The 60,956-nt window shown below is 53.9% G+C and overlaps 2 protein-coding genes and 1 long non-coding RNA gene across 6 annotated transcripts; 2 read left to right on the top strand and 1 right to left on the bottom strand.

Moving 5' to 3' along the window:
- The first annotated feature begins 2,078 nt into the window (after positions 1–2,078).
- Positions 2,079–10,718, top strand: SCN1B (sodium voltage-gated channel beta subunit 1). Of its 2 annotated transcripts, none has more exons than XM_036928928.2 (6): positions 2,079–2,494; positions 4,124–4,290; positions 5,045–5,285; positions 9,386–9,527; positions 9,940–10,016; positions 10,105–10,718. In XM_036928928.2, the coding sequence occupies exons 1-5, from the start codon at positions 2,455–2,457 to the stop codon at positions 10,004–10,006; spliced, it is 657 nt and encodes a 218-aa protein (XP_036784823.1). In that variant the 5' UTR covers positions 2,079–2,454; the 3' UTR covers positions 10,007–10,016; positions 10,105–10,718. The 2 variants fall into 2 exon arrangements, with proteins under 2 accessions (XP_036784823.1, XP_036784822.1); XM_036928927.2 differs by having other exon boundaries at positions 2,080–2,494; positions 9,940–10,011.
- A 1,044-nt stretch (positions 10,719–11,762) lies between these two features.
- On the top strand, positions 11,763–27,234 carry HPN (hepsin). 3 transcript variants are annotated; one of them, XM_036928924.2, is made up of 13 exons: positions 11,763–12,258; positions 12,767–12,836; positions 18,017–18,118; positions 18,203–18,244; positions 23,041–23,170; positions 23,239–23,361; positions 23,491–23,531; positions 23,872–24,037; positions 24,139–24,329; positions 25,873–26,007; positions 26,199–26,341; positions 26,510–26,674; positions 26,890–27,234. In XM_036928924.2, exons 2-13 carry the CDS (start codon positions 12,821–12,823, stop codon positions 26,926–26,928), a joined length of 1,293 nt encoding a protein of 430 aa, XP_036784819.1. In that variant the 5' UTR covers positions 11,763–12,258; positions 12,767–12,820; the 3' UTR covers positions 26,929–27,234. The 3 variants fall into 3 exon arrangements, with proteins under 3 accessions (XP_036784819.1, XP_036784820.1, XP_057348752.1); XM_036928925.2 differs by having other exon boundaries at positions 11,769–12,258; positions 25,912–26,007; XM_057492769.1 differs by lacking the exons at positions 11,763–12,258; positions 12,767–12,836 and having other exon boundaries at positions 18,101–18,118; positions 23,046–23,170.
- Positions 27,235–40,594: 13,360 nt separating this feature from the next.
- LOC118934012 (uncharacterized) lies at positions 40,595–53,960 on the bottom strand. The gene is made up of 3 exons (XR_005033305.2): positions 53,608–53,960; positions 53,132–53,229; positions 40,595–40,989 (listed from the first exon to the last, which is right to left on the bottom strand). It is a non-coding gene; the product is annotated as an uncharacterized LOC118934012 (long non-coding RNA).
- Positions 53,961–60,956: the final 6,996 nt, after the last annotated feature.

Consider the following 60,956-nt stretch of genomic DNA (forward strand, 5'->3'; position numbering starts at 1 on the left):
GAGATTCAAGGAGGTAATAAATGAGGCCACTTATAACAAGGTCTGGCCCAGAGTCAATATTCCATAAATGTTCCTCTTGCAGAAAAGTTGAGGGGAGGAGAAAGTAACTCATGTAGTGAGTACCAAGTAGGAAAAGGGTCTGTGCCATCCCAACCCCTGTCTTACTAACAAGAAAATGGGCTCTGAGGCAGTCTCTGGTCCTTAGAACCCAGATCTGTCTCAAACCCTGCCCTGGTTCCAGAGTGAGTGAGGGGTAAAGAAGACCTTTGATGTGTCACAGTCAGGCTGTAAGAATCTTAATTGATGGCTTGGGGCACAGGACTGTAGAAGGGGTTGGAGAGAGGCAGGATGGACCACAGTGGTGAAAGGCAGAGCCAGCCTTTCCTATCTAGCTATGTGATCATGGCAAGTTCTCACCTTGAGCCTCAGTTTCCCATACCTATAAAATGGGATAAGGGTCACACCCACCTTGTAGGAAGAGTTAAGTGAGTTAATACTAGTAAAGGGCTTAGAACAGCACTAAACCCATAGTAGGTTCTCAGCAAACATCAGCTTGTAGGGCTCCAAGTGGGCGCCCCTTCCTGGTGCCTCAGGCCTGTCCTCACTGTGCCCCTGCCTGCCACCCCTGCCGGTGGGAGGGCTCAGGACAACAAGGGGGTTATTTTCTGCAGGGAATTTCACAGCCCAGGAGGTGCTGGCACAGAGGCCCAGACCACAAAGGTGTCCGGTGTCCCTGGCTTCCTGCCCCTTTGCCCCAGGCCTGCCCCACACCCTGGTTCCTCTTGCCTGGCAAGGTTGGGCCAAGGGGAATCTGGAGCTTCATCCCGCCCAGAATGGGAGGCCAGGACCTGAGCAGCCACCTCTAGCCAAAAGTCTCACTCCCACCCTGGTCCTGACAGCCAGAGCCCCCAACCTCATCCTCTCCATTTGGCAGAACCTACCAGTAGGATGAGCCACCTGCCATTGCCAGGGAAGGATTCTAGATCCACCTGAGGCCAGCTGCATGGCCTAGGCAAGAGAGTGACCCTCTCCTAGCCTGTTTCATGTTCTGTAAAATGGTGATAATAGTAGAGTTGCTTCAAGTTTGGGAGGTGGAAGTGGATCCAGCATATTGGAAGTGTTCTGTCATTGGCATTTATTTATTTGTTGAATATCTATCGAGCACCTACAATGTGCCAGGCACAGTTCAAGTGTTGGAGGTGGTGCATGGGGCAATGTCCTGACCCTAGGAGAGCTTATATTCCAGGGCTGAAGGGACAGTGAGTGGAGAAGCTACATAAAAGTGTACCATCAGGTAGTGACGATTGCTGTGGAGAAGAAAAACAAACAAAAAACGGGTAAAGGAGGTCAAGTAAGGGAAGGGGAGGCAGTTTCCCTGCAATGGACAGAATACCGACAAGGTGACATTGAGCCAAGAGCTGGAGGAGGGGAGGGAAGGAGGCCTTTGGTCACTGAAGGGCACAGCGGTCTAGGCAGAGGCAAAGGCCCTGAGGCAGGAATGAGCTTTGTAGGTTAGTAAGTGCAGGGCGCCCAGGCAACCTCAGTGGAGCGCAGCAGAGAGGAGTGGAGGATGACGTCAGAGACAGGGGAGGGGATTCTTGAAGGCCCTCCTGAAACATGACACCTCCGAACCCCTCTCTGGTTTGGGTCCAGGGTGCCTCTCCTGCTTGGGTGGTCTGGAGTATTATTCGCAGCCACGGCCAGACATACACCCCCAGCCATGCCCACCTGGGTCCCTAACAGTGACCTCTGGTCCCGGATGCCGGGATCTGAGGGGGAGGTCACTTGAAGGTCCCAGCCAAGTCCCACTGTCCCATGAGGGTGACCTCCAGAACTTGGAGTCGGAAGCTTTGCGCCCAAACCGCCCTCTAAGCCCTCTTGTGACTCTGGGGGTGACCTTTCCCAGACTCAGAGGCTGGGGGTCCCTGTGCCCAGAAGCCGAGGTGCCCAGAGGCCGCGGTCCCCGCGCCGCCGGGAGAGGCCGGTGCAGCGGGCGCCTCCCGGGCCGCTGCGGCAAAGGCTGGGCGGCCGCGCCCTCCCCCCGCGGTGATTCATCCCGCCCCCTCCCTCTCCCTCCTCCCTCCCTGGGCCGCCGCCGCTGCAGTGCGCAGGAGACCGCGGCCCGCGGCCCAGCTCACCCCAGCCAGAGCGGGGCCGGGGTCGGTGCGCCTGACGGATGTGCCCGGCTGCGCGCGCCAGCGCAGCAGCCAGAACAGCGGCCGCCGCCTGCGTGGCGGGGATGCCCGGACGCCGGGCCCCGGGGCTGGGCCCCCGGCGGTAACCGGAGAGGGGGGGCCGTGCCCCCCGTCCCCCCCCCCTCGCCGGTCCCAGAGCCGCAGCTGCTGCGCCCGCGCGCTCCCGGGGACGTTCTAACCGCCGCCGGGTCCCGCCGCCTCTCGCCCAGCTATTAATACCGGCGGCCCGGGAGGGGGGCGCAGCGCGCGCAGCGCAGCCATGGGGACGCTGCTGGCCTTCGTGGTCGGCGCGGCGCTGGGTGAGTGCGCGGGGGCGCGGCGGCCGGGGGTACAGCTTGGCACCGGCCGGGAGGCGGAGTTCGCGATCTGGAGCCGGGACAGCGGGACGAGGGCATCCCCCCGCCCCTTTCTTGGCTGGCCAAGTCCGCTCCAGAAGTTGCGCGCGCTGGGAGCCGGGCAAGGAGGGCGGTGGAGGTGCGGGTGGGCAAGAGCGGGCGGGAGCTGGGCTGGCACGGCTTAGCGGCCGCGGGCGCCCAGCCGGGGGCGAGGAAACGCGGAGTCAGCTGCTCCCGGAGCCCCGCAGGCTGCAATGTGACACCCACAGCTGCGGGAGGGGGTGCGGGAAGGCGGCACCCGGAGACCGGGACAGTAGAGACAGAGACAGGGAGAGATGGAGACGGAAGGGAAGGGGCGCGAGACATCGGAGGCTCGGGAGTACAGAGTGCCCCCCTGGTAGCCTGGGGAGAGGGGAGGAAAGGGGGAAGGAGAGGCAGAGAGAGGGCTGTGGAGTGCTGAGAGAGGTTGAGAACAACCTGAGAGGTGAAGAGAGAAACTTAGGGGAGGCGGAAAGAGATGGAGACGCCGAGAAAGATGGAGTTTAAAAAAGGGACAGGGAAAGGTCTGGAGAGAAACCGGAAGGGGGTGCCTGAGCCTGGAAAGAGGACACAAAGTGTTGGGACCTTTAGAGAGACCCCTAAGAGAGACAGAGATGGAGAGACAGAGCAGATCAGCTCGGGGATACTGGGAGAGACAGCAGATGAGGACAAGAAACCCCCAAGATTAATTGGGGAAGAGAGTAAGAGACGAAGGAACAGACCCTAAGCTGGATCTGGAGAGACACAGCATAGCTAGTGAGCCCTGGGGGGCAGGAAGAAGGTAGCCGGTAAGAATGTGGAGGGGGACCCAAAAGGACTGGAATGCAGGGAGGGTGCCAAGACCCTGAAGGAGGAAAGAGCTCAGCAAGTTTTGAGAAGTTGGTAGGAGGTGGAATAAGGAGGCGCTTGGGAGCACAGGGGACTGAGGCAGGAGAAGCAGGGGAGGGGGCATATGCACAGGAACTTGTGGGACCGAGGAGCAGGGTTGGAGTGTGAGTCTGCCCTGGTCCTGGCACCCACAGTCCCTTCTGAGGCCTTGCCTTCTCCCAGCCCGTTTCTCTGGGGCTGCCTGGTTTTGCAGTAACGATGGAAATAACTCTTCCACTTTGAACTTCTAACACAGCTGGAATTCTAGACTTACCATCTAGATTCTGCAGTACCTTGGACAAGCCGCCTTCTGAAGGAGTACTGGGGTAGCAAAGACTCTGAGTTAGTGACCCCAGTAACAGTCCACTTGACTGGGAGGTCTCTTGTGTGCCAGGCCCAATGCTAGGGTCTTACCTGATTTCTGGAATCTGCCCAGCAACCTCCAGAAGCAAAGATGATCTCTTCCCTCACTGTTCACTCAGGTAAACTGAGGCTCAGATGAGATGAGGGACTTGCCAAGGTCCTGCAGCAAGTGGCAGGGCCAGACTTAGTGTCCCATCCTATTTGTAACCACGATGGAGGGGAAACAGATGGTTTCCCAGGGGCTTGAGAGCCAGCCACCAGTGGGCCTGGCATTGCCTAGGGTGATGGGTGCCCCTGCTCGACCTGAGCCTGCTGTCCCCGCAGTTTCCTCAGCCTGGGGGGGCTGTGTGGAGGTGGACTCAGAGACCGAGGCCGTGTATGGGATGACCTTCAAAATTCTGTGCATCTCCTGCAAGCGCCGCAGTGAGACCACCGCTGAGACGTTCACGGAGTGGACCTTCCGCCAGAAGGGCACAGAGGAGTTTGTCAAGGTGTGTGGCCGCCTGGCATGGGGGTGGAAGCAGGGCGTCAATGTGGGAGTTGGCGGGGGCAGCGTTCTGTTTTCCATAGGAGGGATTTTCTGTTTTCCATAGTGTGCTAGTATTGATGGCCTGGATTCAAATTCCAGCTCCACCCCAGCCAGCTTGCGATCTTGGGCAGGTCACAGAGCCTGTCTGGGTCTCAGTTTCCTCCTCTGAAGAGATGGAGCTGTGGTGGTTTCCAGCTCATAGGTTTATGTGAAGGCTGATTGAATCGCTGTATCTGGCATGTGGTCGGGGCACAGAGTAAATGTCACCGGCGTTACTTAGAGCCAGCAAACTGTGGTGGAGAATCATCACAGAAGAGAAGCAGAGCTCCTTTACCCCATGTGTGATTTTAATTACACGTGAGGGAGCACTGTAAAGTTTTAGAGCCCATTTCTCCAGCAGCTGGGACCAAGTAGGCTGCCTCTGTCCCTGCCTGCAGTGTCTGTGGCCAGGGAAGAACTGTAGAGAATGAAGGCTAGGAAGGCCGAACAGGGGCTCGGGGGGGTGCCTGGACAAGCTGTGTGTGCCAGCAGGCGGTCTGCAGGCTAAGGGCACAGCCGGGCACGACCCTCTCCCCCTGTGCCCTCTCTGTCTAGGGTCACGGAGGCCGAGCCAGTGTGCATGCGCCTGCTGTGTGTCTGTGTGTCGGGGCAAGGGACAGAATAGAGTCTAGGCAGGAGTCAGGCCCAGGCAGTGACCGGGCTCCTGCCGCCCCCAGATCCTGCGCTATGAGAACGAGGCACTGCAGCTGGAGGAGGACGCACGCTTCGAGGGCCGCGTGGTGTGGAATGGCAGCCGGGACACCAAGGACCTGCAGGACCTGTCCATCTTCATCACCAATGTCACCTACAACCACTCAGGCGACTACGAATGCCATGTCTACCGCCTGCTCTTCTTTGAAAACTATGAGCACAACACCAGCGTCGTCAAAAAGATCCACCTTGAGGTGGTGGACAAAGGTGAGCCAGGCCCCGCCGGCCCCCTCGCCCCTCTTATCCACTGGCAACCAGATGGAGGGACAGATGGCAGGTAGGGGACAGGCTGGCTCCGTGCCTGGGCCTTGACTGCCCATGGCAGCAGGAAAACAGCACCTCCTCTCCCACCTCCAGTGCTTTTCCTTCTGCACATGGAGAGGTCATGCAGGCCTCTTCCATGAAGGCCTGGGTGCAATCTGCCGCCCATGCTGTGTGACCTCCAGCAGGTGCCTTCCTGTCTCTGAGCTGAAGAAATCAGGATGATAGTAGTATTTACCTCTCTTACCGCTGTTGTAGAGCTCTTCTCCCACCACGGGGAGGTTTGTAAGGATTGAGCAATGTGCTAGGTGTCGGCTGCTGGCGTGCCTGGCTCAAGGCAGGGCCTCCACACAGGGGCCGACGGTGGGGTTCTGACTGCCCAGTAGCCTCAGTCCTGGTGGGGGGACAGATAGGAGTGTGTCACCTCGGGCAGTGCTCCTCAAATTCTGCTGTGCACACAAGCCACCCGGGAGACTTGCTAATGTGCAGATCCTGACCAGCAGACCTGGGGTGGGCCTGGGCTTCACTTCTAACAAGCGCTCCCCTGGGGCCCACGCTGCAGGTCTGGGGCCTGCCCTGAACAGCAAGGATCTGCAGTGTTTTTGAACCATTTCATCATCTTGGCTTCAGTTGTCTTGGACTTCTTCTCTGAACCATCTTCTGATGGGTGTAAATTGAAACTTTTCAGGGCCCTACGGTCCTTTGGCTTAGAGATCAGGGATATCCCAGACCTTGAGCCACCAAAGAGCCGTGGCAAGCATATCCCGTGTGGCCCGCAGCGCGCGCACATCAGCCCACGCAATGTGCAGTGTATTTCCTTTACCCAGGCTGGGAGCTGGCCTCCGCGCCTTACGTGGAATCCCTCACTGAGTCCTGCCACCCACCCTCTGGAGTAAGGGCACTTTCTATCCCCAGTTTACAGATGGGGAAACCCAAGCTCAGGGAGGTAAGATCACATGGCCAAGGTCACAGAGCTGGAATTTGGATATGAACCCAGCTAAGCCTGTGTGACTGCCGTTTCTGTTCTTGGCGTGATTCACTATACTCTGCTGTCAGCCAGAGCCTGTGGGTTTCTTTTGACAGCTTTTACGCTTATTATCCAAGTGATCCAGCAGAATTCAATGCAGGAGACAGGTCTCAGTGACTTTGGTGTAGATCCTGATGCTGGATGGGCTGCTGCCCATGGGTGTGGAAAATGGAGCCCTGCCCCCCGTGAGTGGCGGGAAGGTGGAGTGGCTGTAACAAAGATGTTGCCAAATACTTTGGCTTCACAAAATCTGTGTCAGTCCTGTCTCCTGAGTCAGGGCTGAGAAGAGGGCTGGGGAGGGCGGGGAGGGTCTGTGACACCCTTAGGCCCCCAGGCTCTCTGTCTCGCCGCTGGGCCCTGGCTCAGGCTGCCTCCCTCACGCGTGGTGGAGGCTGGGGCCCAGGCACGCTGGGATCCGGTGGGGCCTCTCTTTTTAACGTCGTCTCCTGGGTTATGCTACCTCCCAGAGCCTGTGTTCTCAACAAAATTTACCATAAGGTAGAGCTCTTCCTGTTGTCTTCCCAGAGTTCGGGGTGTCAGCATTATCCGTCACGCTCTACTATTTTTTATCCACTATATTTTAGTTTTGCCTTTTTAACATTGCCCACTATAGTATAGTAGTTTATCATTATACTATATACTATATATACTATTTTAACATTGCCAAACATACAGCAGTCTTTTTATCATAATCTGTCCTACTAGAATATGTTTCATGTTATCCACCATACTATCATATCTTTATTATTACCCATCATGCTATACGGTGTTTTTAAGAATTACCATATTGTGGAATTTTAAAATTTCACTTGTGATTCTATAATATTTTCAACACTACTCATCATCCTGTGGTACTTTTACTCGTCCCACTACCCCATTTCTTTTGTTACCCATGATATTATTGGGTTAGCATTCCCAGCCATACTATATTCTTTGTGATTATAATCCACTCTCTTACTGCAGTTTCCACATTACCATCAGCCTCTATTGCCTCCTGGTAATAACCCCTAAGGAATGAACTGAGTCATTTCCAAAGGAGGGGCCGTGGGTGTTGGTGATGCGACTTTTGCTGACCTGGCACAGGTGCAGTAAATAGTCGGAAGCACCCGGGGTGGGGCTGGCAGATGGGGACAAGTGGGCTCATTCTATTTTGGATAAACCCAGTGTGAGTGGGCAGTGTCTGAGGCTGGTGAGAATCGGCCTGCAGAGGTGCAGCCCCGGGCTTCCTATCTGGGAGCTGCCTGTGTGGGCAGACGGGTGAAGCTCTCAGGAGATTTGGGGTTTTTGAAGAAATTAAAGGTCTCCCCAGAGAAGGTGCCTTCTGACCTTGTGCGTGTCTTCTGTGCATCAGTTCCTCATCTGTAAAGTAGGGGAACGAGTGCCCCACCTCCTGAGGTGTCTATGTACATTGAGGGGGATGGCCCTCGCCTTACAGCAGCTGTTGCCAAATCTTCCTGAGGCCCTGAAAGCTTTACAGAGCAGATGAGAGCTCAGATCGTGGACTCAGTTACACCTGGAGCTGAGTCCTGGCTCTGAGTCCAGCCCCGGCTGTGCATCCTTGCCTAGCACCTTACCCACTCGGGGCCTCAGTGCTCATGTCTGGCAAATGGGCTACTGCAGGGTACCTGTCACTCCTAATCTGATTGGGAAGGCAAGAGATACCAGATTCCATCAATCCATTTGGGCATTGAATTCCAGGAATGAGGTGAGAATTCTGATGGTGTGAGCTTTATCCAACACATATCCAGCTCAGTGTGCTTCCTGAGGTCAGCTGACATGGGAAGCCAGAACTGTCTGTATCTTTGGGTTGTTTTGAAGAGTCAGGGAGATCCTCAGATAAAGAATTCAGCACAGAGCATGACCGAGGCATGAGATGCAGTCGTGATGTCTTCTGAATGAATGAATGAATTAGGTGTAGAACCCTGTCCCCAGCAGGGAAGGAGCAGCCTGTCCCATGCCCTCCCTCCCTCTGGCCCAGAAAGCACTGGTGCCATCTGTACTGGGAGGAGCAGCAGGACGTGCCCGGCCCCCGGGGGAGGAAGACCACGTGAGGACCACGGGGAAAATGAGATTGGACACCTGCGAAATCCGGCTGAGGACATCACAGTGGCCTTCGACTCTGGTCCCCTGGCTGCAAGCACTCCCTTTACAGTTTAAATTTAGGCTCAATGAAAGGAAGCTGGCAGTGGCAAGAGCCAGTGCTGTGGAAATGACAGAGGGTTTCCGGAAAACGTCAGCTAATAGCCAACACGGAGGCAGTGCTGACTGTGAGTGTGGCCAAGCATGTTATAGATGTAAATTCATTTCCTCTTCCCAGCAACCCTGTGAGAAGGCATGAGTATTATCCTCCCCATTTTACGGAGGGAATGTCGAGACCTAGAGAGGTGGAGTCATTTGCCTAAGGTCACACAGCTAGTGAGAGGCAGAGCCAGGATTTGAACCTTGGCAGTCTGGTTCAATTAAGAGCCCCTGCTATTAATTATAATGCCATCGTGTCCCAGTAATAACTTGTTATAATAATTAACAGCAGCAAACATTTATTGAGTGCTATCTATATGTCCAGCACTCTTCTAAGGAATTTTAAAGCTTATTTAATTCTCACAACACTCTCATGAAGGAGATACTGTGATGATCAACGTTTTACAGATGGGGAAACAAAGCCAGAGAGGTTGAGTCACTTGTCCAAGGTCGCACAACTGGCAAGTGGCAGAGCCAGGATAGGAACCTGTGCCTTCTGGTTGTAGAGCTCTTGGGCACCTTCAGTCACCTGAATGACACTGATGCAACCTCAGTTTCCACAGGGAGGCAGGTGGAGGGTGATCCCGAGGCCCACCTGCAGCTCTTTACTAAGCATCACAGCAACAATGATGAATCTAAAGAAGCCGCATGGTCCCATTTGCAGACCAGGCCCAGGGAGGTTGTGCTCTTTGCCTAAGCTTGCACAGCACAGGGACACTCAGGCTGGCATGCCTCCTGAGCCAGGCCTCGGCTGCTGCCTAACCCCAACTGGCCCCTGCAGCCAACAGAGACATGGCGTCCATCGTGTCTGAGATCATGATGTATGTGCTTATCGTGGTGTTGACCATATGGCTTGTGGCAGAGATGATTTACTGCTACAAGAAGATCGCTGCTGCCACGGAGGCTGCTGCTCAAGAGAATGCGTGAGTGGGGTTGGGCGAGGAGAGGGGAGGTGGCCCAGGACATCCGGGACTTCCCAGAGGGGAGCATTTGTTGTCAGAAACGGGATGAGGCCTGGGTCAGGTCCCAGCCTGCCGTCCCTCAGACAGCCCCTGCTTCCCTCAGGACTCAAGGTTCAGGCCCAGCGTCCTTTCCCCTGAAGATAGAGGAGTGAGTCCAGGACCCAGGAGTCTGATCCCACTCCCCATACCCTCCTCAGGCCCCCCTGCCCGCACACTCAGGACTCCCGGCAGATCCCTGAGTGCAGCCCCCAGCCTCTCCTCTCTCACTCTGGAGCCCTGTGCCCCTGGGGCAGAGACCCTAACCCACTCCAGTCTCCCAGGGGTGGGCCAGACTGATAATGGCCCACTGTACACCTGGCCTTTGCCCCTGCAGCTCGGAATACCTGGCCATCACCTCAGAAAGCAAAGAGAACTGTACTGGTGTCCAGGTGGCTGAATAACCCCGGTAAGGTGGGTAGATGGGCAGGGGCTGGAGGGCCTGGGGGGCGGGGTGTCAGCTCACTAGGTCCCTGACCCCCTGTCTTTCCTGCACCTTTAGGCCCTGGGCTCCGCCTCAAGGAAGAGCCAACTCTAAAGGGGAACATCAGGGCACAGCCTGTCCCCGGTGGGGGTTGGCCATTCCTTGGCCTCCACAGCCTCAGAGTCCTGCCAGTGGAGCCACCAGGGTGGGAGGGGGCAGGTGGCTTGGCTCACACCCCTCATCTGGCCTTCTTCCTCCTGCCCCATCACCCACCCGCGCCATGCATGATGGGTAAAGCAATACTGCCGCTGCCTCACCCCTGCTTCTGCTGTCTGTTTGGGAGGGGCCGGCGAGGTGGGGGCAGCGGCTCCGCACCCCTCCTTGCTGATTTGCACACACCAGCCCCTTCAGAGTAGCACTGCTGGGGCCCAGCCCGTCCCTGCCCCCTCCCTGCCCAGCAGGGCCATGTGTGTGGTGCGGGTTCTGGGACCCACATGACCCCAGTGACATTTCCTCTCCTGCTTCCTCTGGCTGGACCTGGGGTTCCCTTTCCCTGTGATGCAGTCTTGCTCCAGCCCAACCCTTCCCTCTCTCACCAGCCTTGGACTGTGGCCACTAGAAAGGGGCCCATTCAGCCTCGTTTCTCTTTACACAAGTAGTTTTGTTCATGAAATAAAGATTCTTGGACTTGATTCATAGTCTCTCTCATGAGTCCAGCCACCCTTTATCCCCGCCCTGCAAAATCCAAGAGCCTCAGTTTCCTGGGATCTGCCCTCCTGGGCTGGCAGTGAGGCCTCTCCACCCACGTGCAGGGTTAAGGGTGGGGAGGGAACAGGTGAATGAGGGCCCAGCAAGCAGCTTAGTACCTGATCAATGTAAGGGTTGGGGGATCACTAGCTTAGCGGGGGGCGGGGGACTGGAGTGGGAGGGAGTGTGGGAGGGAGCCAGATGGGGGCCAAGAAGGTGGCCCTGGAGGGCAGGTGTCCTATGGAGAGAAGGGGGGCAAGACAGGAGTTTTGTGGGGTTCTCTGTGTTCCAAGCAGAATCCCTCTGGAGCTTTGGGAGCTGGGGAGAGAGAGAGAGAGAGATGAATAGAGAGAGAGATTAGAGGCGGGGCAGCACCAAGGCTGTGCAGCATGTCCCCCTGTGGGCGGCCAGGGCTCTGAGGAGGCCACACAGGAGTGAACAGCTGTGGTCTGACTGTTTGGTGCACGGCTGCCTGCAGACAGGTGTCTGATGGTGACGGTTGCGTGTCTGGGTGTTTATCTGGCCCCGGCATCTGACGTGGACACTCTTGGCTGCTGGTGGGACAGTGTGTGTCTGCCTCTTGGCACTTCCGGCCCCTTGGCCTGGGCCTCAGCACTCCGCGCAGCCCTTCCTGGGCCAAGCCCCCACCCCCCTGTCTAGGACCTGCCTGCTCCAGAGGTCACTGCTGCAGGCCGCAGAGAGGCTGCCAAAGCAAACCAGCCCCCGTGACTTGTAGGAAAGCAGCTGGGGGGAGGGGGCTGGGCTGGGCTGGGGACAAGGAAGGGACAGAGGCTGGAGCTGGAGCTGGGGCGGACGAGGGTTCTGGGCACAGGGCTGGGACAGGGACTGCCTTGTTCAGGAGCTGGGCAGGGGGTACAGGAAATGGCAGGGGCAATGTGGCCTGGGCTGGGCAAGGAGTGTTGAAAGGGGCAGGGATGGACAGGGCCGGAGTTAGGGCTGAGCTGGGATGGGGCAGCGGCTGGGCAGGAGGCAGGAGAGGAGGCTGGGGGCAGGGTGGGCTTGGGGCAGCTGGGGCCCCCGTCTGGTTTCCTCTAATTCGTGTCCCTATCCTTTAGTCCTTGTAAGCAGCCCCCAGCCTGCTCTGTCTCCCCAAACCTCTGGCCCTCAGGACAAGTCTGTCCCTACTCCCACTTCCCCTCAGACTGGCACACCTGGGCCCCCTCCAGGCTGGCAGCAGGCAGGTTGCTGGGCCTCCTGGTCCAGCCCCTGCACACCCTGCCCCACCAGCCCGGTGGCCTCCAGCGCTGCCAATCGCTTGGCCCTGCCCCTCTCCGCCCCTTCCCCCGCCTCTTGCCCAGCCCCCTCCTCCTCAGGTGAGGCCTCCAGGCCGAGCAGGCCCCACGCTGCTGCCTCTGCCTCCCGGCCGCCCGCTGTTGCGGGGCCACCATGCTCCTGCCCAGGCCTGGAGACTGACCCTAAACCGGCACCAGCTCTCGGCTCCACCCCCGCTTGCGGGACTCCAGGGTAAGGACCAGCGCCCTCAGGTCCAGTCTCCAGGGCATGGGGACTAATGCCCACTTCCCAATAGAGGGCCTCCCAGGGTGGTCCCTCTGACCTCTCTCCAAGGACCTCAGAGTTCTAGCCTCCTCTTCTTCAGACTCAGAGATTTGGCCCCGTCTCTCCCCACTTCAGATCTGGGAGTTCTGGGCCCCCAAACCCTTCTTTCCCTAAAGATCCAGGAGTTCAGGCCCCCAGCTCTGTCCTCCTTGAGACCCAGGAGTTTGGACCCTTAGCTCCCTCCTCCCCCAGGCCCACCTATGGGCTCCCCTAGCCCTGCAAATCCAGGTGTCCCCCCAGCTGCTGGGCAGACACTGACCCCATCCTTGAACCCAGCCCAATCTGTGTCCATGATCGCAGCGTGCTCTGGCCAGGGCCCAGTCCCTCCAGCCTCCTGGATGGGTGCCTGGGACTGGGGGCACTGGGGCTGGGTTGGGCTCCCCCAGGCCCTGCCTCCCCGGTCCTCTCCCCACAGATCCCACCCCGGCCCAGGAGGTCAGCCGGGGAATCATTAACAAGAGGCTGTGACATGGCGGAGAAGGAGGGTGAGTCCCCCTTTCCCTGAGCCCCAACTTTGGCTCTGCCTGGCACCCCTCCCTCTACGCTCTCTCCCAACCCTTTGCCCCTTTAGAGCCCCCTCTCTCTGGCACCCCTCCTGGGACCATCCCCACCCCCTTCAGGAGCCTCCTCCACTGGATTAACTATTAACCAAATTTTCTGTGGGCTTGTGCCACCGCCTGACTCCCTACTACCCCATATGACCTGCCTGGCCCTGTGCCTCAGTTTCCCCTCCACCCCCCAGTGATTTCTCAGCTAGCCCTGGACATCTTCCTCTTGGGGCCAAGGTGGGGAGACTAGCTATCACAGTTACGGACGCAGGCCCCGGGGTTGAATCTGCTGCCGCCACTTTTTTGCTGTGTGATCTTGTGCAAGTGACATCCTTTCTCTGGGCTTTGGTTTCCCCTGGGTCATGCTATCTACATGCTACCTATGTGGGGTTGTTAGGAGCACAGCCCACACACAAGGCACCAGAATGGGCTTAACATGTAAGACTCACGCCATGAACCAGAGCTGTCATGACAGAGGTCAGCTGACTTGGAGTCCCGGGGACCCCAAGACCCCACTGATTCCAGACATTCCCCCCACCTCCTCACACTGTGGACAGAAGAGCCGAGGGCAGCCTTTGAACCCAGCCTGGATGGATGGAGAGGGGAGAGACAGCAGAGGAACCACTTCACCACCGCTGGAGCGGCCGGCACCCAAGGGCTCTTTACAGCCTGGAGAGGGGACTCCAGACAGCCTGGCTCCCTCTCAACCCCTTCTGCACTTGGGAGCCAGCAGGAGGGCCTCGAGGGCGCCTCTCCTTCCTGCCCTCCCCAGCTGGGGCTGCCTCCCTTCTTCCCGGAACCAGGCTAGCTGGTCTGTCCCAGGAAGCAGCACTTCCTAATTGTGAGGTCTTGGGCAAGCCTCAAGCCTTACCCTTTCTGGGCCTCAGTTTCTCCTTCTGTAAAATGGAGATGGTCCTAGTGCACATCCCACAGGGTGGTGTGAGGACTTAAATGCCATGAAAGGCAGAAGTGCTGAGTGTGTTGACTGAAACCATCAGTGTGGGTCCCTGACCTCCTCGGGGCTCAGCACCGTCAGCAGATCAGACCTCAAACCATTCAGCTCAGAGTGAGCCCAGGCTCTGGTGGTTCAGGAGCAGGCACTGCACGCTTGCCGAGCGGGTGGACGGCAGAGCCCCATGTGGGGATGCCTTCCCTCCTGGGGCTGTCTGTAGGCAGTCACCAGGGCTGTGGCCTGTGGGCGAATGAACCAGGGAAGAGAAGCAGAGCGTGGCCAGCAGGATGGCCAGAGTCGGGTCTGGGTACAGAGAGAACTGAGGCACAGGGGGCCCCAGTGCACCCCCAGGCAGCTCGGGCTGGATGTGGAGAGGAGTCCTGCTGCCAGGCTGGAGGCGTACAGATGTGGAAAGGCCGGTCGCCTGCTTACTGGCTGGGTGACCCGGGTAGGTGTCACCGGCTGCCTTTCCTTACCTGTGAACCGGGAATGATGACCACGATGCCTTCCTCATTAACAGTTGCCAGGCTTTAAGGGAGGTGCAGGACGGGGGTAGGTTGGCGCTGGGAGTCCGGCAGGGTTCTGAGGGCCATTGAGCAGTGCTGCTGGCATTGTTGCAAGTGCCCGAGGCCAGGTGCTTGGTGCTCCCTGGGGGCTTAGAATTGGAGGAGGTGACGTCCCTCCGAGTTGACATTCAGGATGAATAGGGTGTGGGTAGGGTGCACGAGGCAGAGGGAACAGCCTGGCTAAAAGCTGGGGGTGACAGGCCGCCAGTGTGCAATGGCACATCGATAATTAGGGTGTGTCTGGAGATAAAGTTGGAAGTGGAGCTGGAGGGTGACAGGGTGTGCAAGCTGGACCCAGGTCTGTTGGGACTGCTGATGGGGAGGGGCAGGCTAGTGCTGGGGCAGTTCTGGGTCTTTCCACAAGATGGCACTCAGAGATTCTTTGCTTCTCTTTCCTAACATGTATTTCGCAAGTTCTGTTGTTTTGGTTGCTTTCTGGAAGTTCTAGCAAGTGTCTGATAATGACCCATATGGCTGTCTGGGCATTTGGAGAAACATATGTTTGACTCCTAAATCTCTAACAGTCGTGCTTATATCCTAGAGGGGCTGGCAGAGCAGGGCTGAGGGCCTTAGTCTCTGTCCTGGAGGGCACTGGGGAGCCATGGAGGGTTCTAGGTAGAGAAGGGACAAGGTAGATTTGGTGTTTAGGAAGATATCCAGGCTTTTGTGTGGAGGTTGGCCCACAGGGGGACAGCCGAGCCCAGGGTTCAGATGGGGCTGGGGATGGAGAAGGAGAGGATGGCCGGGAGATACTCGGGAGGCCTGCAGGCTGTGGAGCTGGCAAGCTGTGCAGGAAGGGAGGCGTCCTGCCAGTGAGGGACAGTCCTGAGGATGAGAATGTTGGAGATATAACCTGGAGCTCCTGGGAGAGATTGAGGCCAGTATGGGACCTGGGGGTGTGAGGAACTTCAGCAGTTACAGAGGGTGGCACGTATGAGGCTGCAGGACCCCTGGGACTGAGGAGAGTCCAGGGCTAGGGCAGAAAATGGAAGCTGAGGCTGTGGAGGTGGGTTAGACAGACTTGGCCAAAGGAGGTATGAGGGGGAGGAGATGATGGCTCACGCTGTGAACTCCAGATTTCAAGGAGAAGGCAGAGGGTCAGGAGCTAGAGAAGGCACTGTTGGAGAGGTAAGAGGAAAATCAGATGCATGTGGGTGCCCCAGAAGTCAAAGGAGGAGAGACTCATTCAGGAAGGTGGAGCAGGTACGGTGTGGACTGAGGCCTGGAGCTAGCAGCTGTCTGAGAAGACCAGGGCCGCCCAGTGCCCTGGAGGAGCAGAGAGCACAGCCTCGGGGAGAGGCCGGGGCACCTGGCTTACTGAGCACAAAGGCCCTATTGCTGCTGCCTACAAGACTCAGACAAGGGTGCTGCCTCTCTTACTGGGGATGGAGTGAGGATGCCTCCTGTTCCACCGAAGGCACCACTTTTAGAGTTGCCCAAAGTCCCCTGAACCAGCGGGCTTGGAAGGAGGTTCTTCCTGTCATCCAAAGAGGCATGGGGTGGCAATGCTTTCTGCCCTAGGAGACATAGGAGAGCCTCAAGACTGGGTTCTGAATGGCCCAAAGCCCTGGCAGGCATGTCTGAAAACAAAGGAACCAGGAGCTCCCTGGTGGCCTCAGGGAGCCAGGACCTCCCACTGGAGCCAGGAAGATGGGTTGGCAATAAAGTTGGCAGGTGGGCCTGAGAGGCCCTCTCAAGACCAGGAAGGGTCAGCCATCAGGGCCTGGGCAGGCCTGGCCCACTGGGACCTCTTTGGAGGGATGGAGTGTTCCCTTACACCTTGACAGGAACTGCTGGGCTCTCAAATTCTTTAAGATACTCAGACAATGGCCATTCCAGGAAGGTCTGGACCACTTCCTGCTCTGTTCCAGGCCCTGGCCTGGCCCTGTGCACACCAGCCAAGCCACCACAACACCGATGGGCATGCAGGGAGCGCCTGCAGTTGTGGGAGAGCCTTGCAGGTGCCAAGGGCAGTCAGGTAGACACCAGGCCCAGCCGAAGGTTTACAGCAGCCTCTTCTCCTTGGTCTTGTCACAGTCCCTAGGGAAGCAGTTGGCTTTTAATCTCTAGGGCCCCTGTTGCACTGTGAATAAAATTCTTCTTTCCTCAGGCTGCCAGGCCTCCCTGGCTGGCCCCAGTCTTGGTCCCCACTGCCTTCCCCAAGCTCGTGCCATTCTGGCCACATCAAGGCCTCTCTGCCCTCTAGCAGATCCTTGCCTTGAGGCTTTGCCTACGCAGTTCCATCTGCTCACATCTGCTCACAGGCATCTCTTGGGGAGGCCCTCCCTGAGCACCCTGCAGAAGCCATTGGCTGCCTCCACCTGCACTGTTTTCTTCATACACTTTGCCACAATCTGGAAATTATCAAATTTGTTTACTTGTTTACATCTCCCTCTCACCTTGCACACATGAGTGTGAACCCCGTGAGACCCAGCATCTCATCTGTCTTGTTTTGGTAAGTGTCAGATCTCAGAAGGGTGCCAGATACAGAGCAGATACTCAATAGGACAATGAATGAATAAAACTCCATTTTACAGATGAGGAAATTGAGGCCCAGAGAGGTGAAGGGAGTTGCCTGGGACCACACAGCACTAATGATTTAAAAGGCCTTTATTGAGAACTTGGTGTATGCCAGGTCCTGCAGCATGGCTTAGTGATTACACACTGGGGCCCTCACTCCAGACCTGCCCAGGGCTCAGGACTCGGTTTTGCCTCTCCTGGCTGAGCCACCTTGAGCCTGTGACTCTACTTTTCTGAGCCTCAGTTCTCCCTGTCTGAGAAATGGGAATCATAACTTAGATAAGGACTGAATAAGTTAATGCATTTAGAGTATCGCTTGGCACGTAGTAAGCATTTGATGAGTTTGGCTATGATTATTATTATTTAAAATAACTTTAAAGTATTACTTTTAGAGGTGAGTACTGGGTGGATGCTCATTAAGTAGATGAGGAAGCTGATGCTCAAAGAAGTAATGCCACTTGCCCAAGGTCCCAGCTAGGAAAGAGTAAGGTCAGTATTTTTAAGTGAGGCTGGCAAATTTCCAAACTTAGGTTCTCAGCCTCCAGGGGCAGATTTGATGTTGGAGCTGGGTGCTGGGGGAAAGGTCTGGTTTGAGGAGGTACCCAGGGACAGGGGATCTGGAACAGTAGAGAAAAATGAGGCAGTGAGGAAATGCCAAACATCAGAGAGAAGAGCTGCCAAGAGGGCAAAGGTCAGGGGTCACAGCCCCCCAGAGGCTCCAAGAGCCTTTCTGGGAGAGTTAGCAGAAGTGAGAGGTACAAGAAAAGATGGTGCCATGTGATGAGGAAGATAGAGAAGCGCAGCATCGTTGGGGAGAACTCCCCCAAGTGCCAGTAGTGCAGACAGGGAGGGTGGCAGCTGTTCCAGGCCCTCCCCTTCTCAGTCGAACCCTTGGGGAGCTGGACACTGGTTGTCCACATGGCAGGGGAGATGGCCCCGCCCACTGCTGTGCCCTGAGAGACCGGGACCAGGGCATGGCAGGCTCAGGCATGCTAAGTTAGCCTTGGGGGCAGGGCAGAGCTGGCCTGTGCCCAGACCCTGCCATCCTGGCAGTGGCCCCAGCATGGTGTCTGTTGCAGGTGGCCAGGCTGTGCCATGCTACTCCGGACCCAAGGTGGCAGCTCTCACTGTGGGGACCCTGCTGCTCCTGACAGGCATTGGGGCAGCATCCTGGGCCATTGGTGAGAATGGCCCCCTGTGCCTCTGTCCTCCCCTGTCCCCTGTGGCCCCCAGCCTGCCTGCCCTTACCTCTGCCTTCTCTGCAGTGATGGTTCTACTCAGAAGTGATCAGGAGCCGCTGTATCCAGGTGAGTAAAGCAGGCTGGGAACCCTCTGGGGAGCCCAGGAGAAAGCCTGTACCTGGGGGGAGCTCAGCAAAAGGATTTTGTGAATGAATGAACAAACCACAGAAATGTTGGCGATGCTCGTGCCCTCGTATAGAGTGCGTGCCTGCTCTGGACCGGGTGCTGTTGTAAGCATTTCCCTTGTCTAATCCAGTGTTTTTCAGACCCTAAATATATTACCCATTACTGTGTCATGAAATTAATGAGTCAAAAACGACATTTTTAAAATTTTGAAAGAGATTAGATTAGAAAATATCAGAGTGCTTCTCTCTCAGTAAGAAAAGTTTTGTTAATGTTTGGTTTAATGAGGGTGGGACGGTTATTCTTTCCATTTTAAAAATGGAGAAACTGAAGCTCAGAGCAATGTGATGTTTTGCCCCAGAAAACAGAAGTTTGGGGCTACTTCATAATGTAAAAATGTGTGGGGCATAGTTAGAACACATTTGAGGGTTGCTGCCTGAATTCAGCAAACCCTTCCGGCTCTCTGAGTGTGTAGCTGTTGTCCCCATTTACAGATGTGGGAAGCGAGGCCCAGAGAGGACACACGGCTTGTAAATGATGGGTCCAGAAACAGCTCTTAGACAGGCCTGGTAGAGATGAGTCTCCAAGCAGGTGTGGGTGAATGGCCACACGACTGAATAAGCACAGAAGCTAACTGTGGAATGAATGAATAAATCTTCCCAAGACCAGCTCCATGCTGCCCTTCTGTGGCCCAGGGCAGCAGGAAGGAAGGGGAAGTTGGGTGGTGGGATGTGTTTTTCACTCCCGCAAGCCTTCTCTAATTCCATAAAGGACTCAGCTCATGTTAAGCGATGAAAGTCCAGACAAGGAGAGCCATCACCAGTGGTAGTCGTCCTCACCAGCACTTACAGAGCATTTACATGTGGCAGGCACAGGCCTCAGGGCGTCACAGGTGTCAAGTCATTAAATCCATAACAGCCCACTTTAATTTGGGGAAACTGAGGCACAGGAGAGCCAAGGAGAGCCACAGGTCACAGAGCTGGAAGGTGGCAGGCCTGGGATCTGAACCCCAGGCAGCTGGTCCCACCTCTTGTGCAGAACTACTACATGCTGTTGTTTCTCAAGAAACAGCCAAGTGGGTTGCCACAGTGACAGCTAACATATGCCAGGCCCTGGCTGCAGCCTTTGCACAAAGCCCTGAAGTTGGGGCTATTATCTCTATTTTGCAGATGGGGAAACTGAGGCCCAGCGAAGTGAACTGACATGCCCAAGACCACACGTCAAATAAGTGGCAAGGCAGCAGGATTGTGCCTCTGCCAAAATCCCCTCCATGGCTTCCCACTGATGCTAGGCTAAAATGCCAACCCCTCATAGGCTCTGAAGCTCCTATGTCCGGGCCCCTCTCTGCCCACACCTTGCACCGCATCCACCACTTTCCAGGTTCCAGCCCAAGGGCCGCATACACCCTTGACAGACCCTCCCGACACCACAGCCTTTGTCCACACATCTTGTACCAGCTCACACCTAGGGGCAGGTTTCAGGGTTCTGCACCATGACTGCTGGGCTGTGGGGCCTCACAATAGCCCCACCCTCAACGTCCACATCTGTAAACTGAGGCTGAGAATGAGAGGAGGTGATATTCCATGCAGTGCTTGGCTGTCAGCCACTTGGTAAATGTTGGCTTTTGGTTTCAACCTTGAGGCCTTAAGTTTGCTGAGCAAGGCCTTCTTGCACCCCCAGACTCTGTGCTCCCCAACCCTTCAGCCATCCCTGCTGCCCTAGTAAAGCTCTTCTTGCAGTTAATTATTTACTCCTGGTGAATTTCAGGAGGGCAGGGGCATTTTGTTTACTGGCCCAGACAATGTTCTGCACATAGTAGGTGCTCAGGAAATCTTTGCCTAACGAATGAGCATGGAGACAAACTGCCGAGATGAACTAACTCGTCCTGGGCCTCCAGCTGGACAGTAACTAGGCCACGATTCAGACCTGGTTCCGGCCAATGCTGGCACACTGGCCCTTCAGTTGTACTTGGGTTTTCAAAAATGTGGGATATCAAAAAACAAAGACAACCCAAAAACTATATCCCCACCTCATTTTTCTGGGATTGTCACACCTCTAAATATATCAGTTTGGTAAAAGCAAACCAGGTGACCCAGAACATACTTTTTGCATTGCTTAAAATAATACAAACAAGAATAAAAAGCTTTAAAGTGGCACAGAATGTGGCTTAAAAATAACTGGGTGGGGGGAGCATTTGATCTTCCCTCCCTCCCGCCTCCCCCAACATATATCCACAAAGGGACCATTTTTTCCTCAAACCTCACACTTTCTGGAAATCATATCTTGGAGCACTTAGAAGTCACTCACCCCCAGTTGGGGTTTCAAACCCCAAGTCTTGGTCTTGGAACTCAGGGTGGTGGGTACCACCCAGCCAGGTGCCAGGTATCCCCTGTCCCCACCCGGGAGTAGGAGGCTATGATTAAGGCAAGCCAGCCAGGAAGCTCTTACTCCTGACTGCGGGTGAGTATATTTGGGGTGGGGGCAGGTAAGGGTCTGTGTGAGACCCACAAAAGGAGCAGGGAGCATGCAGGTCGGCAGGCCTGGGCTCAGATCCTGGCTTTGCTGGTGCTTAGCTGTACACCCTGGCCAAGTTCATCTTCTCCAAGGCTCAGTTTCCCCATCTGCGAGATGGGCATAGAAATGGTCTCTACCTCCCAGGATGGTTACGGGATTCAAAGAACCTCCCAGATATGACACATGGCATGGGGCCAACCCACTGGCACCTCCAGGACCTGTAGCCTGTGTTAGGGTTACTGTGCTGTTAGTTGTTTAACCTTCAGGAAGGGAAGCCGCTTGAGAGGCTATCTAGGGCAATATTGAAAGCTTGGGGTTTGGACTCAAGTCTAAATGCAAATCCTCTCTCTCTGCCTTTCTGCGATGTTGGGCAGGTGACCCTACCTCTCCAAGCTTCAACAGCCTCATCTGATCAAAACGAGGGTGGTCTCTGTGGCCTCTGGGGGTGGGGGGGGGAGGGTGTTGGTAAGGCCTTGGAGAGGAGGGAGAGCATGTAGCATAGCAACGGGCACACATTAGGTTCTCAGCAGGACAGGGTTCTCCCCGGAGGTCCGACCTCCTTGTGTCCAGGTCTGCAGGGCTACAGGAACAGGGCCTCCCCGGCTCCTGCCTAAGAGGTTGCAGAAATGAGTTTGCCCCAGATTTGGTTTCCCAGAATGTGTCCTCAGAACACCAGCCATGAAGGAGGCTCAGGAGAAAAGGACCAAGGATCTTTCCCCAAACCTGTTCCTCGCCACCTTCCCCTCCCTGGCCAGCTCCACCCTTTCAGTGGCTCAGGTCAAACACCTGGAATTGCCCTTGACCCCTGTCTTTCCTTCACACCCACACTCAACCTGTTAGGAAACCCTGTGGCTCCACCCCCAAAATCTGCCCAGAATCCACTCTTCTTCCCACTGCCCCCACCCTGGCCCGGCCCCACCCTCTCCCTCCCGGACACCACAGCAGCTCCTCCCCATCTCCCTGCTCTCGTCCTGCCACCTACAGGCTGCTCCCCACTGGCAGCGAGAGGAAGCCTGGCACCCTGGGACAGGTCTGGCGCTCCTGGCTGAGCCCTTCCCCAGCTGCCCCTCCCTGCTGAGAACGCCAGGTGTTACCCCCGCCTTTCACCCCCTCCCTCCCTCTGCTCAGCCTCCCTGCTGTTCTCGCCCCCACCCCCGCCTGGGGGTCGTGCAGTGTCCGGGGCCTGGCTCTCTGGTCCCTACTCTCTTCACGGCTCTCCTCACCTTCGGGTCCTTGCTTGGCTCCCACCTCAGTGAGCTTTCCCTGCCTGCCTGTTGAACGGCACAACTCCACCCTGCATGCCAGGACCCCCCTGCCTCTGTCAAGGTTGATTTATCTCCCTGGCCCCTTCTTTTGTGACACACGATCTGTTTTACTTATTTGTCCCTTTTTATCCATCTCACCTGGCCTTTGAGCTCCACAGAGCAGGGGTTTCGTCGGATCTGTTCATTGCCCGAAACACAGCCTGGCACATATAGAGTGTCTGGTAAATGTAAATAAATACGCCTAAGGGCTGTGACCTGGCTTAGGTGTGAACAGGGATTCTCTGGCCTTGTGTGGGTAGCAGCCTGTGAGGGGCAAAGGGGAACACTACTTCACAACACCACCAGCCCCAGACATGAGGAATCCCCAACAAGCTCTCTTCCAGCCTTCTTATGTATCTCCGTCCTACCTCTTCTCAGTCTGTCATGATGTGTTTGGTTGGGTGACTTTTTTTATTTCTGTCTGTCTCCCCTGCCCCAGATTTTGGCATGTTGTGGACACAGCCCAGGATTGGCTTGTTCATCTTTATGTTCCCAGCATCACCCCACACAGGACTGGGCATAGAATATGTGTCTGACTAATGGTTGTTGAGTGAATGAATGAATAAGTGAATACTACATCCTCTGCTTGGGGAATTACCAGACACTGTAGCATATTCAAGGCTCTGACAAGTCCTGCAGATGTGAGCTTTTATTTCTTTTTTTTTTGAGAGATTAGAGGATATCTGTTTAAATATTTTGGCAATCTGATGTATTAGTCAAGGGTCTTAAGGCTGAAAAAGATAAAAGGAATAAATTAAATTGACCAACTTAAGTCATGTGCCCTTCCAGACACAGTCACAAAGGTGGGGGCAGGGGTGCTCTGATTGGCCCTGCCAGGACTCAGGACTAGACCCTGGAGAGCAGGCCAGGAGGGGCTCAGGCGGGAAGGTGACCCAGGCAGCCCGTCCTGTCGCCCTGCAGTGCAGGTCAGCCCAGCAGACACTCGGCTCACCGTGTTTGATGAGAGGGAGGGGACGTGGCGGCTGCTGTGCTCCTCGCGCTCCAACGCCAGGGTGGCGGGACTCAGCTGTGAGGAGATGGGCTTCCTCAGGTACAGGTGCCCCTTGGAGGGTGGGGCGGGCGGGCGGGAGGAGCAGGCCTGACCCCTGCCCTGCCCAGGGCGCTGGTCCACTCGGAGCTGGACGTGCGGACAGCGGGCGCCAACGGCACGTCGGGCTTCTTCTGCGTGGACGAGGGAAGGTTGCCGCACGCCCGGAGGCTGCTCGAGGTCATCTCCGTGTGGTGAGGAGGGCGGCTGGCAGGTGGGGCACACACAGGGCCCCCGGCCCCCAGGCGCCCCACCCCCGCTTTCCCCGCCTCCCTTTCATCCATCCTAAGTGGCCTCTCCTTTTGTCATGGTCTGTCTCACAGTGACTGTCCCAGGGGCCGTTTCCTGGCTACCAGCTGCCAAGGTGAGACCCTAAAGTTCAGAACCCTCCTCCTTAGAACCCTCCCCACCCCCCCGCCAAGTGCAGGGCTATGCCCCTTAGGTCCCCTAAGGATGGGACTGTGTCCCCTTCAGATTCCCCCAGGGCAAGGCTATGTCTCATCGGACACCCCTGGGCAGGCCATGTCCTCTTAGATCCTGCGAGGATAGAGCTGTGTCCTCTCAGACGGTGGGTCCATGTCCCCTCAGACCCCTCAGGTCAGGATCCCCAGAGTGGGGCCATGTCTCTCAGCCTCCCTGGGGCAGGATGAACCCTCGCCCCTAAGGTCCCAGGCCCTCCTGCTGCCCTCGGCTCCCTCCCACAGACTGCGGCCGGAGGAAGCTGCCTGTAGATCGCATTGTGGGAGGCCAAGACACCAGCTTGGGCAGGTGGCCGTGGCAAGTCAGTCTTCGCTATGACGGAGCACACCTCTGTGGCGGGTCTCTGCTCTCCGCAGACTGGGTGCTGACAGCCGCCCACTGCTTCCCTGAGTGAGTGTCCTCCACAGCGCTGACAGAGGCAGGCAGGGGGCGGCGTGGCGGGGAGGCTGTGCCCAAGCAGGCTGCCACCCTCCCCTCCTGTTCCCTGGTAGGCGGAACCGGGTCCTGTCGCGATGGCGAGTGTTTGCAGGCGCTGTGGCCCAGGCCTCACCCCACGGCCTGCAGCTGGGCGTGCAGGCAGTAGTCTACCATGGGGGCTATCTCCCCTTCCGAGACCCCAGCAGCGAGGAGAACAGCAATGATATCGCCCTGGTCCACCTCTCCAGCCCCCTGCCCCTCACAGGTAAGTCTGGGGGCTGGGCCTTGTCCTGGGGACTCTGGAGGCTGGGAGGACAGAGGAGGGGCCGGGGCATGGGAAGCCATGGTCGTAAGGGAACTGATCTTGAGGGGGCATGAACTGGGCATTCATTAAGCAGGAACGATGGGTGCAGCCACATGAAAACCATCTTGCAGTTCATCAGAAAGTTAAACATGAAGTTACCACTGGACCCTGCAATTCCTCTCCCAGGGTACAAACACAAAAGAAATGAAAATACATGTCCACACAAAAACTTGCACACAAATGTGCATAGCAGCACTATTCACAGTAGTCAAAAGGTGAAAACAACCCTGATGCTTATCACCTGATCAATGCATAAACAAAATGTGGTAGATCCACACAATGGAATATTTGGCTATAAAAAGGAGGGATACACACTGGGTGACCCTTGCAAACACTGTGCTGAGTGAAAGCAGACCCAAAAGGCTACTATATGATTCCATTTATTTGAAATGTCCAGAACAGACAAATCTGTAGAGATAGAAGGTAGATGAGTGGTTACCACAGGGTGGGGGTGGCATGGGATGGAGGTGGGGATGGGGAAATGGGGAAGTGAGAGGTAAATTTTGGGGGGATGATGACATGTTCTAAAATTGTGATGGCTGCATCTTCCTGTTGCCAGGCACACTACTTAACTATATATTTCTGAACCCACAAAAGACCATTGACTAGTCCACTTTAAGCTGTAAGCTCCCCGCAAAAAATTATTAAATGAAATGAAAAAGATATTAAGAATATATGATCAGTGGGGAAGTCAGGAGTCATTCCCTCTGTAGTTCTCCAGAACATTTCCTGGCGCCCAAAGAGAAAGGCCCACTGGGGTGCCAATGTGTCTTTAACACACCCTGGATTCAGAGCAGACCTTGGGCTTCAGCTTTCTGCGGGCCCTAGTGTAGTAATAACGATAAAAATAATGGTAATGATGGTGATAACTAAGTCATGATAGTGATGACAAGCCTTCAGCAGGCAACAGTCTGATAGTAATAACAATATAATATAATAAAACATTATCGCAGTGAACATCAGCACTCGCACAGCCTCCTGGGTGCCAGGCGGGCTCCTCACTGTGTCCCAAGCACGTACTCATTCAGCTCCCACAGCAGCCCAGGGATGGTAGGTCCTCCTAAGATCCTGTTTTCCTACGTGGGGAAAGGTCCCAGCACAGAGAAGGTAAACATGCCCCCAGTTCCCACAGCTGGCAAATGGCAAAGAATTGAGCCCAAGCTGCCTGGTACTGAAAAAACTGTTAACCCCCAGGCTAGCTGCCAGAGAAGTTGGTACCATTTTGTGGTTTGCCTTATATTTATTTATATTTTTTTATTAAAGTATCATTGCTATACAATCTTATGAAGGTCTCACATGAGCAACATTGTGGTTTCAACATTCACCCATATTATCAAGTCCCCACCACATACCCCATTGCAGTCACTGTCCATCAGCGTAGTAGGATGCCACAGGGTCGCTGTTTGTCATCTCTTGTGCATACTGGACAGAGGTTTTGTACCAGGTGGGGCAGCCGGCAGAAGCTGGGTGCTTTCTCGCACAGAGTACATCCAGCCTGTATGCCTCCCGGCTGCCGGTCAGGCCCTGGTGGATGGCAAGCTGTGTACCGTGACAGGCTGGGGCAACACGCAGTACTACGGTGAGTCGTCACTTCCACTTGGGAAGCCATCCTGGGGAGCCTCTGAGCTAGGCTGAGGAAGGGCAGTCTGGTTGGTGCAGTGCCTCTTGGTCTCGGGGTATGGGGACACTGAGGAACCTGGGTGGGCACTAGGAGGGAAGGGGGGTGTGCATCCTCCCCAGCTTTGGCCAGCCTTGCCTGCACACCTCCAGGCCAACAGGCTGGGGTGCTCCAGGAGGCCCGAGTCCCCATTATCAGCAATGATGTCTGCAATGGCCCCGACTTCTACGGGAACCAGATCAAGCCCAAGATGTTCTGTGCCGGTTACTCTGAGGGTGGCATCGATGCCTGCCAGGTGAGGGACTATGTGGGCAGCAGCCCCTGGACCCTGCCACTCCAGCCATGGAGACACAGGGCAGTGGGTGGTCAGGCTCCCTATCTCAGGGCCACAGCCCATGGCCATACAAGAGGTCTGTAGGCCAGCTATCTCGGCCTCCAGCCAGGCATCCTCTTCCCTCACCAGGGTGACAGTGGTGGCCCCTTCGTGTGTGAGGACACCATCTCTCGGACGCCACGTTGGCGGCTGTGTGGCATCGTGAGCTGGGGCACCGGTTGTGCCCTGGCTCAGAAGCCAGGTGTCTACACCAAAGTCAGTGACTTCCGGGAGTGGATCTTCCAGGCCATACAGGTGAAAGTTGGGCCCAGCTGGCAGCCAGAGGGTGGAGTGTTTGGGACTCTAATAGAGGAAGGGAGATGGGGGTTTTCTGGAAACCTATGCTCAAGCCTAGGAGAGGGTACCCTGGGGAACGGAAGGATTTCAGAGGGCTTCTAGGGCGGGGGGTTAGCTGTGGACTTTGGGAGAAGCCTCCCAGACCTCGGACGCCTGCGGTTGTCTTTTTCCAGACTCACTCCGAAGCCAGTGGCATGGTGACGCAGCTCTGACCTGTGGCTTCTCCTCGCTGCACACGCTTCCAGGGCCCGAGTTGACCTAGGTGATTCCAGCCCCACATGGTGGGATCCACCGTGGGCCTGGGATGGGACACTTCTCTTCCTGGGCCCAGCCCACAAGCCCAAGGATACCCTCCCTCCAGGCTCCCTCTTCCACAGTGGCGGGCCCACTCAGCCCTGGGACCACCCAAGCCTTACCCTCCTGACCCCCATGTAAATATTGTTCTGCCATTTGGGGACCCCTGTCTAGGCCCCCTGATGACAGGATGTTCTTTAAATAATAAAGATGGTTTTGATTAATGGGGCCTCTGAGCATGCAAATGTAAGAAGCAATGAGGACGTTTTGGGGAAGGGAAGAAAGGAATTAGGACCCGGCACAAATCAGGCAGGTTGTGTGATCCTTCAATCCCCACTGGCTTGAAAGAAAATATTTTAATTGGCTTACTTAACTAGAAATGTCTTGGAGCATCTGACTTCAGATACGGCTGGATCCAGCTGCTCAAATATTTCTCGTCAGGACTGTGCCTCATTTCCTCTCAAATCTCTCTGTCAGCTTAATTTCCATGCAGCTTTCCCTACAACTCCCCCACCCCCACCATTGCACACCCACCCAAACCCTAGGTTAATACGCCATGGGCTACTTAGCAGCCCCAGTGGAAAGAGAAGGCTTCTTTCCCAGTAGTTACAGCAAAAAAGTCCCAAGCCTCACTTATTGGACAGATTTGGGTCAGACACTCATCCCTCATCAAATCACCAGCATCTGATACATGGGGTCGGCAGAAGGTTTGACCCTCAAGAACTACATGACTTGAGTGTGGGGAGATTCTCCAAAGGAAAATGGGATGCTGTTTCTAGAAAAAATGTAGATGCCTAATGAAAAAAAAAGACATCCACTCTGGGCCAGTACAGGAAACAGGGCCCTGTAGGATGGACAGAAGCACCAGGTCCTGTGAACACAGCCTGAGACCCTTCCACCTCTTCATCTGGGCTGGAGGTTGGGTCTCAGCTTCCCCTGGGGCCCACTCTGTTCTCCAGAGCATCTGCAGATCGTTGGGGCCCGGATGGCCACCAGGGGACACTGCTGCCCCTAAACTCTGAGCAACTAAGCATTTCCAGCTTAGCATGGTCCACGTGTTACTGAAAAATCAGAACGTCTGCAGGAAAATGCTCACTGGGTGCTCGTTTCCCACGACTTCCAATGATAAAAATCGTAATGTGTTGCCCATCAACCACAAGTCCCCAGGCAATTTCTTAAAATGTAAATAGGCCCAGGAAAGTGCCTTTGGATGATGTACAGACTACCCATCTGGAAAATGCTCCAGGCATCACTCCCTGCACACTAAACCTTTAGCAAGGTTGATCCCCACCATCGCTTTGTCTGTTGGGGGCAGCCAAGCCCCACATTTCATTTGAGGAGTTCCACATGGTTTTTCCAAGCATCTGCATGTGGCTGCACATCCTATTTGAAATGAAATCAAGAGTGGCTTTGTGAGAAATGTACTGAGTTTGGGGAATGTGACTAGGTTTTTCTTTGTAATTGTCAAAAAAATGTACTGGGACTCTGAGAGAACATGACACACCCTGGGGGTTCTGAGCAGATAAGACTATGTCCTGAAGGGTCTGAGAGGATACAGCTCACCCCGGCAGGGAGGGGCCCAGTCTGAGCAGATGTCACCCTGCTCTAGAGGGGGACTGGAGAGAGCATGGCCCAGCCCTAGGGGATCAGAGGGCATGCAGCCCTAGTCTAGGAGATCTAGCAGATGTTTGGGTATAAAAAGCCACTAGCCTGTCTCCTGGGAAAATTCAACCAGGGAGCAACTCTGGGTTCTTCCGGTATTATTGCTTTCTTGGAGAAAGGAGGGGAGAGATTATGATTCACTCTATATGCATTCACCAGTTTCCTTCGTTTGCCAGAAGTCGGTGAGCCTCGGTTTCTCTTCCTGCTTCCACCAATCTTGCCACCCACCCCAAGCAGCCCCACAGATATTAGAAAAATAATAACCACAGGGTTGCTTTGATATCCTGCTGGAATCTTGGGCTTCAGAAAGGCTGAATATCCAAACTCTTCGTGTCATTGCATGCCTCTCTGAGCCAGAAGTATTTGGCCAGCTTTATCTAATTAATGTAACCACATCAGGAACAGAAGCAAGGCTTTGCATTCATAGTGTTCCTATCTGAACATTCCCTTTCAAATATAGAAAAGCCTTCTGGATGTGACTTGGAACAGAAAGCTATGTATGGAGTGTATAAGTCAGCATTCTCCCAGGCAACTGGCAGGAGAAATGTACAGTCAGTCTCTCACCATCATTACAAGTATAAATGCCACCGTGATTAACAGTGAATGTGATGAGGCCTGATAATTTTATATGCAGAAATAATTATCATGAATGTTGAAGTAATGATGTAAGTAGAGGATGGATTTTAGTCTCTGCAGAAAAAGTAATACTATTTAAATATGGCAGTTATTAAGCAAGCAGCTGTTCCAGTTCTCTTGCTGCATAACGAGTCCAAACGTAGTGGTGTCAAATAGCAACCATTTTATTATGCTCATGGCCTCTGTGGCTCAGAAAGTCCGATGGGGAGAGGCAGGGACGTCTTGTCTCTGCCCCGTGATGTCCAGATCCTCAGAGGACCCGTTGTACTTGCAAGCCTGATGCCTGGCCTGGAGCGGCTCAGAGGCTGGGCTCAGCTGGAGCTACCAACTCATCGTCTGTCCGAGCGGCTTGGGCTTCCTCCCAGCATGGCCGCCTCAGGACGTTTGGATTTCTCATATCGCTCAGGGCTCCAGAGGGAGTGTTTCATCAAATGCTGCCTTTTACAGCCTCATGTCTGCTCTACCTTGTCAGTTGAAGGAGTCACAGACCTGCCCAGACTCAAGAAGCAGAGACAGAGACAGACCCAAATCCCTCCGTTCTTTGACAAAATTCAGGGCCGTATTTCGGAATTGCCACAAGATCTTACTGAGGAGCATCTTGGCAGCTGATAAAGTAAAGAAATTACCCCTCACTAAAGTGTTCAGTCTTAAAGGTTTGCCTGCCATAAGTGTGGACAAAAAAAATTGGTTATAAATTTGATAATAAGGTTGTCAAAAATAAAATTATTGGGAGCAGTAAACGTTTAATACATTTCCAGGTTTGTTTTTATGTCTCAGAAGTTCATTCTAAGATGGTGATGTTTAGCTTTGGACACATCTTGATTTTAACACTAGTCAGCATTTGGAAGAATGCCTGTATACTGCATTTATGAACAATAATTGTCATAATAACAACACATGCATGAATATTTTTGAGCACTTCCTATGTGCCATGCACTCCTGAGAGTTTTATGTATGTTATTTCATTATTTCCCCAAATTCAGATGTTTGCGTGTAGTTTTCCCAAGTGTTACTATTCATTCATCATTCATTCATTCAACTAATATTTATCAAGTACCTATTATGTGCCAATCAAGTACTGTTATAAGTACCAGAGACACAACTGGAGACAAAACAGACAAAAGCCCCTGCCTTATGGGGCTGCCCTCAGGGGACACAGACCAAGAGCAAATACCACGGTTTCGCTTGTGTTTATTCAGATCATGTCTTTTTCTTTTTTTCCTCTTTTTTTCAACTTAGCCTTGACTTTAACAACGATATTTATGAAACTGTGGGTTTCATGTGGTGGTGGCATACAATTTCAATATAAATAGAAATTACTAGATAAACAAGTACAGTGAAATAATAACCAGGGCTTCCTCACCGCCCTTCTCTACCCCTGGGATTTCCACACCCATGTGCCCCACTTGTGAAACACTTGCTTACTCCTCATGCAAGCCAGGAGGAAGGGGCTCTAGGGCTGGCATGCTCCAGAAGGGCTGTGTAGTCTGCTCCAGGGGCCACATCTGAACACCTGAGACTGTGACTAGAATACCTGAATGGGGGTACTGAGCCCCCATTCCCAGCCCCTCAGGGCTGACCAGGCTTGGACACTGCCCCCTGGGGGCTGCTGGGCCCCTAGATGTGCAGGGTGCTCCAGGAGATGGGAGGCCTAAGCCGAAGATGCTTGGGGTGAGAGGCCTGCTCACTCACACTGGGGTGGAGTCCCACTTGGTTTGACTATATGAACGGCTGGCTTGGGTTTGGGGACCTAGAGCCATGCCTTGGGGCCCCCATTTTGAAGATGGAGTGCTCACTGCCTAACTCTGGACCTCCTTTGCCGGGGCACCACCACTGCCCTCCACAGGGGCACAGCCTGATCCACCTCTGACTGTTCCTTGTTCACCTTTCTAGGCTATGTCTCCTGCTGCTATGTCCCTAGCCCTGTTCCCAAATGCCCAGCTCTGAGTTTCTTCCACAAATTGCCCATTATTCTCTGCAGATTCCTCCTCTGGGCCCTTAGCTGGCCTGCAGCCTCTTAATCTCCCCTAGTGCACTTGTTGGCTCTGGTCCCAGAAGGCTGTGCGTTCACCTTTAACCTGCTGGGGAGAACGCCGGCCTGGGAAGAGAGGCACCTGCACCGGCAGCTTCAGTTTCTCCATTTGTGGGTTGCTTCACTCATGCCCAAGCCTGCCAGTGAGGTGGGAAGCTCCTCCTGGGCTCGGGGTGCCTGTGGTGGCCCTGCCCACTGGGAAAACCCTGGAAGCCTCCTGTCTCCTCTCGCCTCCCTGACTCCCCTTCAAGCTGGCTCAGCCTCAGCCAGACTGGATGAGAACCAGGAACCTGGGGGGCTTCCCAGCCCCCTGGATCTGTGAACAACAGGCTGGCAGAGCTGAGACGCAGGCCCTCCCGGCCTTGGCCCTGAGTGTAAGCCCGGGCAGCTGCCCAGTACACGCAGCCACTGTGGGGATGCTACGGCTGGTGGGTGAGTGGGAGCAGGGGCTCTGGAACGAGGTCCACTGTGCTGCGCAGACCCCAGCCCTCAGCTGGCACCCCTCCCCTCAGTCCTGAAGAACCAAGTGAGCCAGAGTGAGGAGACCTGGGGTGCAGCTGGGTGTGCTATCTAACCTGGGGCTGGGCAGTGCTGTGGGAGCAGGCAGGGAGGGCCCTTGGGCTCTCCGGGGACACAGTCCTGCCTGGACACCTGTGGGGACCCGGCCCTGACCGTGGTGACTGAGAGGACACGAGGACACAGCCCCACCTGGGGGTGCTGGGGAAGCCTCAGTGGTGTCAGTGTCCCCGGCCTTGCTCCTGTACCCCTGCGGACAGGCACACAGGGATGAGGACCTCCCTGCCGGGGACGATGGCTTCTTGGAGGACTGTGGCTGATGGAGTCCTTCGCATTCTTTGAGGTCACACACAGGGCAGCCTATGCGAATGCCCCGTCTTCTCCCTGACCCTAGCTCTGACTGATCCTGTCTCTATCTGCTCCTTCCTCCTTCAGGCCTTATCTTCTGTTCTTCTAGGCCTGGGGCCCTGTCCCTTTGATCCCCAACCTGATGATCCCTGGCCTATCTCTCCCTTCCCTGCCTCCCCCAGGTGTACACAGACGGGCTGGTGTCCTTTGGGGAGCCCGTAGTCAGTTCATGCCTGAGGCGTTTTCCCTGGTGGTTGGCCAGGCCTCTGTGGCTCCTTTCTGGGCTGATAGGTCCATGCTGAATGGAGGCCATGTGTGGTTCTGGCAGAGCTGTGGGTCTCAGCTGCTACAGGTGAGAGGACAGCCAGGCTCCCATTGGCTGCACAGAGGCCCCACACACAACTGTCCATGAGGAGGCCCACAGCGGGGGGCCAAGCACAGACTGAAAGGGGCCAGTCAGCTCCAAGAGCCGCCCAAAGGCCTTGGGGCTCACATACCCAGCCCTCAGTTGGGCTAGGCAGCCTGGCCATTCTGAGCTGCAGGGCCCCGTCTCCCCCCATTTGGCCTGGAATGGTCTGGGCTGCAGCTGGGGCATCCCCAGAAGGAATCACATGGGATCCTGGTGACAGTGACCTCTTCCAGTACCACACGCTCCAGATGCCCATCCTGGACCCACAGCTCTAGGCCTCTGTCCACAGCAGGGAGCTGAGCCCCTGCATGGACAGCACGCCCAGCCCCGGGGAGGGAGGAGGCCAGAGGAAGCAGCCCCGCATTCACCTGTGGGGACAGGACGCAGCACCGGGGGTGGGGGGGCCTTAGCGCAGGCTCAGCTCCGGGACAGGGAGGCTTACGCTTTTCCCATTGCCCCTCCCACCTGGCACACCCTGCTTGTGGCCACCTGGGACTGAATTCCCTTTTGGGGGGCCCTCGGCCCCAAAGTGAGGAAGTGGGTAGGAGAGGAGGGCCTGGGCTGCAGTTCTCTGTCCCAGTCTTCATGGATGAAGGTTATGGTCGCAAGTGGGAGGCACCATGAGGGAGAGAGACAGAAACAGAGGGAAACAGTGAGAGAAAAACCAGGGAGACAGGGAGAGATGGAGAAGCAGAGGGGAAGCGCCCAGAGACAGCACGAGAGGAACGGAGAGAAGGGAAGATGCAGCCTGGGAGAGAGGCGGGGAGAGGAAGACAGTCACTGAGGAGGGCGACGCAAGACAGAGAGACAGAGGCGGAGAGGAAGGGACAGGCGGGGTGGGAGTAGGAGAAATAGAGAAATAGGGACTGAAGGAAAGCCGGAGGGAGGCTGGCTCTGGCGCTGGTGGAGGTGGGTGTGGACAGGGGCCCTGGAAAAGCCAGCCTGATAGACACACGGAGCCAGCTGACAGTGCACCGCAAGGGGATTAACGGTGTTTCCAGACCAGCCCACAATGTTCCTCACAAGGATGTCCGGTGGGCCATGAGCATGGCTAGTGGCAGGAGCCCCACAACAGCCTCGGCGGCATCACTGACCAGATGGGTGGGGGACCAGTGGGGGCTGCCCAAGTCTCAGGGAGGGGAGGAGATGGCCTGGCTGGCTCTGTCCTGAATCACACCTCAGGCAGGCATCAACAGCAGGCAGCAGAGGGACTCGTCATCCTGGAATCTAGGTCACCTGACATCCTGCATGTGGCAGATACCAGGAACATGGACATCCTGGGGTATTGGGCCTTCCTCTCCTGTGCCTTTGCGTTTCCCAATGGCTGAGTCCACAATCGTGAGGCAGCAGGGGCTCTAGCCCCAAACTGCCTGCTCCCAGGTCCACGCCCCGAGGACCAGGAGCCTGAGGCCCCAGCCTTCTCCTCCTCTGGGACCAAGGGGTCTGGGGCCCCCACCGTTCTATCCTCAGACCTAGGAGTCAGGATGCTGCATCTCTTCCTTCCTCAGGACTGGAGTCCAGGCCCCAGCCCACAGTCTTCCCAGCCCGCTCCTGCCCCTCTTTCTGGAACAGTAGTGCCTACAGCCACTGTGGGGTTGCACTGGCTGGAGGGTTGCCAGGTGGGTCAGGACACCCCTTCCCCCACCGCTGTGCCCCTCACCACCCCTCCTGACACTTGGGCCCCCAGGGCCATCTGCACACACTCTCAGGATGGCAGCTGTGGCTCCAGCCTGGCTGCTTTGTCCTGGCCCTGCTTCCTGGTGTCTGCATGGAAGTGGAGCTGGGCCAGGGAGCCCCAGTGCCAGAGGCCCAAGGGTGCTGGTGGCCCATGGCCAGGATGTCGTGGTGAGATCCCAAGGCCCAACAGGACACATGCTCGTGAGTGAGGCTAGAGGTGGAGCAGGGCTGGGCCCCCACGGAGGACAGACATAGTCAGATAAATGGGCAGTCACAGGGGTTGTCAAAGGCACCAGCAGGCAGAGAAGCAAACAGCAGACAGATAGGCAGAGAGAAAGAGGGATGGACAAGAAGACAGACCATCAGGCAGATGGACAGGAAGATAAGATAGGCAGATGAGTAGGCAGACGGACGGAGAGCATTAGGTGATGGAAAAACAGAAAGGTAGAGTGATATTGGCATGAACAGACAAGGCGGTGAGGCAGAAGTCAGGGAGGCAGATGGACAGGCAGACAAGTGGCAGGCAGCTGGTGAACCACACGGCGCACCCACCTGAGTCACAGGAGAGAGGGGCCTCCGGGGCCTGGTCCATGTCTCAGGCCTGTCCTTGGTCCTCGGTGCCGCCCTCCAGGGCCCAGCTTCTCCCCCACCCCACCTTTCTCTGTTGCATAGCCCATCCCTGGTTCCCCCTTACTGCCCTGACTCCAGCCACTGGCTGACCTCTGGCCGTAGCCTACTGACCAACCGACTCACTGCCTCTTGCCCATCCCTTTCCTTCTGGGATTTCAAGCTCCCTCTGTAATCCCTGGAGCCTGTACCCTCCTCTCCTGCTCCCTCCCCTCCCCCTCATCAGGCAAACCCCACTTCAGAAAGCTCCCTTCTATCTTGTACTCACCCCTGCTCTTAGGCAGCCGAACACCCCTGGACCAGCCTCATCCCTGTGATCATGAGCTGGGAGGGCCAGCTTCCCAACAGCCTGGTGCCTTTGCTTGCTCCCCTCCCTCGTGACCAGGGCACACCTTCTCCTGTGCCCCCGGACCCAGAGCTCCCTCACCTCACTCTCACTGTGATGATCTCACTTCCTGTTTCACTGAGAACCAGCACAGACCCTCCATGAGCTCCCCCAACTCTCCTTCAACCCCACCCAGGCGCCTCTGCCTGCCTGCCCGCTGCTGTGATGGATGATGGTCATGCCGCGGGCTAAGCTCCAACCCTGGGATTGTTCTCCATCTCACCTGCTCTTTCTCCACTGCAGCGCTTCTCAAAGCGTGGCCTGGACCAGCAGCATTAGCATCATCTGGGACTTGTGTGAGGTGGAAATCCTTGGGTCCCACCCTAGATCCCCACCTGGGTGGGGGCCAGCACGCTGTTTTAACCAGCCCTTTGGGGAGTCAGATGACACTCATGTTCGGGCCCCACCTGTCGGAGTCCACACCATCAACTTGTCCCTTTTCTCTGGGTCCCTCTCACCACATCCCAGCATTCCATCTGTCCCACCTTTGAAAGAAGCCTCATCCCGCCCAGCCCCTGCCCCTGTGGTAGAGCTTCCACAGCAGAAGCCTGCAGAAGTGCCCTCGGCTCACTGCCTCCAGTCCCTCTGTTTCCATCTGCTTGTGAACCTGCTCCAACCAGGCTTTTGTTCCCCTTCAACTTCTTGCCTCCAAAACCACCCCTGATGAGGCCCCCCAGTCCAGCACTCAATCCTGCTTGACCATCAGTGGCTTTAGACACAGCCCTCAGTTTCCAGTACCACACGTTCCAGATGCCCATCCTGGATCCGCAGCTCTAGGCCTCTGTCCACAGCAGGGAGCTGAGCCCCTGCATGGACAGCACGCCCAGCCTTTCTTCCTGCTCCCAGGAACCCATGCTGCTGGTCTCCTCCCGCCTCTCCCTCATCAGGTGGGCCTCCTCGTGGGCTGCCACCTAAACGCTGAGCGCCCAGGGCTCAGCCACCCTCCCCTCCCCCATCTTCATCCACTTCCGTGGGCATCTCTCCCCCATTTTCTGCCGTAAATACTCCCATCAGTTTCTCTTTTCCTTACCCGTAACCTGAGCCTCACCCCCTTCCTCCTGACGCAGGCATTTCTACCTCAAAGGCCTCCCACCCCTCCCACCGAGAGCCTCCCTGTCCCGGAGCTGAGCCTGCGCTAAGGCCCCCCCACCCCCGGTGCTGCGTCCTGTCCCCACAGGTGAATGCGGGGCTGCTTCCTCTGGCCTCCTCCCTCCCCGGGGCTGGGCGTGCTGTCCATGCAGGGGCTCAGCTCCCTGCTGTGGACAGAGGCCTAGAGCTGTGGGTCCAGGATGGGCATCTGGAGCGTGTGGTACTGGAAGAGGTCACTGTCACCAGGATCCCATGTGATTCCTTCTGGGGATGCCCCAGCTGCAGCCCAGACCATTCCAGGCCAAATGGGGGGAGACGGGGCCCTGCAGCTCAGAATGGCCAGGCTGCCTAGCCCAACTGAGGGCTGGGTATGTGAGCCCCAAGGCCTCTGGGCGGCTCTTGGAGCTGACTGGCCCCTTTCAGTCTGTGCTTGGCCCCCTGCTGTGGGCCTCCTCATGGACAGCTTTTGGGGGAGGGCCTCTGTGCAGCCAATGGGAGCCTGGCTGTCCTCTGTTAGGCACTGGGTACCTTTGTCCAGGCCTATCAAGTTACTGACATCCCTGTGGGCACCTGAAATGGTACTGGCCTCCCTTAGCTGGAGGAAGATGGTAAACAGGAGGGTTGGAGGTGAGTCCAAGACTACTCTGTACAGTTGCACAGGCTGTTAACTGAACAAAAACGTTTGCCCTGCTCTGGGGTGTGAGAGACACAGCTCTACAGTGTGTGTTGGGGCGGTGTGTGTTTGTGTGTGGGGGGCATTTTCTGAGGAAAACACAGCACTGGCACTCTGAGAGGGGTCATGGCCCTGACCTGGGGTGTGTGTGTGGTGTGGGGTTATAGATGGGAGATTGTCTTGAACCCAGCACTTGGTGCCAATTTCTCTCTTCCTGCTTGCTCCAGAACAATCCTGCCCTGAAAACAGCCACTGGGAGACCTGTGCCAATTTCTACAGAGCCAGCTGCCCACACGAGGGGATGCCGCTGGCCTGCCACAGCCCATGTCATGAGGGCTGCATGGATGATGCTGGCTTCCTGTCCAGTGGTGGGGCTTGCAGTTACCTGGCCTCTGTTGCTGGCCCTGGCAGGGCCATGTCCTGCCCCTAGGAGCTCGAGAGCTGAGCCCCAACTGCCATGAGCCCCAACTGCCATGTGAGCCCAAGGAAGCAGGGTGGCCACCTCACGGTAGCCCCCAGCTTGTGGAGTGGGGCCAGCATGCCCCCTGAGTGCTGGGGTCTGATACTGTGGAGTCCCCAGAGGCAGCAGCTGGGTGTCAGGTGACCCCTATCACTGCCCCTTGATGGTGCCAAAATTCACAACCCACGGGGCCTGCTGCTATGTGCTGAGCCACACCTGTCAGGCTGGCCTGGGAGCATGGGGGAGGTGCCCTGAGAGTGAAGGAGGGGGCATGCTGACTGAGGGGGGCACACTCCAGGCAGCAGGAACCCAAGGAAAAGACCCAGGAAGGCATAGGTACTTCCCTGCCCCAGGATTTGGAGCACTCAAATCAAGATGAATGGTGAGATGAAAAAGCTCTTATCTTGAGAGCATTTCTCCTTTCCTGACTTCCTTGATTAATTCTGAGACTGGGAGACACATCCCCTGCCAAGCACACACACACACACACACATACCTCCTCAGCAACCTCTCATACAATATCTGTCTTTCTCCTGATCTTTGAAACTCCCAAAGACAGGGGTGGGATCTGTTGTGGTCACTACCGTGTCCCCAGATGCCAGATATGAGGCCTTTAAAAGTGTAAATCTGATCTGATCAAACCCCTGAAGAAAGCTATCCATGGTTTCCCATTGCTCTTCGAATGAAATCTCACCTTCACACATCTTCCTAAGAGATCCTCATAAGCTGCCATTCCTCACTCACCCCGGATCTACATGTCCTACATGCCTCTCCCTCTAGCTTACTAGGCTCCAGCCCCATTGGACCCTCTGCTGTTCCTGAAACATGACAGACTCATTCCCACCTCAGGGCCTTTGCATTTGCTGTTCCCTCTGCCTGGAATGCTCTTCTGGGGAAGTTTGACTCATTCCTGTTATACAGGCATCAGCTCAAATGTCACCTCTGCAGAGAAGCTTTTCTGTTCACCATACTCAAAGTAGCCCACAGGGCTTGGCCATTCTGTTACACAACTGTTCCTCAATCTGACATTACCTTCTTTTATTTATTACTAGTTTTCTGTAAAGACCCAGACAAATATTTAGGTTTTCTGGGCCATACTCTTCCACAGCTACTCAACTTTTCTGTTACAGCACAAAAAAGTTATAGACAATAGGTAAACAAATGAGCCAGGTTACCTTAAAATATTATTATGGACACTGAAATCTGAATTTTACATAATTTTCATGGCTCACAAAATATTGTTCTTTTGATTTTTTTTCAAGCATTCAAAAATGAAAACACCATTCTGACCTGTTTTTACTCACACTTCTGACACCAAATGTGTGGGTTTTTTTCCCCTCCAACACCAACCAGCTTTCCAACTTTCCAGCTGATGTTCTATAAATCAGTTCATCTCTGACACTAATATTGGGAGTTAACAACAGACTCCACAGATTAAGGTCTCAGTCACATAGGACCATCCTCACGTCAAATGCCAGTCACAGGGCTCACAGGAGCTTAAATCCTTATAGAGCTGGGGTGTGCCACCCTCTCAGCACACGAATGTGTTCACTAACTGTGAAGCTCCCCAAACCCTGTTATTTTGGGCAGTTTTATGAGGTGCCATTTTGTAGTCATGATTAGTTTAATCACTGGCCACTGGAGATTATCTCAGTCTCCAGACCCTCTCCCTTCCCAGAAGGTTGCAGGGTGGGACTAAAATTTCCAAGCTTCTAATCAAGTCTTGGCCTTTCTAGTGACCAGCCCGCATGCTGAAACAATTTAGAAGCCACCAGTCACCAGTCCTCTCATTATCATGTAAACGATATTCATCACTCTGGAGAGTTCAAGGCTTTTAGAAGCTGTATGCCAACAAAGTCCAAATATTACTTTTAATTATACTGAGAACAAACATCAAATATTTGCCTTTTACATTACCACCTATTTTTAGCTTGTGGGCTGTAAAAACTCAGATGGCAGGCCGGATTAGGTCTACACATAGACTGTCGGCCCTGCTCTGGAACACCTCTTCCATAAGGGCAGGGATTTCTGTCTGCCTTGGTCACTGCTGTGTCACCAGCCTCTAGAATGGGACCTGGCACATAGTAGATGCTCAAAGTTGAACACACTAATGCTACAGCAAAGGGCTTCAATATATTCATTAATTCTTTCAGCAAATATTCCTGAAGGTTTGCCTTGTGTCAGTGCCAGGGAGATAGCAGAGATGGCATCTGGTCTAGGGACAGTGAATGCAGCAAACAACTTGTGTTCCTCCAGAGCTGGCCGGCCCTCCCAACAGCCACCACGAGCCTTGTGGTGCTTTGCATCTCACCTCCTGCATTGAGCCCTGCCCTGTCTGAAAGCTACCTGACACTGAGCCAGGACGGCTGCCAGTGTGACATGCTTCATGCCCAGGGGCACTGACTGTGTGCCCACCCCCGTCCAGTGTGGCTGCTCCATGGCGGACAGGGACTACCTGGCTGGGGAGGCTCTGTGGGCTGGAGGTCACTGTGAGCAGCTCTGCCACTGCGAGGTTTCCACCCACCCTGTGCACTTCCCTCGGCCCTCCTGCAGGATACACAGTGTGTGGAACCCTGAGGGGCATCTCCAGGTGCCACCTGCTCTCCCCTGGCACCTGCCAGGCATCTGGGCACTCGCACATCACCAATTTCATGGTAGAACTGTTGAGTTCTCAGGCACCCATGTATCTATCTTTGCTGAGTCCTGTGGCTTCTCTGGCCCAGGGTAAAACTGGGGAAAGAGAACAGGTCCAGCAGCCCTGTCATGCTCATCTCAGCGGTGACAATTTGGGTTAACAAGACCTCGGTTCACCTCCAGAGGGACCTCCCAGGCATGACTCAGGAAATCACAGAGCTTTGGAGGACAGGTAGCTTCTAGGAATCCAGCCCCTCACCAAAAACTACAGCCTGAAGGGAAAAAAATCATTTTCCCACCAATGCTTCCACATTGTTACCTCTATTCTGTGATTATACTCACTTTTCTGTCTATATCTCCCAGAAGTCATTCAGTTTAAAATAACAGAAACCCTTCTCAAATCAGCCTAAGAAAAACAGGAATTTATTGGTTTACATAAGTAAAAGGAAGCATACAGGTTTTTGGCTTTAGGCTTACCCAGATCCAAGTGCTCAAAAAGTGTGTCTGGAATCTGTCTCTGTTCTGGGCTCTACTTTCCTCTTCCTCTATAGTGGCTTCATGTCCAGGCACATGCTCCCCCACACTGTGAGGACAAAGATGGCAGACAGTCTAGCAAATGCCACTGGTCAAAGAGAACCTTTTTCTGACAAGGCCCAGGGCTGTCCCTCATGGGCTCAGCTTGAGTCATACGAACTAGCTGGTCGCCGACCCGCTCTGAAGCAGCCAGTGGATGGCTGGGCTGGCTCAAGCGCTGTAAGCTGGAGTGGGGCTGGGGTTGACTTCCTGTGACCTACATGGGCAGAGATGGGATGGGGGATTTCCCAAGGAAATCTGGAGGAAGGAGAAAGAAATGCTGAGCAGGATTAAACAAGAAATGTTCACTGTGAGAGGTTTGTCTTTGCTCCTTCACTTAAAAATATTTCACTTATATTTGAACACTTACCAAGTGTCAAGCAATACTGAACCAAACACACATGGTCCTGTCTTCTGAGACTTCCTTTCCTCTGTCTGCTCCCTAGGTGAACAGCTGGACCGTGACCCTCCCTGTAAGCTTGACTGGGGGCAGGCCTGTTGCATACTGGAATGGCCTCTTCTCTGTGCTGCAGTCCAACTTTGGCCAATGGCTCAGCACAGACCTCACGTGCAGCCTCACGTCACCTGCCGCAGCCCTGAGGGCCACACAGCAGCTCCAACAACGAGCCTAGTGACAATACTGAGGCCTGAGTTACTTGGGAGAAGAAAGCAAGGTTTGTGGGGATGACCGTGGGCTGCCTGTCCAGCCTGTAGCGACCAGGGGCAGATGTGTCAGCCAGGAGGCTCTTGCAGGACTCCCAGGGCCCTCTGCCCCTTGCCACAGCGAAATCAACCTGGATCCACATGGATCCAGCTGTGTCAATGCTCTGTGCGCTGCCACGGCAGTGACCGCAGCCTCTGTTCAGCTCTGCAGACGGATGCCGCCGCCTGCCAGGGGGTATCCCCCCAGGCAGGGGAGGAATTATTCCTTTTGTGGTGAGTCATGGTTGATTGGGGTGGGAGCTCATCTGCCTGTCCATTATTAGACAGAAACATTTCTGTACTCCGGAGCGTCCTGAACCTCTTCACACATTCCTAAGCCTGGTGTGGCAGGGGCTTCCAGACTCTTCCCAGGCTCCAGCTGCATGCATGCTGATTGGTTTGGAGCCTGTGTGTTACTGACTGCCATATGTGGTAACACCACCCCTGCGCTGACTCTATGACTCCTTGTGTTGTTCCCTGCCTCCCTGCCAAGTGGACTGGGTCTCCTCTTCCACCGTCAGACAGCCTGACCTGAGATGCTCACCTTTCTAATTCCCAGAGATGCCAGATAATCTCAGCAGCTGCTAATATCCACTGAGCCTCTGCACTGTCCCAGGCGTGGGGCTGAGGGGGCCATGTGCTCGTTGCTGTCACCTCCTCAGAAACACCTTGTGTGGGAGAGAAGGTCTGCTTTTATGCCCATTTTGCAGTCGAGAAAACTGAGGCTCATAAAGGTAAAGTCACCTATGCTGATAAAGGACAGAGTTGAAAATGAAGGAGGACAGACTTCAAACCAAGACTTTCTACAGAGATGGAAGACCTTTTATGATAGCAATATCCTTTAATTCTTTCTTACTTAAACTCTTTATTATGTACATTTTCAAACAAAAGTAGAATAGTTTGAATGCTCCTATATCCTTCAAACAGCTTAACAATGGCCAAGTTGTGGCCAACCTTGTTTTATCCACTCTTATGTATTTACTTTTTTGTAAACCAAATCCCAGGCATGGTGTAAGGCCCCCTATTACAACTGAAGTGCTTTAAATACTTCAGCATGATTCTTTACTAAATTAGGGCTTAAAAACAAAAAAACTGTCATGATTTGTTCACACCTAACAAAATTCTCTGACATCATGAAAACCTAGTCCACATTCAGCCCTTTCTAACTATCCCCTGCCCTGCTCCCCTGTATCACAGTTCTTGCTGGCTCCCTGGTACAGGGCATCAGAGGCCCCTGGCTGGTTTGAACATTTGGGTAGCAATTGGGCAGGGCTTCTTATTATTATTACTACTATTATTAGTATGTTTTTAACAGCCATCATTTACTGAATGCCTACTATGTGCTAGGACTCAACTAAACACTTTGGTTATAATAATGACAATAAAAAAATAATGAATAATCACAACAGCTCAAGTTATTTACCATTAATAGGTATAAAATCCATACTAGATGCTTTATTACTGTTGCTGTTAGTGTCATCTGAATGGCAGACACTCGAGTACTGACCATACGTCAGGTCCCATGCTGCTGTTGTCGGGCATCTGGGTCTGGAGAGCTCTCTCCCTGGGCACTAGGTGAAAACTCAACCTGGACTGGGGAGGATCACTGACTGACTGAGAAAGAATTCTCGAACAGGTTGGAGGAATGTAGGTAAGGAGGGAACTCATTCAAGCAAAGAGTAGCAGCTCCTCTGTGGCAGTGGCGAGCGAGGGAGAGCAGAGGGAGGAACGGGAAGCTCACTGAACTCCTGCTCAGCATAGGGCAGACCCCTTGCCAGCTCCGAAGCCAGGGTCACCAGGTATCCAGTGTTCACATGAATCTGCACCACCTGGGAACTAAGCACCCTACTACCCCTGGATTTGGGGGAGATGCAGGGGACTGGATGGAGTGAGATTATGTTCTGGAACTTCCCAAAGGCAAAGAAAGGAGATTTTGGGGCAGGCTACTAAAGAGCATGATCATACTGCTTAGTCCTGTCCGGGTCACCCAGGTGATGGGAACTTGAAAGCCCAAATCAGAGTTCTTAGTAGCCCTTCCCTACTAGTCTGAAGTAGGATGGACAGAGTGAAGACTTGTGCTTAAATTAAGTCTAGAAAATTGAATGAAATAGCAAAGTAACAAAGATGCTTACCACTGAGAAAAGGGGTTTCTTAATAACCACTCAAGAGGCTTGAAAGAGTGCAGAGACAAAACACAGTAAGTTGAGCAGCAGGAAATCTCTGTTCAAGGTAAAGTACACACCTGAAGAAAGGGGAATGCGGGCAACCTCAGCGAGGAGGCATGCTTCAAGGTTCAGGGTTCTGTCTTTTATGGATTTCAAGAATGAGGCAAAGAGCCAGGGAGTATAGTGACATGTGGTCTCATGTCTACGGTGAGAGGCATTATGTCAACATCCATATTCTGTCCTCTATATAGTCTGTAAGATAAACTTAACACAAGGAATTTATTGATCCTGTTCTTCTCCAAGTTAGTGGCTACCCTCAAGCCCCGGAAACATATTATTTAGGACTGCTCACCCTGCCTTAATGACAGGAGCAGTTGTTGGCTAATTACCATAATGTTAAGAATCTTACCTCCTAACTCTCTGGTTTTCAAAATGGAATCTTAGCCTTACGATGGATTCTCTCCTGTTCTTACTGTACTATTTATATCTCAGCGTTTTTCTTCATAGACGGGAAAAATTAATCATGATGCTTGTCCCATGTCCCTGCCCCACCTCACTGCATGCTAATAATTGTTAAAATGTATTGGGTATTTACCTTGTGTTCATGCCTAGGTAAAGCACTTTAATAATGACAATAATAATAATAATGGTTAATATATTGGGGGAATTACTATGTGTCTGTATGTGTGGAAGCATATTAAAATAATGATGATGATAATAGCTATAATAATGGCCAGTATGTATTAGGCATTTACTATGTTCCTGCACTAAGTATTTAATGATACATAATGATAACAATGGCAATACATTTTGGTCATTTACTAAGTATGTAACCCTGTCATCATTATAACAGGTACTGTTTTCTGAGCTCCCCATGTATCCGGCATTGGACCAGCATATTATAATACAATAATAATATATATAATAATATAATAATCAATATAATATAATATATAATATATGGTAATAATAATAGCTAACATATGTGGAGAGCATGCTGTGGGCCAGTTGGGTGCTAAGGGCCTCATGCACATGCTGGCACTGAAAAGGAGGAGAAGGGAAACGGAGGCTAGGAGCTGCACAGAGCTCTCCGGGGACACAGCCAGGTCTGGGCTCTGCATTTCTCTGACCCTAAACTGTGCTCTTACCCATGGACTGCACTTTCTGCTGAGGGAAGCAGGTTTCAAAGGCCGCTGCCCTCCAGGCCTGTCCTGAGCACCAGGCCCCCCTTTGTTGACTCCCAGCATCACCTTCATGCCCGTCTTCATGCCAAGCCAGCCCTTGTCCTCTGCTCTTTCTGGGTCCCTAGTTCCCCCGGATTCAGGCCAGCCTGGGCTGGGCAGGGATGTTCACCTGGCCGCTCTCCCTAGGTGGGAGGCCTGGTCTGGCTAAACGATGCACCCATGACTGCAGCTGTGACAGCTCAGGGCACTTGCACTGCAGCCCAGCTTGCTGCCCTGCTAGGGTGGGGGTGGGGGCTGTGGTCTTCAGGGCTTGCTGCCAGAGCCCCCAGGCACCTGTGTGGCCGCTGGAGACCCTCATTCCTTCACCTTTGATGAAGCCATGACCCATTCCAAGGCACCTGCTCCCACCATCTGGCTCATTCCTGTCGGCCAGATCCCATCCCTGGGGGCCTCTCCTTCAGTGTGGAATTTCTGCAGCCAATGGATGTCTCTTTTGTACTGCATGGAGATACTGGACTTGTGTGATCCTGGAACAAGGGCAATAAGTCCGAGTAAGAAGGCAGAAAGGTAAGACCAACTCTCAACCTTGTCCAGGCCAATCCCTCATCTTCCCCATGCTGCATCCACCGGTCCACCTGTCCACCCATCCATCAGTCTCCATCCTTCCATTCAATAGTCCATCCATCCCTCCATCCTTACATTCTTCTATACAATCATCCTTCAATCCATCCAACTTTCTATCCATTCATTGATCCATCCCTCCCTCTACCTCTCCATCCTTCTGTTCCTCAGTTGGTTTACCCCTCCATCAACCCATCCCTTCACTGAAAGTCCCCTGCATCAAACCATCTCCGGTGACATAGCGCACCGTTGATCCATCCATCCCTCTACCCTCCCGCCCACTCCTCCATCTATCATCTATCCTTCCATCCCTCCAGCCATCATTCATCCAATCAACAAAACCTTGCTGAGCATTGACATTGTGTCAGGCCCTGTTCTAGACTCTGGGGACACAGGAAAGAACAAAACAGACTGGCCCCTTCTCTTTTGGACTTCCATTATAATAGTGGGAGACAGTAAAAAATAGATGTGTATCAGATGGTAATGAGTGGCACAAAAACAAAACATGAAAGGAAGATTGGGAGTGTTTGTGTATGAGGTGGGAGGGTGAGGTTCTGTCTGGCTTCAAGTGGGGGACAGGTTGTCGGGGGCAGAGGGGAGCAGGTGGACTCAGAGGAGACGGACACACAGTCCAGGTGGGAAGTGACAGTGGTGGAATCAGGGAGAGGTGGTGGCTGGTGGGGTGAGGTGATGGGCTTCTGGAAATACCTCGGAGGGATCAGAGGCGGGATGAGAGGGTGCTTCCAGCATTACTTGGTTTTTGGCCTCTGCAGACTGAGGATAGAGCTGCACCTGCCTGAGGGGAGAAGGTGGGGGCAGGGCTCGGGATAAGGTGGGGGCTCAGCTTTGGATGTGCGGCGCTGGAGATGCCCCAGATCTTTCTCCCTCCCTCAGACCTGTTGTGGGGGTTGCAGAGGGGTGTGTGGGTGGCATAGGGCAGGGGCAGCAAGTGGCAGAAGGAACAGAGGCTGTGCTCCCCCACCTGCAGGGGAGCCTCCCAGTGTAGCTGGGCTCTGAGGCCCAAGCATGGCAGGAGCGGGTCTGGGGCTGCGGCAGGTGGGCACCAGCTGAAGATGCCATTCAGCTGCACCGGCACGGTTCGCATGGGGGTGTCCAGATCACCAGGGCCACCTCTGCAGCCTCTGTGGTCACTTCAGTGGCGTCCCAGAAGTGACAAGGTGCTCCCCAGCAGGGCACCCGCCCCCAGCGATGCCAACTTCAGCAACAGCAGGTAGACCCAGCACAGCTGACCTGGGTGAGTGGCTACACTGGGCCTGGGAGACCTGGGCTGGGGGCAAACAGCGGGCAAGCAGGCAGTGCCTCAAGGACAGATGGGCCAAACCAGAGGTCACTAATAGCTAATATGTGGTGCTTCTTAGTACCAGGAACCAGTGTTAAATACGTTTACAGGTGGGGAAACTGAGGGACAGAAGGGATGAGTGTTTACCCAAGTTCCCACAGTAGGAAATGGGGATTGGAACCCAGGCTGGGATGCCATAGGTGCCCCTCCATCTTCTGACAGGGACCTCACCCCTCGGCCAGCTAGGATGCCACCTGCCCCGGCTGAATAGAACTCCTCAACTCCAGAAAAAAGCCATCCCTGCTCCCCAGGAGGGCGACCCAAACCTCAACCCAGAACCAGGCTCTCCTTAGCCCTTTCTAATCCCACCTCCCAACTTCCTGCACTTGTGCCTGAATTGTCCTAATTGCTCATCATGTGCCATAATTTTTAAGTGGTCCATGGACATGATACTAATAACCCACATGGAGGGAGGGCATTAACCAGGACCAGCAGTGGTTCGAGAAGGATCCTATGGTCCATCCTTCCCCACCTCCCTGACCTGCAACCAAGGGTTTCGGGATGGTGGCTCAGTCCATCTGTCCCCTCCCCCAGGTGTGGCATGTCCAGCCAACAACTCCTATGATGTCTGCAGGCTACCCTGCCCAGCACCTGTGCGAGCCTTAACTCCTCAGCAGCCTGCACCCGCCAGCACACAGCGCTTACCCCTGGCTTGGGCGCCCTGTCCCGGAGGTGGGCGTCTGCGTGCTGTGCGCTGGCTCAGCTGCTGCCCGCAGGGATGCTACATCCTTTGGGTGCTAGGTGTTGCCCACCACCAGCTGTGACCAGACATGTGTGTGCCACAGCCCCGGCTCTGAACTGCTGCTCAAATGCCACCCTCATGCCTGTGGGCCTGTGAGCTGTGCCACCAGCACAGGGCTGACTGAGGTTGCCACTGCATGTGCTGCGGGACACTGTAGCTCTGTGGAGACCCCCACTAGCACACCTTCAGTTGGACCCACCACCCATTTCCGAATGCTGGCCACACCACAGCCCTTCACCATCTGGGTGGAGGTTGGGTGCCAGGAGCCCTGGGGTGTCACGTGAGCCCTGCAGGTGGATGTCGACATGGCAGGGTGGTGGCTGTCTTTGCTGCTGGGACCGTGTGGGGTGGTCTAGGTCAGTGTCACTCAGGGCTAGTCCTGCATGTCAGAGAACCCTGGTGACTACTGAACAGAATCACGACAGGCTGATGAAATGGCAGCCCAAGGGCATTCACTTTGGAGAGGGAGGTGCTAGGGCTCCATCACCCTTAGAACTGAGCAGAAGGTCCCTGCCCCACTCTGCTCTCCAAAAACAGAGCCTGCTCTGGCCAACTCTAACCGTGCTCCTCCTTCCCCTTGGGTGAGGTGTCCAAGGACTTCTAAAAAGTCTCCACCCGAGCCTGCACTCTTGCCAACTCCCTATAGACCATGTGCCAGGAGCCGGAATCCCTGTGTAAAGGGCTCTGAGCCCATCCCAGGGCCTCACACGAGCGGCCCCTGCTGAGCACAGTCAAGGCTCCATTGCAAGAGGTCGGGAGGCACTGAGCTGGGCCGGGCAGTGCGGGCCCGGGGGGAGAGCATTCAAAGACCAGAGCTGAGAAGAAAGGAGGCAGACACAGACACGGTGGCAGCTTCTCCTTGGAGGCCATATCCTGCCCAGGAACTCTGAGGAGTCAAACCTCCCAAACTCAAACCTGGCCTCCAGGGCACTGGAGAAGTCTGTGTGTCCAGGCAGGAGGACAGAACATGTTTCAACTAACAGTTCGGTAGCTTAAAGACATATGAGATATGGGTCTCCATTTACACTCCTGTTCTGGGTCATACAAGTGGGGGACAAAGAGCCACGGGGTCCCCTGGGGGGCTTGTCGATGCTCCAGCAGGCAATGTGGGGAAGTGCTGAAGCATGTGGTGCTGGGCCCGGAGGCCTGGGTGTGAATCCCACTATGCCATTTGTTAACTATTGACTTGGCCTAGTGATTTTCTCTGTGCCTTGGTGTCCCCATCTGTCCAATGGGGGATAATGGTACTGTAAGGGGAAAAAGGTGGAGTGTTTTCCCCTCTACTTACTGTTCCCTGCTCACGCAGAACACTTCTGTCACCGAATGTGTGGGTTTTTCACGCCAAGCAGTCCTCCAGTTCTCCGGGACACCAGCTGGATGTCCTCCGATTCAATTCTGACACTATCTGCCTGGAGTTAGCATCATACCTCACAGGTTCAGGGCTCACCCCCACACTATTCCCCCCACTTCAATGCCAACCTCAAGTAGTGGGGTCCCCATGTTACCCACACTTCTGTCTGACTTGGCTATAAACAGGGGGTTCCCACACCCCCCTCCTCAACATTGATAAGTGTCTATCGCGGCTCACAGACCTCACAAGCACATCTCCCAGTTTATTAACAAAGCACCTACAGAAGCTACAGATGAACAGCCAGGTGAGAGGTTCATAGGGTGAGGTCCAGAAGGCTCCCAAACGCAGGAGCTTCTGTCCCTGTGGAGTTGGGGTGCATCACCCTTCCAGCACGTGGGTGTGGTCACCAACCTGAAAGACCGCCAAATCCCATAGTTCAGGGATTTTTATGGCAGTTTCGTTGCACAGGCATGATCGATCATTAACTCAGTCTCTAGTCCCTCTCTGCTCCCCAGAGAATAGGAGGTGGGACTAAAGCTCCAAGCTTCTAATTGTATCTGGGTCTTCCCGGTGACCAGCCCCCATCCAGGAGCCTGCCAAGTGGGCCTCATTAGAACGAAAGACAATCCTATCACCCAGGGAATTCCAAGGGATTTAGGCTCCGTGTACCAGCAACTGAGGTCAAGGACTACACAGAACAAAAGATGCCCCTAGCACCCCCACCACTAAGGAAATTACAAGAGTTTTAGGAGCTATGTGCCAGGAACTGGGGGCAGAGACTAAATACATATTTCTTAATATGTCACAGGTACCAACCTGTATGTGAGGATTAAGAGGTACAAATTCCTGAGGACAGACATTTAGTCAGCACATTAAGGTGTTTGATAAATAAAACATGTAACTGCAAAGCCAAACCAGCTTTCTAGCAGTGCCTTGGCCTCCCCCAGCCCCTGGCAGGCAGAAGGAAGATGCTGTCTTCTAAAATCCTAAGTCAGGTCACATAGGTCCCATCTTAAAGCCCTCCTAAGGCTCCATCTCACCCCGAGTAAAACTGTGGGCAATGTGACCACACAAAACTGGCCTGTCAGCTCCCTGCTTTCCTCTCCTGCGACTCGCCCCTCAATCTGCTTCAGCCACACTGACCTCCCTGCTGCTCTTCCAGCACCCCAGGCAGGCTCCCACCTCAGGGCCTTTACACAGCTGCTCCCTCTGGCTGAAACACTCTTCCTTCATGTTCACAAAGCAGATGCACTCGTATTCTTTAAGTATCCGCTCAAACGCCACCTCCTCTGAGAAGCCCTCCACCATGAAAGAAGCCGTCCCTCCCTGGCTCTTTCTGGTATGACCCCACTTTCTTTCCTTCAGAGTATTTGTCAGTATCTTAAATCATCCTGTTAATCACTTCTTTGTTGCCTGTCTTCCTCCTGACAGAATAGGAGTTCTCCAAGGCAAGGACAGTGACTTTGTTTATTTTGTTTGAAAGACAGACAAAAATCCCTGGGAGAAAAACAATAAACTAATATATAAGTAAACATCTCGTTTTTCAGAAAGCAACACAGTTTTGCTCTGGAGTAAAATTAAGCAGGGGAGGAGGCAAGAGAATGCAGCGGGGCTGTTATGCTTTAAGACAGGAAAGCAGGAAGGCGCTGGGCAGACACCTGAAGGGGGCGGGAGCGGGAGTCCTGTGACACGGGAGGGACGAGCAGCCAGGCCGAGGGAGCAGCCAGCGGAGAGGTTTAGAGGATGCAATGGTGCCCAGCGTGTGGCCGGAGCAGAGTGAGGGGAGATGAGTGGGAAGGGATGCGGACACGGAGGTGACGGAGGCCAGTTTTATAGGGCTGCACAGGACTCCGGGTTTTATCTGAGGTGTCTAAGGGGCCACCAAAAGGTTTTGAGCAAGGGAGGGGCAGGATCTGATTTGTGGTTTTAAGGGACTCGTTGGATGCCGTGTGGAGAGTGGATCCCAGGAGCAGAAGCAGGGCCCTGGTTCTGTGTTCTAGCAGAACGGGTCCCGGGCCGCCCGTCCCTGCCCCTGGCTGGGGGCTTGCTCGGGGCCTTCTTCATGTCCTTGGCCATCACAGTCCACATGGCTTCTCACCTCTCTGTGGCCTTTCACAGATCTGGTGTCCTCTGAGTGACAGTGCCTGAGGTCTACATCAGCGCCCTGTGTGGCCTTTGTGGGGACTTTCACACGTTCCCTGGGGGTGACTTCTGTGGCTCCAGTAGCATGTGGCTTTCTAATGCCCACAGTTCAACCACAGCCCTAGGGCCTCTGTGCCTACCAGACCGGGCAGCCCTGCAGTGGCCCATCTGTGGATGGCTGGGTGCCCACGGTGGCCCTACTGGGCCTGCCCTGAGGACACAGAGCCTTGGGTCCACATGGAGAACCATGTCCACCACCGGTGTGCCACAGGGGACTGGCAGGAGAGTTTGTGTGCCGTGCTGGGGAGCTACATCCAGGAACGCCAGTGACGAGGCCTCCTTGTGCAGCCCCGGGGACACCTGGTGGCCTGTGGTGAGGGGCCACAGTGTTGTCAGGTGAGGGTCTTTCTCATCCTGACCTCACCAGCTGACCCTGAGGACCTTCCCTGCTTATGGTGCGCCAGTGATAATGACAGCTGACACTGAGGGCTATCGAATCAGTCAGGATAGGCTAGGCTAGGCTTCAGTAACAAACTAACCTGACCTCTCCATGGCCCAACACGGCCAAGGGTTATCCTCTGCCCTACAAATTCCACAGAGCTCTCCAGCGCACCATTCAAGTTCACTTCCATCTGTGACACCACCCTGCTACTGTGCACCCCTGCTCTTCAATCCTTTACTGTGGGGGTCACAGTGAGCTCATAGCACCTTGGCCAGAACTAATCACGGCCCTGCCTATCTGCAAGGGGGGCTGCAATGGGGACGCACCAGAGCATTTGGCAGCATTTAGTGCCATAGGCACTAGCTCATCAAATCCCTGTAACAATCTTCCCAGGGAAGTGCTACTATTACTACTGTTTCATGGATGAGGAAACCGAGGCACAGGGAAGTTACGTAACTTGTGCAAGGCCACTCAGAGAGGCAGCAGGAGGCACACTGCTACGACTGCTCCTGGCTCACGGACGACACGTGGCCCTTGCTTGAGCGGCCCTGGGGTGCTCGTGTGGACTGACCTGCCCTCTCTTCTGAGCCCACCTGCTGCCCTGCCCTGTTACACTTCTGGATCCTAATGTGTGTAATCCCCACAACCTCCAGGCGGTTTCTTGCTGCTCCTCAGGGCTCGGAAACTGAAACGCCAGTGGGGCCAGGCAAGCAAATGGCCAGCATGGGCTGAGGAGTCAGGCAAAAATGTGGTGGCGTGACCTGCCTCTGGGGACCAGCACTGCTCCCCCAGGTGGTTCCTGCCGAGAGTGAGCGCGGGCACAGGGGAGCCAGATAGCCTCATTTCGAATCCCATCTCTGTCCCTCGGAAGTTGTGTTACCTCAGACAAGTCACTTAACTTCTTCTTGTCTGTAAGAGGGGCTGATGGGAGTCCCTATCTCAGGGAATCGTTGGGAGGTTTAAACAAGATGGCATGTGAAACGCGGACTCCTGGTGACTGTTCAATGGCAGATAGTTCTTTTCATTGGTGAGATGATGATGCCCTTGCAGTTTCTGGCTCACTCAGTTTTCTTCAGTGAATTCAGGAAGAAAATATTAAGAATTATAAGAGATAACACCTAGGAGAAGCATAGAGCAGGGCTGAAGCAGTGTGATCTGAGACCATCCTCATCACTGTCACGCCCCTCACTGCCGTTGCCACCACCACCACCACACTGCCTCCTGACAGTGCCACCCCCTTCCCTCTTTGCCCTCTGAACTTCCCTCTGCTCCCTGGGCCCTCTTCTGGTTGGAAACATTCCAGAATAATAATGTTTGGCTGATTATTGACCCCAAGTTGTCTTTCCTCAGAGCTGGCCTGCCCTCCCCACAGCCAGTGTGAGCTCGAGGCTCCTTGGGGCCCAGTTTCCTGTGCCAAGCCTGCCCTGCTCTACATTATGCCAGGACAGCTGCCAGCATGGCATGGCCTTCGTGTCCAGCCCCCTGTCCAGGGTGGCTGCTCCATGGAGACAGGTCCCGCCTGGCCAGGTAGCCCTTCTGGACTGGAGAGCTTGTGAGCGATTCTGCCGCTGTGAGGCACCCAGCCACACCACGGACTGCTCCCCTCCTCCTGTGGGCCTGGGCAGAAGTGGGAGACCCTGAGGGGCATCCTTGGTTGTCACCCACTCTCCCCTGGCACCTCACATTGCTACCTTTGATGGGAGGGCTGTGGAGTTCCCAGGCACCTGCACGTCTGGCTTTGCTGAGTCCTGTGGCTCCTCTGGCTCGTTGCCCTTTTTTGAGGTGGAACCTGGGAAGGAGAACAGGACCATCACCAAGATGTCTATCCAGGAGAATGGGACCCAGATTTGTCCACAGAAACAACCTTGACCCGGCTGAGGTAAGCACTCATTGGCCTCTAGAAACACTTGCACTGATTGAAGCTAAAAGAGATGCTTTGGCTCAAACTAACGAAAAACCACATGACATATCCCAGTGAAAGGGCAGTGGTTCTGGGTCCACAGAATATCTCTGTATGTCAGTTTGGTTGTTCTTGATTACAAATTAGAACAAAACAGGGAACCATATTAAAGCTTACTCAAGCAAGTCAAATGATTAGATTACATAACTGAAAATTCCAGAGGGAGATGAGACAAGGTTTGATCAGGGTGCAGACTTTGCTTCTCACCATTTCTTTCGGTCTGTGGTTCTCTGTGGTGTTAGCTTTGTCCTCAGGCGGGCTTGTCTTGTGGTGACAAAATGACTGCAGTTTCCAGCCCTCATGTGTGCATTCCCACTCTCCGAAGCAAAACCCCAATCTTTGCTTCCCTTAACTCCTAAACCAAATTCCTGTACTTCACTTTGATGGGACCCCACTGACACAGTCTTCATGACACAGAGATTGTCTTAAGCAGATCTGGTCCTGGCCTCAGGAGCTGTAGGAGGGAGATTCCCCCAACCCTCGCAGCTGCTCACTGCAGAGAGAAGGGTAAATGGGAGCCCACCCCAGTGGGCACACATTCCCAAACCAGTATTTCTTGTTGCAACAATCTTCAAAGAATGTGAATGCTCTGGAAAGCCTTGCTCTGAGACCTGAGACTTTTGTCAGTAACCCACAGGGGTGGATGTTTTTTCCCTGCCTGAGGGCCCCTGCCTACAAGAGTTCCATTGTTGGTTGTTGGAAAACACACAGGCCCTGCCCCTCCCACTCCCCCCTTCCAGGAAGGGAACCAGCTTTCAGAATTAGTCACACTGTCAGCATCCCACACAAAAACCCCATTGAATCCAAAGGGCAGCTCTGCAGGGTGAGTGCTATTCTTATCCCCAACACACAGATGGGGAAATTGAGGCCCAGGAAGGGAGACTTGCTTGCCTGAGGTCACACAGCAAGAGAGGGTGGAGCTAGGCTTCCTGGCTCTGATTTCCTTCCCTCTCCACCCGTGTACCTACTGTGTGCCCCCAAAATGTGATCTGCTTAAGGAGAGTGAGGTACCAGATTCGTCTGTTATGGGGCCTGGGATATAGTAACTCTCAAGACTGGTTTCATTCATTCACTCAACAAATATTTCCAGAGCATCTACTATGTACCAGATCTTGTGCTCAGTGCTGGGGACAGAGGGAATGGAATAGCCAAGGTCCCCCCTCTCCTGGAGCTGACAGTCCAGAGAAGAGAGAGACAATAAATATAACCAATAAACGTATAACTATACAGCATGTCAGCAGGTGATAGGGGCTAATGCTACAGAAAAAAATAGAGAGAATGGGGGGGGCAGATGTTTTCAGCAGGGAGATACTGTTGTAAATCAAGTGGCCAAGGAGTGCCTCAACAAGGAGGTGATGTTTGAGCATAGCCCAAAGAAAGGAGATGAGGTAGGGACTCATGTGCCCAGCTGTGAGAAGGATGAGTCCAGTGGAGGCCATGGCAATGATTCTGGGAATCTTGTTTGTGGCGTAGGAGAGCTAGGGAGAGGCTTTTATTGAGACATACAGTGAGAGAATAGAGCTCCTGGCGTGAGCCAGGAGGGGACAGGAGAGCTGTACGTTGTCCAGGGGATTTACAGGCGGTTGAGAGATAAAGAGCTAGGAGTGCAGACCCACCAGATGGTCTCTAAATGTTTATCTTTAAAGAGACACTAAGTTTCTTATCAGTCTTCCGGACTATTTTGCAGAGTTAACATAAGAAATTTACTGCTTTGATCTTTTCTCAGAGTAGCAGTTTCTTGGTTTGGGAGAATATCAGTCAAGGCTGCTTGTTTTGCCTTCAAGGTGAGCTGAGTTATTGACTTGATTAGGGCTGGAGGAGGAAAAGCAGCATCTGGGTAAAGTTAAAGGTAAACTGGGCCTTTTAGCAGGCTCAAGGAGATTTTACAATAGCCTCATTTAATTGACACAAACAAGACATGGGTCATGCTGAGGTATTTTCTTATCTGGGGGATGTTCAAACATTCCAGGCTAAGTTACTCCTGGCTTTCAAGTTTTAACTAATCTCACTGAAGAATGCTTATATTCCTAGTTTGATATTTTACTTTAGAGAATTCATGTAACTCTGTCTTTGCTTAATTGTTTAATATGGAGTTTTGGTAGGGGTCTTCTTCCAGAGACCCTCACCCTACTCTGACTACACCCACAGTCCCTGTCTCAGCAAGTGCAAGTGTCTGGCAGTGGAGAAGGGTACCTAGTGTGTCAGAGAGACAGGAGGGGGGCCGGCAGGGCTGGGGCTGTGTGAGCGAGTGAGGGGTTGAGGGTGGGGAGATGATAAGGGCAGAGAGGTGATGGGGACCACATAGAGGAGTGACTTATGAGTCATGGGTCATGGTGAGGACTTTGCTTTTACCAGGAGTGAGATGCATCCAGGGGATGGCTCTGAGCCAGGGGTCCCTAACCTCACCCAGACCCTCAGGCTGTGGGTGGGGAATAGGGAATAGACTGCAGGGGGGCAGGATGGGAGCAGGAGAGCTGCCTGGTGTCCTGGAGGGAGAGGGTGGAGCCAGGCTAAATTGGGGCAGTGGAGGGGAGGAGAGGTTGGTTCTGGAAATATTCTCTGGGGTTGAATTCCCTCTTCTAACGTGCTGTCTGCTCTTAGGACTCTCAGAGTTTTGTGGGGGCCTGTTGTCCTTTTGTCACAACCTCCCCCCTCAACACGCACGCGACAACCTGGCTTGGAATCCCAACTCTGACCCCTAATTAACTGTGTGACTTGCAGCCCTCTGCGCCAGATTCTTGCACAGGAAGGAGATGCCGGCCTAGCAGGCAGCCGGTCCTGTAGCTGCATACACTAAAAATGTTCGCTGAAAGTCGACAGAGACAGCAGGAGTAGGTAGATGACTCAGGGAAGTGCCGGGGGTGGAGCTGGCCCTGGCGGGGTGCAGCACTAGCTTCTTGGATGTCGAAGTGCAGAGGGAAGGGGGCTGGGCATGCAGAGACTTCGGGGCTGGGCTGCCAGGACCTCCCCATGGCTGCACGTGCCAGTGGAGCTCTTAGAACTGCAGACTCATCTCCCTGCCTCTGCAGCCAGCCAGAAGCCCGCCAGCCCTGGCACCAGCCTCAGAGGCTCAGGGCCCCCCGCAGGTGGAGGCTGGGGAGCCAGGAAGGGTCAAGGCCCCCACAGCTTGGGGGTTAGAGCTGGGTCCCCAGGAGTCAGGGACAGGGAATAGGAACAGGAAGTCATTGCTCTGCAGTGAGGAAGGGGGTGGGCAAAGAAAAGAACACAGGCTTTTACCCGAAGGAAAAAATATATGTACATAATATCAATATATAATACACACCATATACATAAATACAGAATTTCCTAAGTCAAATTAAATTGTTTAACTTTTAGTTTACATGGTTCTGAGCTTGCTTTTTTCTCCATTATTTTGCTGTTGTTTTTTATTTTGTGGTTTATTATTTTATGTTAACTTTTATTTAAAAATCTTTGATTTCCCCAAATTTTATTTAGCATTTTTTTAACTACAGAAAAACTACATAAACAGTACAATAAATCCAAATTCACCAATTCTTAATATTTTCAGAATTTTCACAGATATCCACCGGTTCTTAATACTTTTGCCTCATTTGCCTTATCTCTAGATCTGTACAGTTACTATTTTTTTCCAAGTTTCTTGCACCTCAGAAATGCCCTGCCCTTCTTTGCGCAGGCATTTTGAAAAACTCATTCTTCTATGTTAGTTGACATCAAAGCCTTAATGGAGTCACAAAACGTGACCAAGCTTTGCCTTATTTGCGCCTTTTCCTCACACTGCAGGTGGACCCAGGATGAAGGACCTGGGAATCTTTCCTGCATAACCAACCCCCCAGGATGCGTCTGTCCGGGGCCTGGGCTGTAACAGGGGCCACGCAGGCTCAGGGTGAGCCTGAGGTGGAGATGGCAAGAGCAGGTCTGAGGCCAGAGCAACTGTGGGTCTCCCTCATCCTCCCTCCCTCCCTGGAAGCCTCAAACCAGGGGAAGAAGGGGCCTGGGTCACTCTGGAGAGGCAGACCCACCCCTCCGACAATTACTGCCAAGAAAGAAAGGTGGGACCGTGTAGGCCGAGTCTTCCACCAGCAGCTGGAAGTGCAAACGTTATGCTGAAATATCCTGATGTTTAAATGTTGGCAACCGTCGATTTTTGCAACACTTTATGAACTAAAGGAAACACTTGTGATAGTTGGGTTTGGCCATGGGGCCGCCAGTTTGAGATCCTTGTCTTAGAACTGAGACAGGCTGGGAAGGGCTGCAGGGTTCCTTCCTCCTTGAACGCCAAGTCCCCATCGGAGATGTGTAGCCTGCCCTTTCCTGCTCCCACCCAGGACTCCAGCCATCAGCCCAAGGCCCCTCCCCAGGTGATAAAGAAACTGTTCTAGGCCTGCCATCAAATGTGGTCCTCCATGCCCCACCCCCGTGAGCAGCTCTGCCCTCACCACCGCCACCTCACTCCTCTGTGAGGCATCTGTGGCTGTGTGTGTGGGGGGCGGTGAGAACACCTTTCTCTTACTATGTAAGAAATACTTCATGGGCACCAACTATGTGCCAGGCATTGTTCTACCATTAAGATGAAAATCCTTGGAAGCTAGCAGGGAAGGCAGATAAGTACAAGAGTGAGGAGAAGTTTCCTAGAATATGCTTTAGATAGATGTCATAAGGGAATGGAGGGTGGGAATTATTTTAATTGGGGGTCAGGGAAGGTCAAAGAGAAATGGGTGCTTGAGCCAAGACTTGAAGAAGATGAGGGAATGAGCTATGCTAACATGTGGGAAAAGAATCCCAGACAGAGGCAACATCCATTGCAAAGGCCCTGAGGCAGAAACATGCCTGGAATGTTCCAGGGATAAAAGGAGGCTGAGGTGGCTGGAGCAGCATAATGATGAGGGGTTGGGGACCTGAACCTTCCCCCAGCTTGCCTAGTCCCTGAGATGGGGGATGCAAACTGGTGGCCCCAGGGCCTGATCTAACCATTGGATACATTTCGTTTGGTCCATAAAGTGTTAAGGAAATCAGTTACCAACATTTAAACAGCAGGAGACTTTTTCATCATATCAACATTTCCAGCTTCTCTTGGTGGGTGATGAGACATTAGAACAGCCCAGAGGGCAGATGTCAAGGGGCCTGTAAACCCCAGGCTGCCCTGTATGGCACATCATATGGTTCCCAGAAGCCAAGCAGACAGCAACATGCTCATAGCCACACCCCCAAAGTGGCAGGACAGGGCCGCCTGCCAGCTCCTGCTTGTCTCCCACAGATGCTGAATTCTGAGGCCACAGGGAGCAGGTCTGAAGAGCTCCAGCAGCCCACACTTGCTGGCATCTGTCTTGCCCAGGAAGTAGGAGCTTGGAGCATTGCTGTGACCACACCTCCCCAGCAAGCTGGTCTCTTCTCAGCCTGTTCCTGGGAAGACGGGGCCCTGGTCCATCCAGAGCCCCACTCATGGGTTGGGGTGCCTCCAGTTCCCACACCCCAGGCTGGCTGATCTAGGGTCTATAATTTTTCCAGAAGCCTGAAGAAACATTCACAGCCTTAAAGGAAGAACAACAAAATTGCTGACCCCTGAGTAGCAAAAGTAAATGGCAAAACCAAAGTTAGTAAGACTTTGAATCAGTGATAACATAACACCCTATGGCCTTGATTTTGCACTTGAATTTAGCATTCCTGAAAACTTTGTGAGGTTTAGAAACTCTCTGTAGGTCTGGTTTTCTCATTTTGCAAGAATTCCCAGGATACTGAGAAATCACAGCTAATCACAGCTGCAGCAGATTCTTCAGGGGCAAATGAGTCCAAGGGCAAAACGAAGGGGAAATATTCCAAAGGATTTTATTATCTCATATATAGCATTTATTTATAATATAATATTTAAAATATAAATTTATATTTAACTATTAAATTCAACATTAACTACAAATATAAATGTATATATCATATTTATGATCTGTATATATTATGGATAACATTTTTATAAAATGATTATTTTTCCAAAGAATAAGTCGGCATGCTTTAAATATGACTGAAGTCAAATTGGCCTGGAAGACTCACGCCCCGAGGTCCGACCTCCAACAGGATGCAGGTGGCTGCATGTCCCCCATCCCCCGCTCCCTGCGGCCGCTCACCAGCGTCTCAGTGTGCACACCCTCACCCACTCAGCTGAGGGTCTGAGGCCTGCCTCTCCCAGCCAGAGGCCCCAGCCCAACACACACTTGGGATGTGGCATATTCTGGTACAGCCCCAGGAGGAAGTTTCAGTTGGCCTGGGTTGCGTATGAGCCCCATAAACATCTGTATATGCTAATGCAAGACCATGGCAATTAAAGATTCAGGGAATCTTCTTGGTGGTCGCTAGGCTGAAACCAGCCCTTAGGTGTGTGTCTGTGCTTTTGGTTTTGTTTTTTGACTTGCAAAATGTTTTAAAAATCTGAGGGAATTCTACATAAAGATTTAGGTTTTTGACATCAGTTGAAAATACAGCAGCAATTGTCTGAAATTGTGTGGAGGCTATCCTTCAATTCTTTTAATTAAACTATTTTCCAAAGTAGTACACTTACAGGATATGAAATTCAAAAGGTACAAGAGGGTTTATGATAAGTGGGTCTCCTCCAACCCCATCCTCCAGCCCCTCAGTGCCCCTTCCCAGAAGCAACCAGGGGTGTCAATCTTCAAAGATATTTCATCCATATACAAATATATGCATACACATCAATTTTTCCCCTCACAAATGGTAGCCTATTGCTCTAATCTTGCTTTTTTCTCATAGCCAGATGTCTGGGAGATACCTCTGTGCCAGTCTACACGAGCTTGCTTCCATCTTTCAGGACTGCCTTTTAGACAGGATAATAGTTTTCCGGTTTGCCCAGTTGCCGCTGGGCCTTATAGTCTCATGCCTGTCCTGCTTCACTTGTTCACGACTGTTGCCTGTCCCCTTGCCTGGCCCCTGAGTTAGTGGGCTGGCACAGGAAAGGACAGCATCCCTCACCACCGAGCCCTAGGCCCCTTCTTGCTCTCCGAATCTCTGCAGTTCCTACAACTCCCAGCAGAGGGAGACACTACTCAGCTCCCAAAACGACCGCGGGGTTCTTCGCAGGGACCCTGCGCTCTTGAGATGTCTGGGCAAGGGTGCTATCTGCCTAGACACAAAGACCCGCCCTTTAGCTGGACTGGGATCTTCTCCCACCAGGCCGCCCATTATTCTGTTTCTATTTCCCTCCCGTGAACCTCCCTCTTTGACTGACCCCACCCTAAGTGCCCCTCCGCTCCTTGCAGGGTCTGGCCCTTCCTTAATGGGGGCTGGGGGAGGGTTTGTCCTAGTCTAGGGCCTGGGATTGAGAAATTGCCCAAGGGAACCACATAAAGAAAGCAGGTATCTGGGTGCACATTCCTCGGCCCCCGACCCCTCCCCGCCCCTCCCTGCTGGGAAGTGGGGGATCCTTTCTCCCAGCCCCCAGCAGAGCTTTGACCTTGAAACCACCTTCCCTGTCCTGCACTCCACACTCCCCATAGTACCCTCTCCCTGGCCTGGCTCTTGTGATCCTTTTCCCCACCCCGGAGATGGTGCTGGGGGTCGCCTGGAGTCCA

The sequence above is a fragment of the Manis pentadactyla genome, chromosome 15 (genome assembly GCF_030020395.1).
Source record: "Manis pentadactyla isolate mManPen7 chromosome 15, mManPen7.hap1, whole genome shotgun sequence".
NCBI lineage: Eukaryota > Metazoa > Chordata > Mammalia > Pholidota > Manidae > Manis > Manis pentadactyla.

What these genes read in the sequence shown, in the direction of transcription:
- SCN1B (XM_036928928.2), top strand. Translation starts at nt 2,455, where the DNA reads ATGGGGACGCTGCTGGCCTTCGTGGTCGGCGCGGCGCTGG. An exon ending in GCACAGAGGAGTTTGTCAAG is followed by an intron (nt 4,291 to 5,044) that starts GTGTGTGGCCGC and finishes TGCCGCCCCCAG; the next exon opens with ATCCTGCGCTATGAGAACGA. An exon ending in GCTGCTGCTCAAGAGAATGC is followed by an intron (nt 9,528 to 9,939) that starts GTGAGTGGGGTT and finishes TTGCCCCTGCAG; the next exon opens with CTCGGAATACCTGGCCATCA.
- HPN (XM_036928924.2), top strand. An exon ending in GAGGAGATGGGCTTCCTCAG is followed by an intron (nt 23,171 to 23,238) that starts GTACAGGTGCCC and finishes TGCCCTGCCCAG; the next exon opens with GGCGCTGGTCCACTCGGAGC. An exon ending in CCTGGCTACCAGCTGCCAAG is followed by an intron (nt 23,532 to 23,871) that starts GTGAGACCCTAA and finishes TCCCTCCCACAG; the next exon opens with ACTGCGGCCGGAGGAAGCTG.